At 40.7% G+C, this 62,125-nt stretch overlaps 1 pseudogene; it reads left to right on the plus strand.

Annotated features, from left to right (window-relative positions):
* The first annotated feature begins 33,095 nt into the window (after nucleotides 1-33,095).
* LOC133072809 (pregnancy-associated glycoprotein 1-like) lies at nucleotides 33,096-41,867 on the plus strand (annotated as a pseudogene).
* Nucleotides 41,868-62,125: the final 20,258 nt, after the last annotated feature.

A 62,125-nucleotide genomic window follows, 5' to 3' on the forward strand; every position in this document is an offset into this window, starting at 1 on the left:
ATATAATGTGACTTTTAATTTTGATTATACATTATCTCAGTTCAATGACGAGTTTACTACATATAAGGCAAATTGGTCTAGATCTAATGGTTTTTTTACCTGACATCTATCAAATATGGAATGAGGTTATATGGTTAACTCCTGAAAAAGGACGTCTAATATCTACTGCCCCTATATGCTGGGAACAAATAGAGCCATCCCCAGATGTTAGTCGGCAACTTAATTATAGTGATTCAAAACACTTGGGATTTTTGCCTCAGGAAATATGGAATATAATCATTCCTTTATTTTCCAACCCAAATTCAGGTCGTCCCTTTGTCTGGCCAGGCACTGATTGGGACTGGATATCTCAGTCATGCTGGCTTTCTCCAAATGGGACTTATTGAATATGTGGCTCTTACCTATGGGCATGGCTTCCCCCTGGTTAGATAGGGAGATGCACCCTAGGTCTAGCCTTTACTCATGGCTTTATATTTTCAGAGCGTCCGGAAAAGCCTGCTAATTTACCTCACCTTAAAACCCAGTGGGCAATGTCTGTATTTCACTGGTATGATTATTTGTCCGCAGTTCGTTCCCTCTTTGCAAACTACAGATGTTATGCTACGAGTGGATGCTTTGACTAATTTTATTCAACAGGCATTACAAGATTCTCAAAAAGCTAATTCAGCTCTTAATGCCAAACAAGCACAAATTAGAAAGGTGGTTTTACAAAACAGATTAGCTTTAGCTATTCTGCTAGCTGTGCAAGGAGGAACTTGTGCCATTATTCACACCCAATGCTGTACTTATATACCTGATATGAGCACTGATTTTACTCATTTTACTAAACGCATGACCACGATGACTGGGGCTATGAAGACTCCTGAAGCCTCAATTGCCTCACTTTGGGAGACGTTAACTAGTTCCCCATGGAGGAAAACTATCTTAATGACAATAATTCTGATTGTTCTGTTTTTGCTGTTTGTTCCCTGCATCTGTAACTACGTAATTGGATTTGTCTCTAGCCGAATGAAGGATTTTAAGTTACAAATGGTTGTCCGATCTCCTATCAGTGACACAGCCTCCTTCAACTTTTACTTGGGGTTCCTGGATCAGCGACCCTCACTATGAGGGTTAGGAGAATATATTGCCTTAACAATTTATTGACCACACCCCTAAACATCAGGACGTAGTTATGAAATGAAAATGAAGTTCCTTTCCCTTGGCCACATAATTCTCCGAAAAGAAAAGAGGGGAATGAGAGAGTCAATTACTAGGCAGATTGATAAGAAGTCCAGGGTTCCCTAAGGAGAGAGTGGCCTGGAATCCTCAAGGAGGAAGAAAAGACAAACTATTTTTTGTCCCTCTACCTTCCTTAGGATTATATGACAATAATGTATCCTGCTTGAGGACAGTCTCTGGAAAGAAAACCTTCTGGTTAATCCTGTTGTCTTAAGGTGTAATTTATGGCAGTAGGTCTAGTGAGGTGTTTACAACCTTCAGACATTCTTTTGATTCACTGTAATAAATAATTAGAGAGTATATAACTCCATGGCTAACACAAGCAAGGGGGTACTCTTTCTGCCCCCTTCCAATGCCTATGTCAGTAGTTTTCTCTATCTCTTTTATACTTTAACAAAACTTTATTACACAAAACCTCTGCACGAACAAGACTCATCTCTGGGCCCAGATTGAATTCTCCTCTGGAGGCCAAGAATCCTGGCATTTTTGTGTGGTTCAGCAAATCAGCAACAGTGTTTCATTGTCACCTTGCTTATTTAAATTATATGCAGAGTACATCATGCGAAATGCCCAACTGGATGAAGCACAAGTTGAAATTACGATTGCTGGGAGAAATATCAATAACCTCAGATATGCAGAAGATATGACCCTAATGGCACAAAGTGAAGAGGAACTAAAGAGTCACTTGATGAAAGTGAAAGAGGAGAGTGAAACACCAGGCTTAAACTCCACGTTCAGAAAATGAAAATCATGGCATTTGGTCCCATCACTTCATAGCAAATTGATGGGGAAACAATGGAAATAGTAAGAGACTTTATTTTTTGCAAAATCAATGCAGATGATGACTGCAGCCATGAAATTAAAAGATGCTTGCTCATTGGAAGAAAAGTTATGACAAACCTAGACAAAATTTTTAAAAGAAGAGACATTACTTGGCTGAAAAAATTCAGTATAATCAAAGCTATGATTTTTCCAGTTGTCATGTATGGATGTGACATTGGTGAGTGATGAAGAATTGATGCTTTTGAACTGTGATGTTGGACAAGACTCTTGAGAATCCATTGGACTACAAGAAGATCCAACCAGTCAATGCTAAAGGAAGTCAATCGTGAATATTTATTGGAAGGACCAATGCTGAGGTTGAAACTCCAATACTTTGGCCAACTGATGTGAAGAACTTACTCATTGGGAAAGACCCTATTACTGGGAAAGTTTCAAGGCCAGAGGAAAAGAAGAGTACAGAGGATGAGATGGTTGGATGGCATCACCGACTCAATGCACATGAGTTTGAACAAGCTCCAGGAGTTTGTGAAGGACAGGGAGGCCTGGTGTGCTGTAGTCCATGGGTTTGCAAAGAGTTGGACACGACTGAGAGACTGAACTGAACTGAACATACCCCATAGCAAATGCTATTTGTAATTGGCATGTTTCTCCAGCAAGACTGGGTCTCCCCAAGGCCCCAACACATATCCCCAGTCAAGTCTGCACCCAGGCACAGAAGTTAGTGCCTAGCATTCACAAGGCATTCAGTGAGTTCTGATTGCAGGGGGACCTCCATTTTGTCAACATAAAGGAGTAAAGACGCATTTATCCTCCTGTCTCAAACAACTCCAAAGTAGACAAGAAAAATGAAAGAGCACTTTTTTTAAATCAAACATCAGGCAGCAGAGAATGCATTCCTGAGCTGGGGAGCAAGCAAGGTGAGTTCTACAATTGCCCCAACTCTAGAAATAATTTCCCACACATCTGTGGAAGTGGTATCTAAGCAGAGACAAATGGTCTCCCCAAGAAGAGAGATTTGAGACTCTAGATAGTTCGAGTTCACAGGAGAGAGCTACACACAGAGATCTGTGGCAGTGTACAGGGTGTATCCCTCCAGTTTTCATCAGGGAGTTGATAGCACTGGTCAGTATTATAGGGAGCAATCCTTGAGTCTCAAATTGAGCCGGGTCTAATTGTGTCCCCACTCACCAGCCTGCAAATTACTCATAATTCCCATGACACCATTATGGCCCTGAAGACAATATTGCCTTGATAGTAGGGAATAGTAAACCTGGTCTAAAGGCTGGTCTCATCTCAGCTTAAAAAAAAACTGAATAGCAAAACTTCAAAAAGTACAATTGTTTCCAAGAAATTAGCAGTGTTTGCAAACAGTGCCAGGAGTAATTAAAAAAAAAAAAAAATATCCAGCATCCAAAGGGTAAAAATGACTCTATCCAATATCCAATTTAAAATTTTCATATGAATTGTGAAAGTATTTGTCCTAGATCAATCACAATATTGTAAAGTAATTATCTTCTAATTAAGATAAAAAAATACATTTAAAAAGAAAAAAAATCTGATGTGCAAAGAAGCAAGAAAATATCCATAATGAGGGGAAAATAAATTTTTAAAAACACAATTAAAATATACATTACATCATTAGCAGGGAAAGTCATTTAAATGCTTACTAGAAAATAATCCTAATATTCATGAAGCTGAAGAACATTGAGCATGTTAAATAGAGACATGGAAAATAGGAACAAAAAGTCTTTGGGAAAAAATTAATTGTTCATCACAGAGATTTGAGACAAAATATATGTAAAATATATGTAAAGAATACTAAAATATATGCAAATGGAATCCCACAGGAAGTGAAAGGAGAATAGAGAAAAGAACTTCATAATCACTGGCTGAAAATTTTGCAGATATGATGAAATTTTAAACCCATTCACACAGAAGCTCACTTAATTCAAGGACAAGAAATTTGACAATTATTCAAAGGCACATCATAATTCATTGTTTAAAACAATCAACCAAAGAAATGTAACCAGAAGGAAAAACAGACGCAGTAGAACAGAAAAATGGGAATGACAGCAGATTAGGCATAGGAAAGAATGTTAGCCAGAGGACACTGGCACCACATCTTTGAGTGCTGAGAGAAATATAATTGACTCAGAATTATATACCCAAGAAAAGTACATATCAAAAACAAGATAAAATACTTTCTCAGACATACAACAACTACAATATTGCATCACCACCAACACACCAAAGTAATAAATGTTTTATAAAAGGTCTCAAGTCAGAAGGAATTTAAAAGGAAGTGGAAATCTGGATCTCCAGGGGACTGAACAGTACCCAAAATGATAAACATGCAATATGTATTAAAAGGTAAACACAGGGTCTTCCTTGCTGGTCCAATGGTTAAGGAACTGCTTTGCAATGCAGGGGATGCTGGTTTGTTTCTTTGCCAGAGAAATAAGATCTCACATGCCACTGAGTAACTAAGCCTGCATGTCTCAAACAGAGTTTGCATGCTGCAAGTACTGAGCTTGCCCTCCTTAAATAGAGTGTCCCTACCACAAGGAAGACCTGCATGCCACATTAAGACCCAACACAGTCAAAGAAACGACAAATAAATATATAATTTAATAATTATTAATAATTATCATAATTAATAATGATAGATTGGCAAGTTAAAGATGCATACCATGGATCTTAAAGCTATTTAAAAAAACAGTTATTGCTAATAAGTGACAAAGGCTATAAAAGGTAATCACAAAAACTACTCAGTCACAAAGAAGTCAGGGATAAAGAGAGAAATGGAAAGAAAGAACATGGGACAAATTGGAGATAGAGAGCAAGATGATAGAATTAAACCCAACTAGAGTTAACCCCTCAGATGTGAACCCAGACTAAAGATATAACCCAGAGCCCAGACGACAGCAGATCTCCACTGCAGTTTGCTGCTGAAATGTAGCCTGCCAGTCTCCAGGACCCCATGTGCCTGGGCACAGAACAGCCTCAAAGGTTATATGGGACAGTACATTAGAAGACTTCCATCATACAAAGTTTAAGCTCTGTTTATAAAGAAATTACATTAGAAATTAATGTTTACTGGACAGAAGAAGAACTAGGTGATAGCATAGTGCAGACGTTCCCTCTTTTACTACTCTCATTCTTCTCAGGAGGGAGCAGATACATTGACAGGACTTACGTCTCATCAATACTAGACATATTTGACTTGGGATACATGTTTGATTTTCATGGTTCAGTCTCTGCTCTCTTTTCCTCTCTTGCTCATCCTGGGCAACAGGGACTGCTCCCCTAAACCACCGCTCAATCACTACAAACAAATCCGGATGATATTTGCCAAGTCTTTCACATACACCAGTGAAAACTTGTTTCCTCCTGTTTTGCACCTCTGGACCTTTTCAACCAACCTTGTCTCTTGTCCCACATCCTGGGATCCTTGTACTCTCTCACTTGCAGTGATATTCCCATACACAGGGCTTCAATTATACCCAATGGAATTCCCGCTCAGAGTGGCCGTAATACATGGAAAAAGAAAGAACAGGCAGCTCCTTACTCTCCTCTCTTTTTCCTTCACTACATACATTCACTGAAAACCTGTGTAGTAAGTCTGTTACATACAGACCTTCAAGTTGAAAACTTTCAAACAAGTAAAGTGCATTTGCATGTGCAATCACATCAGTTAGTTCACAGATCTGACACACATTGTCGTGGGCACATCCCAGACAAGTGGGTGTGCTTTGTGTACTTTATTGTACAGAAGTGTATGGAGGACAATAGTGCAGTGTTTTTATTTCAAGCCTACACTGTCTGAACGGAAGCATAAATGCAGTGGTGATGTAGATGGTACTACTACTCTACTTTTAAAGGTGTGCTTAGTTGCTCAGCTGTATCTGACTTTTGCAACCTATAGATTGTATTCTGCCAAGCTCCTCTTGCCATGGGGATTGTCCAGACAAGAATACTGAAGTGGGTTTCCATGCCCTATCCAGGTACTGTTTGTTTTATTGTTTGTGTCTGTTTTTTACATATTTTTTTATGTGAAAAGTGTCATAAAGCTATTAAACTACAGTAATATATAGCCAATTGTCTTAGTTGGCTACCTTAGTAACTTTGCTGGACTTATGAAGAAATTGGGATTTTTGAACACCCTTTTGAAATGTAACTTGTTCATATACAGGGGACTTACTGTTCTGCTAAGACCTCTGGATGCAAAAGTGAATGCATCCCCTCCAGGTCCGAGGAAGTAACAGTCTTGCTTGGGATTTTAGAGGAAACATGAGATCTCCATACTTCTAGCCATCTCAGTCATTCAAAAGGCCTTCATCAGGACAAACAAATACTAAAGTAGAAATAGTCATTGTGTTTCTACCCACTTCTAGAAAGTATTGCTAACTCCTCAGTACTGGATTTTGCAATGCTGGCAGACTAGATGGAGAAGTGGTGTGAACAGAAATAAGGGAGGTTTGACAGGTAGGTCAGAATGTGGGGTAACAAAGACAAGGTATTTAGAAGCTGAAGAATTGAGAGATATCTGGGACCTGAGTTGGAAATGCAGTTTTCAAAACAAATTGGGTCATGCGGTAAGTATAATTCTCACTTCAGCAATTAGAAGATCTCAACTGACCAATCTGCCTCTTTATTCTGGAGCACAATTTAGATCCATATAGCTGTTTCTCATTGCTTCTCCTTCCTCCTGGCTCCTACACTGTGCCCAGCCATTCAGCCTCATCCATTAGAAATGGTTTGTTCTTTAAGGCAGGTGCTTGTGGCTACCTACACAATGATCTATTCTCTGCTTCTCTTTCAAAACTGAAAATAGTTTGTTATATAGCTATAATCCCAGTAGCTACAGGACTGCATTTCCTGCCCACCCGTGCTCTTAGTCATGACCAGTGACTTTGAGATGCAATCAGACATAGAAGAGAGGTTTCTTGGAAGGCTGCTTTCAAGGAGCTGATTTAGCTGAGAGATGAGTCTCTTCCCTACCCCACCTACTTCCTAACTGTTGTCTGGATTTTATTTGTAATGGCTGGAACTCCTGTAGTTATATTGGATGTATATACATCCAATGTATATAATATAAATTGGATTATATTACAATCATGTAAACTTGGAGATGGATACCACCCAAGCTCTGGCTGGCCCACCTCCACCTTTGTTTCAGTGGGAGGGAAAAATCAATTTTATCTTGCTAAAGTTATGGTTGTTTTAGTTTTTTGCAATGTGCATCCAAACTTAATCCTGATACTACTATGTGTTTAATAAGATATAGCCTTATTATTTTTTTGTGTTTAGTGAATATACTTATATTTTACATTTCTCATATTTTTTATTTTATAAATTGATTCATAAACCCCAGGTATACCTAAATTGTATAAATGCAAAATGATGATTACAAGCATGCTTTCCTATAGATTTTGCATTTTTATACTTTCTTATTTTCTTTCCTTTCTTATTTTCTCCATATTTGTACAGCCTTGGCCATTTCCTCTCTCATAACCTCATCCATATCCATATCTGCAGGTCAAAACAGACTGAGAGCTGTGGGGAGAACCAAAGAAGAATGAATTACGGGGACATGAATGAAGGATGGTGGTCCTTGTAACTCATCATGAATGTTCTGTAGTAGGATCACATTCCCCTGCCCTTGGTGGACCCACCACCTCCAGGTTTGACATGACCATGGAAGATACTTTGGCCAGTGGAATTTGAGTAGAGTTGATAAGTCACTTCCAAATGGAAGTATTATTTTCTGTCCCATGAGCTGGGATGCAGATGTAATAACAGGAGCTGGAATAGTCATTTTAGACCAGAGGTAAGTAGCCCGGGTAAAAGATGTGACAAGAAAAAGTGGGTCCCCAACTCAATGGTGAGAACTGCACAAACATTATATGAAAGAGAATTGAAATTATATTGTGCTTAAGCCAATGTTATTTAGGGTTTGATTACAGCAGTTGAACCTGTAATCTAACTCTCATAATAGAAAAACTGATATTTGTGTTAGCCTTTTCTTGACATTAGAGTCTGAACGAGACAAGATCTACTTACATATACTTAAAAGTGAGTCAAGTGACAGGCTTGCACTCTGGAAGCTGTGGTCTAGTGTGGGTTTCAGAAACTCAAGCAAGAACAAAGCCACATGGCAGGACAGTCAAGATGCTGTAGGAACACTTGGGAGGGGAACCTATATCAGTCCTGGTCTCAGGAGGTTGCTTGAAACAGGGAACAATCCTCTATCAGTCTCCTCATAAATAGGCCATGGTGCCAAGTTTCATGTAATAGTGATGCATTTCAAATTCCTTCCAGAGTGTTTTCCCTTTTGATCCAGTGCTGAGGATATGCATTTCAGACCTGGTTGGGGAAGACTGCAAATGCTCCAGGGCAACTAAGTTGGTGGGCCACAACTACTGAGCCCAAGTCCCCTAGAGCCTGTGATCTGCTCAAGAAAAAGACAGGATTGAAAACCAGTGTGCTGCAATTACAGAGTAACTCCTGCTTGCTGCAAATAGAGAAGGCCTGAGCAGATATGAAGATGTAGGGCAGCCAAAAAAAAAAAAAATTCTCCCAGAGAAACCAGTGTGGTCTCAGGTGAAACAGGACATAACAAAGGATAAAAGCAATCTGTGCTTGATTTCATGCAAGTTGTGTAGTGGGAAGCTACAGTCCGTTTTCACGGTGAACTTGGGACATAAGTTGTGCCTCAAACATGCCCATGCCCAAGGCTACGGAGCTGGGATTTCACTCTCCTACTAGCACCTCCATCTCATCCTGCAACTACACACAGCTGGTGTCTCCAAGCCCTTGTATTAGATCCTCAAAAAACAAATGAAAGGCGACACTAGAAGCAAAAGACACCAAAGCTCAGCAAAATGCAACCTCTGATCATGTCTAGGTATCTGCACCCACTCTGCCATCTCCAGCATCATATCTGGAATCCTGCGTGTCTAAAGAACCCCATGGGTCTCTACAGGTAACCTTTTTTTCTTAATTGAGCTTTTAATTTATATGGGAGTATAGTGTATTTACAGTATTGTATTAATATTAGTTGTATGAAAATTAATTCCCTTATACATACACATGTATCCATTCTTTCTTAGATTCGTTTCCCATACAGGATATTACAGACTACTGAGCAGAATTCCTGTGCTATACAGTAAGTCTTTGTTGATTATCTATTAAATATAGTAGTATACAATGAAAAGATGCTCAACATCACTCATTACCAGCGAAATGCAAATCAAACCTCAATGAGGTACCATTACACGCCAGTCAGAATGGCTGCTATCCAAACATCTACAAGCAATAAATGCTGAAGAAGGTGTGGAGAAAAGGGAATCCTCTTACACTGTTGGTGGGAATGCAAACTAGTACAGCCGCTATGGAGAACAGTGTGGAGATTCCTTTAAAAACTGGAAATAGAACTGCCATATGACCCAGCAATCCCACTTTTGGTCATACACACCAAGGAAACCAGATCTGAAAGGGACACGTGTACCCCAAAGTTCATCGCAGCACTGTTTATAATAGCCAGGACATGGAAGCAACCTAGATGCCCATGACCAGACAAATGGATAAGAGAGCTGTGGTACATATACACAATGGAATATTACTCAGCCATTATAAACAATTCATTTGAATCAGTTCTAATGACATGGATGAAACTGGAGCCCATTGTACAGAGTGAAGTAAGCCGGAAAGAAAAACACTAATACAGTATACTAATGCATATATATGGAATTTAGAAAAATGGTGATGATAACCCTATATGCAAGACAGAAAAAGAGACACAGATATATAGAACAGACTTTTGGACTCTATGGGAGAAGCCGAGGGTTGTGTGATCTGAGAAAACAGCATTGAAACATGTATATTATCAAGTGTGAAACAGATCACCAGTCCAGGTTGGATGCATGAGGCGAGTGCTCGGGGCTGGTACACTGGAATGCTCCAGAGGGATGGGGTGGGGAGGGAGGTGGGAGAGGGGTTCACGGTGGAGAACACATGTAAATCCATGGCTGATTCATGTCAATGTATGGCAAAAACCACTACAATTATTGTAAAGTAATTAGCCTCCAACTAATAAAAATAATTGGGAAAAATAAATATAGTAGTATACATATATTAGTCTCAAATTCTCAATTGATCCCTCTCCCACCTTGCCACTGTGGTAACTGTAATTATTGTTTTGACCGAGGGAAGTGTCTAGACACTTATTGGATCAGAGTCTGTGCTTGTGAGAGTGCAGTGCCCAGGGAAAGCAAACCTGAGAGAGACTCATTTGAGATGATGTTAAATGTTGAGAAGGACTCGGCCATGCAAAAAGCTGGGAGAAAAACATTCTAGATGTGGAAAGTAGCCACTGGTAAGAATCAAGGTAACCAAGTTTAATAAATGACGACCCTTGCACTGCCAATCATCCTTCCATGCTTGGAACGTGGCCTACAGGTCAACCACCATGGCTTCATCCCATACTTCACTTGTGAGTTAGCAGCAATGAGCCATATCAACCTTTCCTAAAAGGAAGAACCTGGGTCTATCACAAGGCTGAATCGGCTCTGGACTTAGGGACGTGTACACAAACTGGTTATCACCAGGAGCATCAAGTGCCAGAGACACCACCAATCCCATGACAATCTCCATGTACTTGTTCTCCGGAGTAGAAACTCCAAGGAACTGATAGAGCAAAGAAACAAGTAATCACTGTGTTTCATCTTGCCCTGTGTGATTCCCATGGACCTTTGGCCACACTGCTGTCTGTCTAAAAACTCTTTCCTCTTTTCTTTCCTCAAAGGTGGTTTGTGAATAACATCAGCCCCTGACTCTGAAGCCTGGTGGCTGAACCTCAACTCACAATCAGCTGGGACCAGAAATGTCCAGCCTTGTCCTGTGTTTCTGTCCTTTTTCTCCAACCAGATTCATAAAGCAAAGTCCCTGAAAAACGTAAATGTGATTGCAATCTACTCAAGGCCTTTGAAGCTCCAAGGTCTTTTGGAGCATCAAGGAGGGAACACATCCCCTTCATCCAGGCTAGTCCCACACCCCAACTTCGCTCAGCCAGGGGTTCCCTGAGGAAACATAAGACACTTATTTAAGTTGTCAGAAGGCTGAGAAGAGAATGCTTCTCTCTGTGAATGCAGGTTCATATTACTCAGGCAGCCAAGGGTCTGTGTTGTGTGAATGAGGAGCAGGTGCTCTTTGGATTCTAAGTTGGGAGGAGGTCAGTCACCACCTGCACCACCTGCACATGCAATATCAAGGTGGTGGACAGTCGAGTTCCCAGTAAAGATATTCTTGACTTACATCAGGTCTTACTCTTCTTGCTATGTTCACACATGTGGTGGGGGAAGGGAAGGACGAAGAGGGAGAATAAGAACGAAAAAGAGGGAGAGGCTAATCCCATCATGAGGGACCACCATCAAAACCCCATGTCAACCTGGGTACCTCCCAAAGACCCTACTTCCTATTTTCATCACATTGGGAGTCAAGGGTGGACACAATTCAATACATAGCAGCTCTGCAGATCTGATTCTAAATCAAGACAGACACTCATTTCATTCTCTCTTTTACTCCGTATTCATTTTTTCTGAAGTATTTTAGGGATGAGATGAACATTTCACAAAATGTACATAATGAGTATTTGGGGTAACATGATAGGATGTTAAAAATTGCCCTTTTGTTCCCAATAAAATGAACATATTTTATCTAGTCCATATGGAAATTTCCCTGATTCTTAATAAGCATTTGTCTTCTCAAAGTTTATAGAAAGAATGTACTTATTTATTGCACTTGGTTGTTCTCCTTTAAGACAATAGGACTGCTCCTCTCCCAATTTTAATGCCATTTACTTGTTCAGAAACTGGTAGGAAGCAGGGTGGTTGTCTTACAGAATGTCCCACTATTGGGTTTAGAGCAGGAGTTCACAATACCAGCACAGTGGGCCAGGACCAGTGCCAGTCCTTGGTCTACTAGGAACCAGACCTCCACAGCAGGAGTTGAGCTGCAGGCCAGTGAGTGAGGCTTCATCTGTATTATAGCTGATCCCCATCAGTCTCTCATCACCCCCAGAAGGGACAGTCTAGCTTGTTTTCCTGGAACTGTTTGTAGTTATATAACATATGCTTAATAGATACAAAAGTAGCATACATATCGATGATTATTCACTTTCACAGTGCTCAGAATGGTGAGTTGGTGCCCTAGCAGTCTATCACAGTGACAAATTAGATGTTGCCTATTAACATTTGGACACATTAGACCAGCGTAAAATTAAATATTAGAACACTCTGATAATGGGATCCAGCCCCATACTTCAAGGCAAATAGAAGGAGAAAAGGTAGAAGAAGTGACAAGTTTCTTCATCTTATATCTAAAACCACTGTAAATGGTGACTGCAGCCATGAAATCAGAAGATGATTGCTTCTTGGCAGGAAAGCTATGACAAACATAAACAGTGTGTTGAGAAGCAGAAATATCATTCTGCCCAACAAACTGGTAGATGTTTGGCCTTTTTATTTGGATTCCTAAACTTTCTGTACAGTCCACACGGGTCTTTAAAGTCCCTCACCTTCCTGTCATTCAAGATTCCCAAGATTATTTTGTGCATTTCTTGACATAGTCCTGAAATCAGCCATCTCTTTAAGATCGTCTGATGGGAAATATATTTAGAAGCTACATGTTAGACCTCAGAACAGTCACTGTTATCAAGTTGTCTTGTTTCTAGGCTCTACAGTCGTCACAGGAGGAAGCATACATTTTCCATAGAAAATAAAATAAAGAGGAGTATAATTCATTGGTACAAACATATGCTTTCAGTTCAAGATTTAAGACAGCAGGATTTTCATTAAACTTATTATGTGTGAAAATTTTTTCAGCCACTGAAAGGCTTACATCAGAACATTAGTTTTAATTATTGTCTTGCTTTTAGCTATTAATATACATATGATTCTGTCACAATAACAGAAACAATATCAGGAAGAATAAGTTGTTGAATTTTTCCTAGCCACAGCTGTGATGGCAGTGCAGAAGCGTGGCGGCTGCAAGGGCACAGCAGAAACGCTTTGGAGAGGAACTTCCACAAATCCAGGGTTAGGGGCGGGCGCCAAGAGAAGCTACACTACTTCCAAGGTAAGGAGCAGCGGCTGCGCTTTTCTGGAGCAGCCGTGAAGAGGGACCCCACGTCCAAGGTGAGAGAAACCCAAGGAAAATTGTAGGCACCGACAGAGGGCATCGGAGGGCAGACAGACTGAAACCACAGTCATAGACAACTAGCCAATCTGTCAGAGGGACCACAGTCTTGTCTAACTCAATGAAACTAAGCCATGTTGTCTGGGGCACCCAAGACAGATGGGTCCTGGTGGAGAGGTCTGACAGAATGTGGTCCACTGGAGAAGGGAATGGCAAACCACTTCAGTATTCTTGCCTTGAGAACCCCATGAGCAGTATGATAAAGGAAAAAGAAAGGACAGTGAAAGATGAACTCCCAGATTGGTAGGTGCCCTATAAGCTACTGGAGATCAGTGGAGACATAACTCCAGAAAAAATGAAGGGATGGAGCCAAAGCAAAGACAACACCCAGCTGTGGATGTGACTGGTGATACAAGGAAGATTTGATGCTGTAGAGAACAATATTGCTTAGAAACCTGGATTGTTAGGTTCATGAATAAAGGCAAATTGGAAGCAGTCAAACAGGAGATGACAAGAGTGAACATCTAGGAATCAGTGAACTAAGATGGACTGGAATGGGTGAATTTCACTCAGATGACCACTATATCTACTACTGCGGGCAGGAATCCCTTAGAAGAAATGTCGTAGCCATCATAGTCAACAAAAGAGTCCAAAATGCAGTACTTGGATGCAATCTCAACAATGATAGAATGATCTCTGTTTGTTTCCAAGGCAAACCATTCAATATCACAGTAATCCAAGTTTATGTTCTGACCAGTAACACTGGAGAAACTGAAGTTGAACAGTTCTATGAAGACCTATAAGACCTTCTAGTACTAACACCCAAAAAAGATGTCCTTTTCATTATAGGGGGCTGGAATGCAAAAGTAGGACATCAAGAAACAGCTGGAGTAACACACAAATTTGGCCTTGGAGTACAGAAAGAAGCAGGGCAAAGACTAATAGAGTTTTGCCAAGGGGACACACTAGTCATAGCAAACACCCTCTTCTAGCAACACAAGAGAAGGCTCTACACATGGACATCACTAGATGGTAGACACCAACATCAGATTGATTATATTCTTTGCAGCCAAAGATGGAGAAGCTCTATACAGTCAGCAAAAACAAGACCAGGAGATGACTGTGGCTCAGATCATGAACTCCTTATTGCCAAATTCAGACTGAAATTGAAGAAAGTGGAAAAAACCACTAGACCATTCAGGTATGACCTAAATCATATCCCTTATGCCTATATAGTGGAAGTTAGAAATAGAGTTAAGGGACTAGATCTAATAGAGTGCCTGATGAACTATGGACAGAGGTTCATGACATTGTACAGGAGACAGGAATCAAGATTATCCCAAAGGAAAAAAAAATGCAAAAAAGCAAAATGACTGTCTGAAGAGGCCTTACAGACAGCTGTGAAAAGAAGGGAAGCAATAAACAAAGGAGTAAAGGAAAGATATACCCATTTGAATACAGAGTTCCAAAGAACAGCAATGAGAGATAAGAAAGCCTTCCTTAGTGATCACTACAAAGCAATAGAGGAAAGCAATAGCATGGGAAAAACTAGAGATCTCTTCAGCAAAATTAGAGATACCAAGGGAATATTTCATGCAAAGATGAACTCAATAAAGGACAGAAATGATCTGGCCCTAATAGAAGCAGAAGATATTAAGTAGGGGTGGCAAGTATACACAGAAGAACTGTACAAAAAAGATCTTCATGACCCAGATAATCACGATGGTGTGATCACTCACCTAGAGTCAGGCATCCTGGAATGTGAAGTCAAATGGGCCTTAAGAAGCATCACTGTGGACAAAGCTAGTGGAGGTGATGGAATTCCAGTTGAACTATTTCAAATCCTGAAAGATGATGCTGTTATATAGTGCTGCACTCAATATACCAGCATATTTGGAAAACTCAGCAGTGGCCACAGGACTGGAAAATGTCTGTTTTCATTCCTATCCCAAAGAAAAGCAATCCCAAATAATGCTCCAACTACCACACAATTGCACTCATCTCACACACTAGTTAAGTATTGCTTAAAATTCCCCAAGCCAGGCTTCAGCAATATGTTAACCATGAACTTCCAGATGTTCAAGCTGGTTTTAGGAAAGCCAGAGGAACCAGAGATCATATTGCCAACATCCAATGGATCATCAAAAAAGCAAGAGAATTCCAGAAAAACACATATATCTGCTTTACTGACTATATCAAAGCCTTTGACTGTGTGGATTACAATAAACTGTGAAAAATTCTTCAAGAGATGGGAATACCAGACTATCTGTCCTGCCTCTTGAGAAACCTGTATGCAGGTCAGGAAGCAACAGTTATAAGTGGACATGGTACAACAGACTGGTTCTAAATAAGAAAGGAGTACATCAAGCTGTATATTGTCACCTTGCTTATTTAACTTATATGCAGAGTACATCATGAAAACGCTGGGCTAGACAAAGCACAGACTGGATACAAGATTGCCAAGATAAATATCAATAACCTCAGATATGCAAATGACACAACCCTTATGGCAGAAAGTGAGGAAGAACTAAAGAACCTCTTGATGAAGGTGAAAGAGGAGAGTAAAAAAGTTGACTTAAAGCTCAATATTTAGACATCTAAGATCATGGCATCTGGTCCTATCACTTCATGGCAAATAGATGGGGAAACAGGAGAGACAGTGGTTGACTTTATTTTTATGGGCTCCAATATGACTTTAGATGGTGATTGCAGCCGTGAAATTAAAAGACAGTTATACCTTGGAAGGAAAGTTGTGCACAACCTAGACAGCGTATTGAAAAGCAGAGAAATTACTATGTCAGAAAGGTCCGTCTAGTCAAGCTTATGGTTTTTCCAGTGGTCATGTATGGATGTGAGAGCTGGACTATAAAGAAAGCTGAAGCCCAAAGTATTGATGTTTTTGAACTGTGGTGTTGATGAAGATTCTTGAGTGTCCTTTGGACTGCAAGGAGATCCAACCAGTCCATCCTAATGGAAATCAGTCCTGAATGTTCACTGGAAGGACTGATGCTGAGGCTGAAACTCCAATGCTTTGGCCACCTGATGTGAAGAGCTGACTCATTTGAAAAGACCCTGATGCTGGGAAAGATTAAGGGCAGGACGAGAAGGGGATAATAGAGGATGAGATGGTTGGATGGCTTCACTGACTCAATGGACATGAGTTTGTGTGGACTCCACGAGTTGATGATGGACAGGGAGTCCTGGCGAGCTACAGTTCATGGGCTCACAAAGAGTTGGACACGACTGAGTGACTGAACTGAATTGAAGTTGTTGAATATAGTTTCAAATTTCTTTCCTATTTTGTCTTTTGGTTTTCTTTGCTTTTGTTTTTGATGGGCAGTATTTTTGTTTTTCCTTAGAAGATATTCCACTCTGAATGTAGTCATAAGCCTGAATTTTAAAGCCACTTAAGTAATGTGTTGTTATATGCAGCTAGTCACCAACTTGATGCAATTAGATTTATTAGTCTTTGTTCTCAATTTTTTCGGTTCAGTTCAGTCCTTCAGTTGTTATCTGTTTGTTTGCAACATCATGGGCTGCAGCAAGCCAGGCTTCCCTATCCATCACCAACTCCCGGAGCTTGCTCAAGCACATATCCATCGAGTTGGTGATGACATCCAACCATCTCATCCTCTGCCTTCCCTTCTCCTCCTGCCTTCAATCTTTCCTTACATCAGGGTCTTTTCTGATGAGTAAGTTCTCCACAATAAGCAGGCAAATAATTGCAGCTTCATCTTAGCATCAGTCCTTCCAGTGAATATTCTGGACTGATTTCCTTTAGGATGGACTGGTTTTATCTCCTTGCAGTCCAAGTGACCCTCAAGAGTCTTCTCCAAGGGGAGGAGCTAAGATGGCGCAGAAGTAGGATGGGAAGACCAATTTCTCCCCCACAAATTCATCAAAAGATCATTTGAATGCTGAGCAAACTCCATAAAACAACTTCTGATTTCTAGCAGAGGACATCAGACACACACAAAAGCAGCCCATTGTCTTCGAAAGGAGGTACGGCATAATATTAAAGATAAAAAGATAGACAATAGAGTAGGGAATGGAGATCCATCCTGGGAAGGGAGTCTTAATAGAGGAAGTTTCCAAACAACAGGAAACCCTCTCACTGGCGGATGTGGGGGAAGTTTTTGAATCTCAGAGGGCAAACTAACTAGGAGGAAAAATAAATAAAGCCCACAGATTACATGTGTACAAACAACTCCCAGCAGAAAAATACCCCACACTGGCATCCACCACCAGCAAGTGGGGGCTGAGCGGAGAAGAGTGGGTGATGGCACTGCTTAGTGTAAGGAGCGGGCCTGAAAACCCTGAGGGCAATCTGAGGGAGCTAACTAAGAAATAGCAACTTAGACTATGGGATAGCAAGAGAGACAGAATTAACCTGGGAAAAGCCCTAAACTTAGGCACTATCCACCCGTTCCCAGAACAAAAGACTGAGTGAATAAGAGAGAAGAGCTAGCAGGCTGCAGACCGGCCCATCCCCTGCCAGAGGCAGGAGCCAGGAGGGAGGGGAAAGGGGCAAACTCAGCCCCATAGACGGCATCCCCTACCAAACTGCAAACAGGCTTCCAGTCTCTAACCAAAGACTTCCTGAGATTCTGGATGGTTGACATCCACTGGGAGGGTTGCAGCCAGAAATCAGCTCCCCAGGAGAGACACAAAGTGCAACTAACCAATGGGCCCGGAAAGTGAGGCTGGGACTGCGGAGGAATAAGGGACACTGCACCTGGGGGGAGAGTGCTCATCACGTTCCTGGTTGTCTGAGCTGCTTGGATGGGGAAGGCACAAAACGGAGGCCTATCTGAGTCTGGGCCTTTGTGGAGTACCCAAGAACCTGAACCTGAGTGGCTTAGGCCTGGGAAGTGCATGCAACTCACGACCCACTCCCTGTAGAGCAGACAGGAGCCTTAGAATTGTAGTCGGGGAAATAACCTATGCCGTGAGCGGGGACAAAACCAGTGTGGCTGGAACACTGCAGCCACACAAGCCAGTGATATTTGTCTGCAGTGCACCTCCCTCCCCACAGCACGACTGGACAAGGGAACCTGAACAAAAGACCACCTCTGCCCACTTGTGTTAGGGTGGAATTTAGACACTGAAGAGACCCACGAACAGAAGCCAAATAAACAAAGGGAACTGCCTCAGAAGTGACGGGTGTAATGGATTAAAATCCCTGTAGTTAACACCAACTACACTGGAAGGGTCCTATAGATATTGAGAAGTGTAAGCTCGAACAAGGAGCTATCTGAAACTGATCTGAACCCACACTGCCTGCAATTACTCCAGAGAAATTCTGAAATATATTTTTTACTATTATTATTTTTTAATTAAAAGTTTTTCTTTCTTTCTTTTTTTAAGTCTTCTATTACTCTACTTTTTAAGTCCTCTCTTTTTAAGTGCTCCTCTATTATTCCTTAATTTTCATTTTTAAAACCCACAATAACGTGGCCGGGAAAAAAAAAAGAAAACACAATATTTTTAAAGCGAACTTCATATAAGTGTGTGAGGGTTCCATTTTCTCCACACCCTCTCCAGCATTTATTGCTTGTAAACTTTTGGATAGCAGCCATCCTGACTGGCGTGTAATGGTACTTCATTGTGGTTTTGAGTTGAATTTCTCTGATAATGAGTGATGTTGAGCATCTTTTCATGTGTTTGTTAGCCATTTGTATGTCTTCTTTGGAGAAATATCTGTTTAGTTCTTTGGCCCATTTTTTGATTGGGTCATTTGTTTTTCTGGAATTGAGCTGAAAGAGCTGCTTGTATATTTTTGAAATTAATCCTTTGTCTGTTGCTTCATTTGCTATTATGTTCTCCATTCTGAGGGCTATCTTTTCACCTTGCTTATAGTTTCCTTTGTTGTGCAAAAGCTTTTAAGTTTAATTAGGTCCCATTTGTTTATTTTTGCTTTTTTTTTCCAATATTCTGGGAGGTGGGTCATAGAGGATCCTGCTGTGATTCATGTCAGAGAGTGTTTTGCCTATGTTCTACTCTAGGAGTTTGATAGTTTCTGTTCTTACATTTAGATCTTTAATCCATTTTGAGTTTATTTTTATGTATGGTGTTAGAAACTGTTCTAGTTTCATTCTTTTACAAGTGGTTGACCAGTTTTCCCAGCACCACTTGTTAAAGAGGCTGTCTTTTTCCATTGTATATCCTTGCCTCATTTGTTGAAGATAAGGTGTCCATAGGTACGTGGATTTATCTCTGGACTTTCTATTCTCTTCCATTGATCTATATTTCTATCTTTGTGCCAGTACCATACTGTCTTGATGACCGTGGCTTTGTAATAGAGCCTGAAGTCAGGAAGGTTGATTCCTCCAGTTCCATTCTTCTTTCTCAAGATTGCTTTGCCTATTCAAGGTTTTTTGTATTTCCATACAAATTGTGAAATTGTTTGTTCTAGTTCTGTGAAAAATACCCTTGGTAGCTTGATTGGGATTGCATTTAATCTATAGATTGCTTTGGGTAGTATAGCCATTTTCACAATATTGAGTCTTCCAATCCATGAACACGGTATATTTCTCCATCTATTTGTGGCCTCTTTGCATTCTTTCATCAGTGTTTTACAGTTTTCAATATATAGGTCTTTCGTTTCTTTAAGTAGATATACTCCTAAGTATTTTATTCTTTTTGTTGCAGTGGTGAATGGTATTGTTTCCTTCATTTCTCTTTGTGTTTTCTCATTGTTAGCATATAGGAATGCAAGCAATTTCTGTGTGTTAATTTTATATCCTGCAACATTACTGTATTCATTGATTAGCTGTAGTAATTTTCTGGTAGAGTCTTTAGGGTTTCCTATGTAGAGGATCATGTCGTCTGCAAACAGTGAGAGTTTTATTTCTTCTTTTCCTATCTGGATTCTTTTTATTTCTTTTTCTGCTCTGATTGCTGAGGCCAACACTTCCAAAACTATGTTGAATAGTAGTGGTGAGAGTGGACACGCTTGTCTTGTTCCTGATTTTAAGGGAAATACTTTCAGTTTTTCACCATTGAGGATAATGCTTGCTGTGGGTTTGTTATATACAGCTTTTATTATGTTGAGTTATGTTCCTTCTATTCCTGCTTTCTGGAGAGTTTTTATCATAAATGGGTGTTGAATTTTGTCAAAGGCCTTTTCTGCATCTATTGAGATAATCATACGTTTTTTATCTTTCAATTTGTTAATGTGGTGTATTACATTGATTGATTTTCGGATATTAAAGAATCCTTGCATTCCTGGGATAAAGCCCACTTGGTCATGAGGTATGATTTTTTTTAATATGTTTTTGGATTCTGTTTGCTAGAATTTTGTTAATGATTTTTGCATTTATGTTCATCAGTGATATTGGCCTGTAGTTTTCTTTTTTCTGGCATCCTTGTCTGGTTTTGGTATTAGGGTGATGGTGGACTCATAAAATGAGATTGGAAGTTTGTCTTCTTCTGTAATTTTCTGGAAGAGGTTGAGTAAGATAGATGTTAGCTCTTCTCTAAATTTTTGGTAGAATTAAGCTGTGAAGCCATCTGGTCCTGCACTTTTGTGTGCTGGAAGATTTCTGATTACAGTTTCGATTTCCTTGCTTGTGAAGTGTCTGTTAAGATCTTCTATTTCTAGAAGAACTTTCCGTTTTGGAAAGTTATACTTTTCTAAGAATTTGTCCATTTCATCCAAGTTGTCCATTTTATTGGCGTAGAGCTGCTGGTAGTAGTTTCTTATGATCCTTTGTATTTCAGAATTATCTGTTGTGATCTCTCCATTTTCATTTCTAATTTTGTTGATTTGGTTCTTCTCTCTTTGTTTCCTGATGAGTCTGGCTAACAGCTAGAATTCTATTTACGTTTTCATAAAACCAACTTTTAGCTTTGTTGATTTTTACTATGGTATCTTTTGTTTCTTTTGCATTTATTTTGGCCCTAATTTTTAAGATTTCTTTCCTTCTTAACCCTGGGATTCTTCATTTCTTCCTTCTCTAGTTTCTTTAGGTGTAGAGTTAGGTTATTTATTTGACTTTTTTTCTTGTTTCTTCAGGTAAGCCTGTATGGCTATGGACCTTCCCCTTAGCACTGTCTTTTCAGTGGCCCATAGGTTTTGGGTTGTTGAGTTTCATTTTCATTCATTTTTATGCATATTTTAATGTCTTTTTTGATTTCTTCTATGATTTGTTGGTTATTCAGAAGCGTGTTATTTAGCCTCCATATGTTTGAATTTTTAATAATTTTTTTCCCCTGTAATTGAGATCTAATCTGACAGCATTGTGGTCAGAAAAGATGACTGGAATGATTTCAATTTTTCGTATTTACCAAGGCTAGATTTATGGCTCAGGATGTGATCTATTCTGGAGAAGGTTCCATGTGCACTTGAGAAAAAGGTGAAATTGATTGTTTTGGGGTGAAATGTCATATGGATATCAATTAGGTCTAGCTGGACCATTGTGTCATTTAAAGTTTGTGTTTCCTTGTTAATCTTCTGTTTAGTTGATCTGTCCATAGTTGTGAGTGGGGTATTAAAGTCTCCCACTATTATTGTGTTGCTGTTAATTTCGCCCTTCATTCTTGATAGCATTTGCCTTTCATATTGTGGTGCTCCTATGTTGGGTGCATATATATTTATAATTATTATAACTTCTTCTTGGATTGATCCTTTCATCATCATGTAATGTCCTTCTTTGTCTCTTTTCAGAGCCTTTATTTTGAAGTCTATTTTATCTGATATAAGTATTGCGACTCCTGCTTTCTTTTGGTCTCCGTTTGTGTGGAATATTTTTTTCCAGCCCTTCACTTTCAGTCTGTATGTGTCCCTTGTCTCTTGTAGACAGCATATATAGGGGTCTTGCTTCTGTATCCATTCAGCCAGCCTTTATCTTTTGGTTGGGGTATTCAACCCATTTACTTTTAAAGTAATTATTGATAAGAATGGTTCCGTTGCCATTTGCTTTGTTGTTTTGGGTTCACGTTCATACAACCTTTCTCTGTTTCCTGTCTAGAGAACATCCTTTAGCATTTGTTGAAGAGCTGGTTTGGTGGAGCTGAATTCTCTCAACTTTTGCTTGTCTCTAAAGCTTTTGAATTCTCCTTCATATCTGAATGAAATCCTTACTGGGTAGAGTAATCTGAGTTGTAGGTTATTCTCTTTCATAACTTTAAGTATGTCCTGCCATTCCCTTCTGGCCTGAAGAGTTTCTATTGAAAGATCAGCTGTTATCCTTATGGAATGCCCTCGTGTGTTATTTGTTTTTTCTCCCTTGCTGCGTTTCATATTTGTTCTTTGTGTTTCATCTTTGTTAATTTGACTAACATGTGTCTTGGGGTGTTTCACCTTGGGTTTATCCTGTTTGGGACTCTCTGGGTTTCTTGGACTTGGGTGGCTATTTCCTTCCCCATTTTGGGGAAGTTTTCAGCTGTTATCTCCTCGAGTATCTTCTCATGGCCTTTCTTTTTGTCGTCTTCTCCTGGGACTCCTATGATTCGAATGTTGGGGCATTTCACATCGTCCCAGAGGTCCCTGAGGTTGTCCTCATTTCTTTTAATTCTCTTTTTTCTTTTCTCCTCTCTGCTTCATTTATTTCCACCTTTTTATATTCTACCTCACTTATCCTATCTCCTGCCTCCATTATTCTACTGTTGGTTCCCTCCAGAGTGTTTTTGATCTCATTTATTGCATTATTCATTTTTAATTGACTCTTTTTTTATTTCTTCTAGGTCCTTGTTAAACATTTCTTGCATCTTCTCAATCCTTGTCTCCAGGTTATTTATCTGTAACTCCAATTGTTTTCAAGATTTTGGATCTTTTTTATTATCATTATTCTAAATTATTTTTCAGCTAGATTCCCATTCTCCTCCTCTTTTGTTTGGCTTGGTGGGCATTTTTCGTGTTCCTTTACCTGCTGGGTATTTCTCTGCCTTTTCATCTAATTTAGATTGCTGGGTTTGGGGTGGCCTTTTTGTATATTGGTAATCTGTGGTTCCTTTTTATTGTGGAGGTTTCTCCCAGTGGGTGGGGCTGGGTGTTTGGCTTATCGAGGTTTGCTGGTTAGAGAAGCTTCTCTCGGTGTTCTGGTGGGTGGGGCTGGATTTCTTCTCTCTGGAGTGCAATGGACTGTCCAGTAGTGAGTTTTGAGATGGGTCTGTGGGTTTGGTGTGACTTTGGGCAGCTTGTATATTGATGCTCAGGGCTACGTTCCTGTGTTGCTGGAGAATTTGCATCGTATGTCTTACTCTGGAACTTATTGGCTCTTGGGTGGTGGTTGGTTTCAGTGTAGGTATGGACAATTTTGGATGATCTCTTATGAATTAGTGTTCCCTGTATTCAGGAGTTTTCTGGTGTTCTCAGGTTTTGGGCTTAAGCCTCTTGCCTCTGGATTTCAATCTTATTCTTTCAGTAGCCTCAAGACTTCTCCCTCCATACAGCACTGATAATAAAACTTTTAGGTTAATGGTGAAAGGATTTTCCACAGTGAGGGACACCCAGAGAGATTCACAGAGTTACATGAAGGAGAGGAGAGAGGAAGGAGATAGAGGTGAGCAGGAGGAGAAAAAAGAATATTCAAGTGAGGAGAGACATATCTAGATTTTACTCTGTTACCGAAGTGTTCTCTGCAGCCCAGAATACCCACAGAGATTCATAGAATTTAGAAGAGAAGGGGGAGGGAGGAAATAGAGGTGATCTGGGGGAAAAGAAGGAGAATCAAAAGGGGAGAGAGTGATCCAACCAGTAATCACACTCCTGAGTAAAAATGGGTACTGAAGGTTGGATTCTTAAATGTCCAAAATTGAAAAACAAAGATTAAAAATCTAGAGTAGAGGTTAGACTCTCAAATATACAATAGTAAAAAACCACAAAAACACACAAAAATTTAAGAAATATATATGGAGTTAGCTTTAAAAATAGGGTCTTGTTTTTTTTTTTTTTTTTTTTTTTTTTGGCCAGGTTACAGTGGGTTATAAAAATGAAAATTAAGGAGTAATAGAGGAATAATAGAGGACTTAAAAAAAAAAAAAAACGAAAACGTAAAAGTAAAAAAAGAAAGAGAAAAAGATTTTAATTAAAAATAAAAAAATAGTAGTAAAAATATATCTAGGAATTTCTCTGGAGCTGTTGCAGGCAGTGTGGGTTTGGTTCAGTTTCAGATTGTTCGAGCTTTGTTTGAGCTTTGTTCGAGCTTACACTTCTCGCTATATAGGCCCCTTCTGGTGTAGTTAATATTGTATTTTTAATAGTCTAACCTCTACTCTAAATTTTTAATCATTGTTTTTCAATATTTGATATCAGTTTTGGACATTTAAGAATCCAAACTACAATACTCATTTTTACTCAGGAGTGTGATTATTGGTTTGATCACTCTCTCCCCCTTTTAAATCTCCTTTTTTTCCCTCAGATCACCTCTATTTCCTCCCTCCCCCTTCTCTTCTCAATCCAATTCTGTGAAACTCTGTGGGTGTTCTGGACTGCAGAGAACACTTAGGGAACAGAGTACTGCCTAGATCTGTCTCTCTTCTCTTGAATCCCCCCCTCCCCTTTCTCCTCCTGCTCACCTCTATCTCCTTCCTCCCTCTCCTCTTCTTCATGTAACTCTGCGAACCTCTCTGGGTGTCCCTCACTGTGGAGAACCCGTTCACCATTAACCTAGAAGTTTTAATATCAGTTGTGTATGGATGGAGAAGTCTTAAGGCTACTGGAAGAATAAGACTGAAATCCAGAGAACAGAGGCTTAAGCCCAAAACCTAGAACACAAGAGAACTCCTAACTACAGTGAACACTAATTAATAAGAGATCATCCAAAATCCTCCATACCTACACTGAAACCAACCACCACCCAAGGGAGAATAAGTTTCAGAGCAAGACACACCACACAAATTCTCCAGCAACACAAGAACATAGCCCTGAGCGTCAACATACAGGCTGCCCAAAGTCACACGAAACCCATAGGCCCATCTCAAAACTCACTACTGGACACTCCAGAGAGAAGAAATCCAGCTCCACCTACCGGAACACCAATGCAAGCCTCCCTAACCAGCAAACCTTAACAAGCCAAACGTCCAGCTCCACCCACTGGAAGAAACCTCCACAATAAAAAGGAGCCACAGACTACCAGAATACAGAAAGGCCACCCTGAACACAGCAATCTAAATAAGATGAAATGGCAGAGAAATACCCAGCAGGTAAAGGAACATGAAAAATGCCCACCAAGCCAAACAAAAGAGGAGGAGAAGGGGAGTTTACCTGAAAAATCATTTAGAATAATGATAATAAAAATGATCCAAAATCTTGAAAACAAAATGGAGTTACAGATAAATAGCCTGGAGACAAGGATTGAGAATATGCTATCCTTGGATCTTGGAGAGACAAGAACCTAGGAGAAATAAAAAAAAAAAAAAAAAAGACAGTCAATTAAAAATGAATAATGCAATGCTCCTGCTGCTGCTATGTCACGTCAGTTTTGTCCAACCCTGTGCGACCCCATAAATGGAAGCCCACCAGGCTCCCCCATCCCTGGGATTCTCAAGGCAAGAATATTGGAGTGGGTTGCCATTTCCTTCTCCAATGTGGGAAGTGAAAAGTGAAATTGAAGTTGCTCTGTCATGTCTGACTCGTAGCGACCCCATGGACTGCACCCTATCAGGCTCCCCCATCCATGAGATTTTACAGGCAAGACTACTGATGTGGGGTGTCATTACCTTCTCCTGCAATAAATGAGATCAAAAACACTATGGAGGGAACCAACAGTAGAATAACGGAGGCAGAAGATAGGATAAGCGAGGTAGAAGATAAAATGGTGGAAATAAATGAAGCAGAGAGGAAAAAAGAAAAAAAGAATTAAAAGAAATGAGGACAACCTCAGGGACCTCTGGGACGATGTGAAATGCCCCAACATTCGAATCATAGGAGTCCCAGGAGAAGACGACAAAAAGAAAGGCCATGAGAAGATACTCGAGGAGATAACAGCTGAAAACTTCCCCAAAATGGGGAAGGAAATAGCCACCCAAGTCCAAGAAACCCAGAGAGTCCCAAACAGGATAAACCCAAGGTGAAACACCCCAAGACACATGTTAGTCAAATTAACAAAGATGAAACACAAAGAACAAATATGAAACGCAGCAAGGGAGAAAAAACAAATAACACACGAGGGCATTCCATAAGGATAACAGCTGATCTTTCAATAGAAACTCTTCAGGCCAGAAGGGAATGGCAGGACATACTTAAAGTTATGAAAGAGAATAACCTACAACTCAGATTACTGTGTCCAGCACGGATCTCATTCAGATATGAAGGGGAATTCAAAAGCTTTAGAGACAAGCAAAAGTTGAGAGAATTCAGCTCCACCAAACCAGCTCTTCAACAAATGCTAAAGGATGTTCTCTAGACAGGAAACAGAGAAAGGTTGTATGAACGTGAACCAAAAACAACAAAGCAAATGTCAATGGGAACATTCTTATCAACAATTACCTTAAATGTAAATGGGTTGAATGCCCCAACCAAAAGACAAAGACTGGCTGAATGGATACAAAAGCAAGACCCTTATATATGCGATCTACAAGAGACCCACTTCAAAACAAGGGACACATGCAGACTGAAAGTGAAGGGCTGGAAAAAAAAAAATATTCCACGCAAATGGAGACCAAAAGAAAGCAGGAGTCGCAATACTCATATCAGATAAAATAGACTTTAAAATAAAGGCTGTGAAAAGACACAAAGAAGGACACTACATAATGATCAAAGGATCAATCCAAGAAGAAGATATAACAATTATAAGTACATATGCACCAAACATAGGAACGCCACAATATGTAAGGCAAATGCTATCAAGAATGAAAGGGGAAATTAACAATAATACAATAATAGTGGGAAACTTTAATACCCCAATCACACCTATGGATAGATCAACGAAACAGAAAATTAACAAGGAAACACAAACTTTAAGCGACACAATGGTCCAGCTAGACCTAATTGATATCTATAGGATATTTCACTCCAAAACAATCAATTTCACCTTTTTCTCAAGTGCACACGGAACCTTCTCCAGAATAGATCACATCCTGGGCCATACATCTAGCCTTAGTAAACTCAAAAAAAAATTGAAATCATTCCAGTCATCTTTTCTGACCACAATGCAGTAAGGTTGGATCTCAATTACAGGAAAAAATAGATATTAGAAATTCCATCATATGGAGGCTAAATAACATGCTTCTGATAACCAACAAATCATAGAAGAAATCAAAAAAAGAAATCAAAATATGCATAGAAACAAATGAAAATGAAAACACAACAACCCAAAACCTATGGGACACTGTAAAACAGTGCTAATGGGAAGGTTCATAGCAATACAGTCGTACCTCAAGAAACAAGGAAAAAGTCAAATAAATATCCTAACTCTACACTTAAAGAAACTAGAGAAGTGAAAAATGAAGAATCCCAGATTTGGTAGCAGGAATGAAACCTTCAAAATTAGGGCAGAAATAAATGCAAAAGAAACAAAAGAGACCATGGCAAAAAACAACAAAGCTAAAAGCTAGTTTTTTGAAAAGGTAAATAAAATTGACAAACTGTTAGCCAGAATCATCAAGAAACAAAGGGAGAAGAACCAAATCAAGAAAATTAGAAATGAAAGTATGGAGATCACAACAGACAACCCTGTAATACAAAGGATTATAAATGATTACTACCAGCAGCTCTATGCCAATAAAATGAACAAGCTGGAAGAAATGGACAAATTCTTAGAAAAGTATAACTTCCCAAAACGGAACCAGGAAGAAATAGAAGATCTTAACAGACCCTTCACAAGCACGGAAATCAAAACTTTAATCAGAAATCTTCCAGCAAACAAAAGCCCAGAACCAGATAGCTTCACAGCTTAATTCTACCAAAAATTTAGAGAAGAGCTAATACCTATCTTAATCAAACTCTTCCAGAAACTTGCAGAAGAAAGCAGTCTTCCAAACCTATTCTATGAGGTCACCATCACCCTAATATCAAAACCAGACAAAGATGTCACAAGAAAAGAAAACTACAGGCCAGTATCACTAGTGATCACAGATGCAAAAATCCTTAACAAAATTCTAGCAAACAGAATACAACAATATGTTAAAGAGATCATACCTCATGACCAAGTGGGCTTTATCCCAGGAATGCAAGGATTCTTTAATATTTGCAAATCAAACAATGTAATACACCACATTAACAAATTGAACGATAAAAACCATGTGATTACCTGAATAGATGCAGAAAAAGCCTTTGACAAAATTCAACATCCATTTATGATAAAATTCTCCAGAAAGCAGGAATAGAAAGAACGTACCTCAATATAATAAGAGCTATATATGCCAAACCCACAGCAAACATTATCCTCAATGGAAAACATTGAAAGTGTTTCCCTTAAAGTCACGACCAAGAGTGCCCACTCTCACCACTACTATTCAACATAGTTTTGGAAGGATTGGCCACAGCAATCAGAGAGGAAAAGAAATGAAAAGAATCTAGATAGGAAAAGAAGAAGTAAAACTCTCACTGTTTGCAGACGATAAGATCCTCTACATAGAAAACCATTAAGACTCTACCAGAAAATTAGTAGAGCTAATCAGTGAATACAGTAATGTTGCAGGATATAAAATTAACGCACAGAAATCCCTTGCATTCCTATACACTAACAATGAGAAAACACAAAGAGATATGAAGGAAACAATACCATTCACCAATGCAAAAAAAAAAAAAGAATAATATACTTAGGAGTATATCTACACAAAGAAGTGAAAGGCCTATATATAGAAAACTATAAAACACTGATGAAAGAAATCAAAGAGGACACAAATAGATGGAGAAATGTACAGTGTTCATGGATTGGAAGAATCAATATTGTGAAAGTGATTATCCTATCTATAGTAATCGATAGATTCAATGCAATCCCTATCAAGCTACCAAGGGTATTTTTCACAGAACTAGAACAAATAATTTCGCAATTTGTATGGAAATACAAAAAAACTTGAATAGCCAAAGCAATCTTGAGAAAGATGAATGGAACTGGAGGAACCAACCTGCCTGAATTCAGGCTCTACTACAAAGCCACAATCATTAAGACAGTATGGTACTGGTACAAAGACAGAAATATAGATCAATGGAACAGAATTTAAAGCCCAGAGATAAATTTATGTACCTATGGAAACCTTGTCTTTGACCAAGGAGGCAAGGATATACAATGGGAAAAAGATAACCTCTTTAACAAGTGGTGCTGGGAAAACTGGTAAACCACTTGTAAAAGAATGAAACTAGAACAGTTTCTAACACCATACACAAAAATAAACTCAAAATGGATTAAAGATTAAATATAAGACCAGAAACTATAAAACTCCACGATGAGAACATAGGAAAAACACTATCCAAAATAAAATAAAATAGAAGAAAACATTGGGGAAAAAAATCACAGCAGGATCCTCTATGACCCACCTCCCAGAATATTGGAAATAAAAGCAAAAATAAACAAGTGAGACCTAATGAAACATAAAAGCTTTTGCACAACAAAGGAAACTGTACGCAAGGTGCGAAGACAGCCTTCAGAATGGGAGAAAATAATAGCAAATGAAGCAACAGACAAAGGATTAATATCAAAAATATACAAGCGACTCCTGCAGCTCAATTCCAGAAAAATAAATGACCCAGTCAAAAAATGGGCCAAAGAACTAAATAGACATTTCTCCAAAGAAGAAATACAGATGGCTAACAAACACATGAAAAGATGCTCATTATCACTCATTATCAGAGAAATGCAAATCAAAACCACAATGAGGTATCATTACATGACAGTCAGGATGGCTCCTATCCAAAAGTCTACAAGCAATAAATGCTGGAGAGGGAGTGGAGAAAAGGGAACCCTCTTACACTGTTGGTTGGGAATGCAAACTAGTACAGCCACTATGGAGAACAGTGTGGAGATTCCTTAAAAAACTGGAACTAGAACTGCCATATGACCCAGCAATCCCACTGCTGGGCATACACACTGAGGAAACCAGATCTGAAAGAGACACATGCACCCCAATGTTCATTGCAACACTGTTGATAATTGCCAGGACATGGAAGCAACCTAGATGCCCATCAGCAGACAAATGGACAAGGAAGCTATGGTACACATACACTATGGAATATTACTCAGCCATTAAAAGGAATTCATTTGAATCAGTTCTAATGAGATGGATGCAACTGGAGCCCATTATACAGAGTGAAGTAAGCCAGAAAGATAAACACCAATACAGTGTACTAATGCATATATACGGAATTTAAAAAGATGGTAATGATAACCCTACATGCAAAACAGAAAAAGAGACACAGATATACAGAACAGACTTTTGGACTCTAAGGGAGAAGTCGAGGGTGGGATGTTCTGAGAGAATAGCATTGAAACAAGTATACTATCAAGGGTGAAACAGATCACCAGACCAAGTTGGATGCATGAGACAAGTGCTCAGGACTGGTGCACTGGGAAGACCCAGAGGGATGGGATGGATAGGGAGGCGGGAGGGGGGATCGGTATGGGGAACACATGTAAATCCATGGCTGATTCATGTCAATGTATGTCAAAAACCACTACCATAGTGTAAAGTAATTAGCCTGCAACTAATAAAAATAAATGAAAAAAAAGAAAAACAAAAATCTTCTCCAACGCCATAGTTCAAAGGGCATATATGTGTGTCATTTGTCAGTGATGTCATACTCCCCTTGTTGGGATTTAACCATCAAAACGGAATTTAAACAATATGCAACAATGAGAATTAAGATACGGTGCCCCACCTACATACGCCTGGCAACAGTAGAGGCACCTGTTGTATTCAAGGGACAGGCCTGTGAGAGGGTAACAGGCAGGAAGGCCAGAGGTCTCCAAACGGAGGAAATAAACTGCAAGTGCCAGAAATTTTTATCTCTCTTAAGTGGCAGGAGGAAACAAACCAGCGATATGTTTTTCCTTCTCTATACAAATTTAAAAGGAGGTTTCTCTTAAAATGCTGTGTTGCCATGACACCTGGTCTCACCTGAAGCTAACTACTCTCAAACCTTGAGTTAACCAATACATTTCTTTTTCTTATGGAAATGTTGTCTTAAGCTATGTTAATGTATTCCAGACTCTATCTTCAAGTTGGTTCCGCCAAATAGCCTAACTTACTTACTCAGATATTGTTCCCTAATATATGTAAAGGAAGCTATTTGTTGGTAATCTGCCCTTCTACAAGATTCAAGTCAATCGTTTTATGACCAGGGATGAATTATCTGGTGCCATTCTAAATATTATGACATTCCTTTCTTTTCATTAACAGACTGTGAGTGACTATATAACATACAGCTAAAGACTAGGAGGGGGGTACTCTTTTGCCCCCTTCTGATGCCTATGTCAGAAGCTTTCTCTATCTCCTTTATACTTTAATAAAACTTTATTACACAAAAGCTCTGAGCGATCCAGCCTCGTCTCTGGCCCCGGATTGAATTCATCTCCTCCGGAGGCCAAGAATCCTGGCGTCTTATTGTTCAGCAACAACCTTTCATCTGGATAGATCTCATGCAGGAATAGGCCCTGGGAGTCCTGGATGAGTCAGCTAACACGATTGTCTGTACTTTGGCTGTCACAGCTGTTTTTTCTTCTTTGATTGGGAAGACATTTCAAAATTATTCTTTTGTATCTTTGCTTTGGCAGACAAAATTTTTCATGGCATAGACCCTATGGGGGAAATTATATCAGAAATATATCCATTTATCTTCAGTAGTTAAATTTGTCGATTTGTATGTCCCCAATGATTTCTATTTATAAATAGAAAGGAAACAAACATGTTCAGTATGCATTCAGTCTCTTTTTAAATCAACCAACTTGAATTAAATTCCACTCTGTCCCCACTGCACTTCCAAGTCTAGGCTAGAAATAAAAATAAAAACCTGCAGCGACTCAAGGCTGATTCCAGCACGTCGTTTTGTAGATTTCATTCCCACAGTTTTTTGGGAAAAAAAAAAAATTAACTAACAGTAAAATCAGTAGATTGTACATAAATATCCAACCTTCTGATTCTCTTGAAAAGATGGCCACCTGGCCTGCTTTCCAGCATGGTTGAAGTGGAAGAAAGGCTGCTCCCAAGAATCAGTATCCAGCATGGCCACCTAGTCCTACTATCATTTCTCTTGCCTCCTGGGGCCATGAGTTTGTGAGAACTAGACTGCTGGCTCTCTTAAGATAAAGACTACTTTTGTCTTGATCCACTTTGACTTTGAAGCCTTTAACCCAGAACCCAGCACAGTCCTTCTTTGTATTTTTGCTGGATGATATAAAATATCTTGTGGATGCATAGGGCATTTCTTCCAATACTGAAAACCATGCAACTGAACTACTGCTCTATCCTAAATTTTTGATGCATACTGGCCTCATAGGTGCCCTGATTTCTGCCATTAGACCCACTACCTAAGGCCAGTTATATGTCCCTGGGCTGTCTCTGAAGTTTTCACTTTGCCATTTGACAACTTATCCTCCTAGCAATCTCCTCTCCAACGAAGACAGCAATGCATATCTCATGAAGTGTTTAGGAAGATGACATGAAACCATGAATGTCGAGTGTGGCCCCTAGTTACCATTTTCATGATTTTTCCACAAGTAGGCAAGGTTCTCCGTCTCCTTAGATGTCCATGCAGATCAGTTAGATTTCCAGGCAAGATTCAAGGAAGAGATTACAGTTCAATTGTCTGTATTCTGAGAAGCTTCAACGTCCACTTGCTGAGGACACTGATAAAAGTAAAGATTTTATCAAAAGTATTGTGTTTTTATCAGATCTATTAGTGGCATAAAGGGGAAAACTAGGGTAAGTCAGAGCATATATAACTAGGGGTTCCTGGTCACCACTACATGCTAAAAACCTGAACTTCCCTGAGTACTTGGAGCCAGGAAAGAAGCATGAAGTGGCTTGTGCTCCTCAGGCTGCTTGCCTTCTCAGAGTGCATAGTCAAGTAAGTATGGGGACTGTAAGCAGCATCATCTTCCTTTCTTGGATTTTTCTTTTCATCTGATTATTCTTCCACCCATCAGGTTTAGATGGGAATGAGATACTTCACTGACAGTGTTAAAGTTCAGCCCTTACTTACTGATAAGTACCTTGCTTTAGGAACTGTGGATCCCAAGGGTCTTGGTGTAGATATGAATGGTTGCACAACTCTTGGGGTCCAGTCATGACCTACTGAAAATGCAACTCCTTACAACTGTACAGTGTACAGTCTATGCAGATGTCCTGTGGAATAGCACTTTTCTACATTTTATTCAACATGTCCTCTTTGTTCCCTGTCTACTTCAGTGTGTATATGTCTATGTCTACATCTCTGTATCACTATCATTTACCTCTCCATCTCTTTGGAAGTCTCTGTGAGTGTATTTCTCTCTGTGTTGTTTTCTTTTATTTTTTCATTTGACTCATCCTTCCTTCTCGATCCTCTGAATTTCCCTTACTTGTTCCCTATCTCCTGGATTCTTCTTTCAAATCCCTCTTCTCTTTCAACTTGGAGAAAGATACACTGTTTTATATACAGTTTTATATCTGACAAGCAGTGTGACCACAGCCAACTCAGTAACCTCTTGCATTTCAAATTGCTCCCTTGTAAAAGAGCATAAGAATCCCCATTCTACCTCCCTCCTTGAGGTTCTATGAGAAGGATACAGTGGGATGGCAACAGCAATGCTAATGGCTGTCATTGTTGAGACTTCCTATTTATCAGGTACCTTATATCCATCACTTCACTTATCCCCAAGATATTCTATTTGGAGGGTTTGTATTGTTACATTCCACTGTTACTGAGGGGGAAACTGAGACACCCCATGGTCATATGGCTTTTCCCAGATTGCAGAACAGAACCTGTAATCAAACCTATGTCTTTGCCATGGTGTATGCATAAAATTCTGATAATAAAGTGCCTCATAATAATGATTAGAAAATACACATGGCCATTACAATGACAGTTTTACCTGAACACTGGCAGCTAATTGTAGCTTCTTCTTTTTCTCTTTGTCAAATACTCAGTAAAGAATACTTCTAATGAGAGTGAAGATCATGAGAAAAACCCACAATGAAAAAAAAAACATGCTGAATATTTTCCTGAAGGAACATGCTTACAGACTGTACCTGACTTCTTCTCCTGGCTCAAATATGGCTACTCACCCGCTGAGAAACATCCAGGATGTGAGGATTTTTGGAGGATGGTGCTCCACAGCGTCCCCTGGTGATCTAGCCTAGCACCGGGGCTCATCTGGAGGTGCCAGATGTGATGTTGTGGTTGGGTTTCCTGCAGGAGGCAGAAAGACTGGAAAACAGGGACCCATCCAGAGGAGAACACACTCTCATCCTCAACTGTTGGTCTTTGTGACTGGGCCCGGCAATTCCTAGGTGGCAGGTAAATATCCATTTCTGTGACAAAGATGTGTCATTAGTTTGAGGGAGATTGTTCCTTCTGAAATAAGTCAGTCAATCAGTTACAGATGAAGAGTGAACTGTCACTGATCAAATGGTAGAACCAATGGCAAATCAATTGTGAATCCCCAGGCAGAGGAATTCAGCTTCCACACAAGCAAGAACCACAGCCGTAAAAAGTTACTGAACCCGTATTCCGTGTAAGGCCATAAGTATTTAACACAATGGTTACTGTTTTTAGATTAGAGAAAGGGCTTATTTTGTCTTCTAGAATGCTCATACCAGCCTGAGAGATAGGCATATTAGTAAATACATGTCAAATGAAAGGGTCATCTGTGTGGTGTTGATTGGATGTGGTCTGACTTTAGAGGGAGTGGCTGAGGTTGATCAAGAAGGACCTCCTGGAGAAGGGGGTGCTAAGGCTGGGTTTGAAGAAACTACAGAGTATCTCAAATGAAGGCACCAGTACTTCCCTGGGTGTCCAGTGGTCCTGTAAGTCCAGTGGTTATGCCTCTGCTCTTCCAATGCAGGAGGTACCACTTCAGTCCCTGGTCATAGAGTCAATATCTTGCATACCATGTAACACAGGAAAAATATATTAAATGCAGGCACCTCTGTGACCAAAGTGAGTGAGCTTCACGATGGGTAGAAAGTGATCTCAAGAGATATGTGACATCCAGAGGGAGCCATGAGTGTGGGAATAAAGGGTAGCCAGTTCTGCACTAAACTAGTCCCTCCTTTTCCCTGTAGATGCTCTATGTGGGTAACATCACCATTGGAACACCCCCTCAGGAATTCCAGGTTGTCTTTGATACAGGCTCATCTGACTTGTGGGTGCTCTCCATCATTTGTTCCAGCCAATTCTCTTGTGAGTACAGACACCCCTTACCCGGACCATCTTTCCCTTGCCCTGCCACACTGTTTTGCACCCTTGGCACCTGATGACACTTATCTCTTCTGTCTGCACTTCACACACTTTTTTCAGACATCCTGAGTCTTCCACCTTCTGGCCTACCAAAGAGACCTTCAGCATCGAGTACAGTTCTGGGAGGATGAAGGGAGTTGTTGCTTGTGACACCATTCTGTTAACAGTGTAACAAATGCTGAGTCAGGACTGGCTATGGAGTGACCATGGCTTGCAAAACAGATGCAGAACCATCTGGCAGGACCCTTCCCAGCCTAACTCCTGTAGATATTGGCCATCTTACCCACAGGATCCTGTCCCTGGGGAGGCAGTGCCTGTGCTGACACACGAGCACACAGATTAGCTAACCCAGAGAGTGGCTTGAGATGGGGACTTGCAGCTTCTCTGCCCATGAGCAGTTCAAGGTTCATTTTGCTTGGAGTGAGAAGAGGGGGAAAACGCACCAACTTTCATATTCTGAGACACTGTTCCAGACACTTTCAGGTGATAACTGGTTTAGTCCTTCAACAAACCCACATAGCAGTTACTCTGATTAGCTCATGAGACATATGAGGAAACTGAGGTGCAGACAGCAAGGGGCCTTGCTGAGGACACACATGTGGTAAACAGTGGAGCTCAACTGGCTTTTCAGGACTGAAGTTGCTGTGGGGTGTTTGGGGATAGGATAAAACTAAAACTGATCTGGAGACACTTGGGCCAGTCAAGGGCTTCAGGTATCCAGACTGGGAAAATGGAGTCCTGAATGTTAAGGGGCCTGATAAATGAGTTCTCACTCAAGGGGACCTTTGAGAGTCCAATAAAATTTATGGCCTGCCTCCCCCAAAGTACTTGAGTAGTTCCCCTCTCTCTCTCTTTCTCACACAAAGACACACATATCCCCAAAATTGAATTCCCCAGGCAGTAATTTCATAAATCCCTGCAAGCAAGATTGTATTTTCGGCTTCTGTCTTCCTGGACAGATGCAGAATCCACAGTAACTTACAGAGAATGCAGTCCATTCCTGTCATTAGGTCACAGTGATGCCAAAGAGAAGGCTAATTTGCTCTTGGCTCATTTTGTTCACAAGGGGCACCAATGAGTCCTGGCCTGACTCTTGGTTGCCCCACCTGTACAGAAGTCACAGGGCCAGTTTGACTCACTCAGGTGGTGTTTTTCAGAGAGGCAGATGTTTTAAAATTCACAGCCTCTCTCAAATGTAACCCAAATTCCCCTTCCAGCTTCGTCTAATCACCTGAGGTCCACTGAAGACAGGGCCCAGCCTAAATTTTTCTCTGAGGACCTAATGACAACGCACCCCAGCCCAGTCCTAGCCCCACTTCATGTATCTTGTAAGTGGGAACACTCTTCTCTCCCACAGATTGGGGACCTTGTAAGTACTGACCAGCAATTCGGTCTAAGTGTGCAGCAATCCAGGTTTGAGTGAATACATTTAAATATAGTCTTGGGCTTGAACTACTCCAACTTATCTTTCATGGAGGCATCCCCATCCTTGACAACCTGAAGAATCAAGGATCCATTCCTGAGCCTGTTTTTGCCTTCTACCTGAGCATGTAATTCTGAGGTGGGCAATCCGTTTCTCCAAATTAGCTGTAATTTGCTTTCAGTTGCACGAAATTAATGGAACACTTGATAAAGAAGTATCCTGAGAGATAATGTAATCCAAGATAACTATGGCCCCAGAGACCTACCTGGCTTCACCACTGGCTTTTATAAATAATGCTTTATTGGAACACAACCCTGCTTCTAGTCTCAAGATCAGTAACTTGGTCTAGGGGAATGAGTGAGGAGGAGGACTAATGGAAGGCAACAGGAAACAAGTTGAAGGAAAAGGTATTAGGATTTGCTTATGAATTTGATATGGAAGGAGAAGGATGGTGGGTATCTTTCCTTCCTCATTTGCATTTCACTGGGAGCCCAGGACCAGCTACCAAATTTGCAAGAGCCAGTGAAAAATGAAAGTGTGGGACACAAAACAAAAGTGTGGGACGCCTTGTTCAAGAAATATTAGACATTTCAAGACAGGGAGAACAGAGGTGGGGTCCCTTCTGAGTGTGGGGCCCTTTAGACAGTAGAGGTCACAGGCTAGTGGAGCCAAATCTGGGTGACCTGATCCTACACCCTTAGCACTCCCAGGCCTTGATTTTCCTGAAAAATGACAAAGTGGATAAGAAGAGAGACAAAATGCTTCAGCACCCTGTCCTCTGAGGGTGTCTGAGCACTCATGTCACAGGAGGTCCAGGGCATCTTCAGAGGATATAGTGGGTGGAGCCCAGCCAGGTGACTCAGCTTCTAACCACCTCTGTGCCACTCATTAGCCAGGAACCGACCTCAGTCTGGTCCTCAATCGCTCCTAGACTCAATTTCTGCATCTGTCAATGAGGACTTTATTAGGGCCTTGATGGGTGGAGAAGCAAAGCTCTCAGACAGTGCTGTTGTTACCGTCCTCCCAGGATTCCTCCGCTGTCTTCTCTCTACAGAAGCAAGCTGAAGGGCAGTGTGGATGTTCGGTGGGGTGGATAAATCCTACCACCAGGGAGCACTCAACTGGTTACCACTGATCCAAACAGATGACTAGCATGTGCACATGGACCGGTAAGCCTCTCTTTCTGAGGGTCAGCCCAAGGGAGGCTCCCACTACTGTACATGGACACAGGCAGACACACACAAATACATTCTCAGACAAATAGTCACAGAGACATATACACCACCCACAATGACAGAAACAGACACACAGACACATGGAAAAAACGAGCAGACGCATATAAACATACACAGATACACATATAAACATGCATAGCTAGTCAGAGACACAGAAGCACACACAGAGACACATACAAACACACATACAAACAAACACACAAGCACATATGTACATAAACAGCCCATGGGTTCATAATCCCCAGGCCTCCTGACCAGGGCTCTGCCCAGGGTCCTCACAGGGTCCAGAGAGGTCTGTGCAGCTGGGATAGTGCTGCACCTGCTCTCCTCTGAGGCAGGGAGCACGGTCAGAGGACTCGACAGTGTGGTGAACTGGATCAGGGAGGATTTCACCAGCCTGAACAGTGTTATGAAATGATGACCAACTGTCCAGGGCTACCGAGGACCAAGGAAGTTCTTGGTATAGGTAAATGTCAGTTTAAAAACAGGGAAAGTCCTGATAAAATGGGGAAAACTATTCTCCTTATGGAGAAGCTACCCAGCAGTGGAGAGAGGTTGGGTGCAGTATTCTTTTTTGTTTTTTGTTCTTGGCTGCAGTCTTAAGAAGTGAAAGCAACTAATAAAAAAGACACCCCATGTTCCTGGGCATACAGTAGGGCAGGGGCTATAACAGAAAACCATGAAGGTGGGATCCAGGAGTGACCTGAGGACTAGAGTCAATAAAAGACAGGATTCTGTGTGATACCCTCAGACAATAGCTGACCTGTCCTCTGGAGTTTCTGTGGGCTAGTGATACATTTTCTGGCCAGGGTCTCAGGGTCTGAGCTGGTTGTAGGAGCAGTGCTGGGAGACACTCTCTCTCACAGGAGCCCCTCCCTCCCACCACTCAGAGAATCTGTTTCCCTTGCGAATCTCCATCTTCACCCTGTGGTTGACTGGTTATTTGTTTCCCACCAGATACAGCTCTCTTGATGTTTCTAATTCATTATTTTCACAATCTTCATTCACTCATTCAACAGACAAGCATTGTGCATCCACTGTGTGTCAGGCAATTTAGGGAGGCAATGAGAATAAAACTTATCCTCACATCTAAGAAGGAAGATGCACAGAAATGACACACACACACTTAGTGAATTGTCACTTTGGTACATGCTAGACATGAGAAAGGGTCTACAGAAAGAGACCAAGACAGAAGACTGATAAACACCAGGGGAAAGACTTCCCTGAGCCCGTGACAATTAAGCTGGAATCTGGAAGATGAGAAGAAATTTGCTAGTCAAAGGGGAGGGGACTCTTCTAGGAAGGAAAAGCAGCTTGTGTCAAGGCACAAAAGATCCTGGTGTATTCAAGTACCACATTCAAGGATGTCAAGGAAGGTGCTATGTCGAGAGCAAAGGAAAAGTGTCAGGGCAGGAGATGAAGAGCTCTTTAGGAGACAGTTGGGAAGTGGGTAGCTCTGGGGAGACTCAGAGTGACCTTGATGCCCACTTTGTCACACTCTCTTAGCATCTCCATGAAAAGACAGGTTATTGCTTGTAATGGCGGCTGTGAGGCCCTTGTGGACACTGGGAGATCACTGATCCTTGGTCCAACAAGACTGGTCAATAACATCCAGAAGCTCATCAGCGCCACACCACAGGGTTCCGAGGTGAAAGGTCATGCCCTAGCGTCATTCCCAGTCTCCACACACAACAAGGATCTCCAGGGCCAATCTCTCTGCCCCCCTCTCTTTAATAGCACTAAGTTTCATGTTTTGCGGTCAATAACCTGCCCTCTATTATCTTCACCATCAACTGCATCAAATACCCAGGGCCAGTTGGAGCCTACATCCTCAAGTGAGGGGAGAACCCTGAGCGGTGGTTCTCAAATAGGAACTTGCAGGAACCCTTGGTCTGCTGCTGTGAGGAGGGCGCCCTCTCCAGGCCATCTCGCACTATTGCAGATGCTGTTGAGCCCTCTGACTCGGCCAGAGCCTCCCACAAGACCAACCCAACCACTTGAGAGTAAAGGCCTGTCTGGGACACTGATCATCCTGAAATAAATGTGGACATGCCACAGCATGCTGGCAAGGTCGGGGTCACAAGGAGAGGGGAACACTGAGGTCCTCAGGCCTCAAAGAGCTTCAATTCAATCTGAAACCTCAGACGCATGAACATGAAAGTCAGTGCTAGCAGTCCCTGAAATAAGCCATGTGACAAGGAGAATGGCTGGGGACAGTCCCAGTGTGCTGTCCCACCATAGGGATTAACACTCTCCGTTCCCTTCTCACAGTTTTCCTGGTTTGGATGATAAATTACATGGTCAGCCTAGTTCTTGGATGTTTTTTCCCCTTGCTCTGGCCAGGTGTCTGCTTTGTGAGTTGGGGTACCTGACCCCTCTGTGAGGAGGTTGGATGCTAAGGTGAATAAAGGGTGCACAGTGACTGCTCAGACCTGGCACAGGGTGGAGGCTTCATGTCTGCTCCCTATGGGAGTTCAGAGCTAGCTGATGGGCTCAAAGAAGGCTTTGAGAAAGGGAGGGAATTTCAGGAATTCTAAAATCACAAACTCATGAAGCCATATGGAGGGTTGCTTGGTTCTAGGCAGAACTGTACTGGATTCCATGCAAATGGCATCCAAAGGTGCTCTGCATTGGGGCACTGGGGACTTACTAGGGATGATAGGTCTACAGACTGACTGGCGGGAATGGGGAACCAGAGTACGTTACCCAACCAAGCCTGGAGTGGCCAAGAGGGTGACTGGATTGAAGGAGGCTTCCCAGAGTTCCTGAGTTAAGTCTCCATGAACGTGTTGTGAGCACTGCTATATTTAAGATGGATAACCAACAACAAGTTACTGTGTAGCACAAGAAACTCCTCTCAGTCATATGACAGCCTGGATGGGAGGGGTATCATTGGGACCAGGATACATAGCTACATACAATTGAGTCTGTTTACTCTCCATCTGAAACTCAGAATATTGTTAATCAGCTATACTCCAATATAGAATAAAGTTTTTTAAATAAAGTTTGGATTGTGGGGATGCTGGAGGAGAACCCACATTCTCTGTAGAGAAAACAAGGAGCAAAAGTCAGGAGGAAAGAAACAGAAAGTGAGGAGAACCAGGGGCCATGCTTGTTCTTTTCTAAAAATTGTGTTGAAGTGTGACTGATCTTCAGTGTTGCCTTAAGTTCTGCTGCCCAGCAATGCGACTCAGTTATACACATAAAAAGCATACATTCTTTTTCTTATTCTCTTTCATGTGCTTTATCACTGGATATTGAATAGAGTTCCTTATGCTCTACAGTGGGACTTTGCTATTTATCATTCCACTGTTTCCCCAACTACCAGTCCCCCACTCACCACACCCTTCCTCATGGCAGCCGCATGTATGGGCCCTTTTTGGTTTTGGATGAACTCTCACATCCCTGGCTGCTCATAAAACCACTTGATACTTACCAAAAGAGGGAAATAAAACCAAGAATTTTGCTGGGTCTGGATTCTTCTGGGAGTCACACATAAGGGCTCAGGCTGACTGGCGTGTGTCTCTAACTCACCCAGGATTCTAGAGGCCACTGCTGTACCACCTTTAAAGAGAACACAGCGAGTGCATCTACAGAGACCTGGATCCTGGGTGATGTCTTCCTGAGGCAGTACTTCTCGGTTTATGATCGAGTAAATGACAGGATTGGCCTGGCACAGGCAGTGTAAATGCTTGGAATGGATCAAGAATCAGTACAGCTGCTCCTAACACACACTCACTAACACTTACTCCTGCCCAAGTTGCTGGTGAACTCTGTTTGGTGTTCTGCACACTCTATTCTCAGTAAAGAATAAAGGGTTTCACTCATAATGGTGCTGAAATAAATGGGTGCCTCTGTTTTTGTGTGGGAGGTGTACAATGATCAGGAAGGATATGGAACAAAGTCTGAATCTCAGTTGAGAGGAGCCTACCTCCAACTGGCTTCAAGGAAAGAGGAGACTCATTGAAATGATTCTGGGAATCCAGGACACAAGAATCAGAACAAATACAAATATCTCAGTGACTGGATCCAATGAATCAGAAGGCATCAGTTCTCTTTTTCTCACCCTCAGTCTTTCCTTTCCCTCTTCTTTGATGGTCTTATCCTGACAACTTTCTTCCTTAAGGCTTCTACACCTAGTGAGGGAGTCCAAGATAAATGCCCTAGGGTTTTATGTCCCAAAGGCATCTCCTAGTAAGGAAAGAAGCACGAAGCCATCAGAGTTCAGGGGTGTTCTCTGAATGACCCACCTCAGATCACCTTTACAGCTCTAGGTCAGCCATCCTGGCAGGGCTAAGGGGTCCTATGTTTGGCTTTACATGGTCATTGGCCCTGACCTGGCAGCACACATGATTGTCAGTTTCCTCCAGAACTACATGACTGAAGCTGGGGAGAGGCAGCCCCAAGGACAGTGATTGGTGGATGGTCTAGGCCATGGAAGAGTTTGTGATGACCCACCAACTCCACCACCTCCTCATTCAGAGGAATTCTAAGGGGTAATGAAATAGACTCTCTTTGTCACATCTCAGATGATCTTATCACTGGGCTTCTCCTCCAGGAGATATTGGGTGAAGTAGTTAATGCAGAGCTGGTTCCCATTTGTGACCACAACCTAGTCACCAGCTCTCTGCCACATATGCCTGCTCTGTCCTTTCCAGTCCTACTTGGTAAGTGATGGCCCCAGTGGATCCCTGAGCCATCCCCCTCCTCCAGGGCCCAGAATGCCCCTTCCTTGGCCTCCAATGCTGCTGGGGAGAATGCAACGCATGTATCAGGGGACCCAGGGTACACAGAGCCTTCAGCCTTTCTGAGCTTCCTCCAGGGATGGGGCTACAAACTTTGCTTGGAGCTGCAGTGATTAGGCAATTTTGCAGGGGAAGCATCCATTTTTCCATCTGGAGCCCCTCAGTAGATGCCTCAGTTGAAACAGTAGGGGTCAGAGGTTGATTTCCTTTCAGATTGACTGGTTTGATCTCCTTGTTGTATAAGGGACTCTTAAGGATCTTCTCAAGCTCCACAGTTCAAAAGCTCAATTGTATGGCATTCACCCTTTCTTATGGTCCAGATATCACATCTGTACATGATTACTGGAAAATACCATAGCTCTGACACTACAGAACTCTGTAGCAAAGTGAGTCTCTGGTTTTTAATGCACTGTCCAGGTTTTTCATAGCCTTTCTTCCTTCCAAGGGGTAAATGTGTTTTAGTTTTGTGGGTGCAGTCAAAGTCCATATTGATTTTGGAGCCCAAGAAAGTAAAATCTGCCACTGTTTCCACTTTTCCCTCATCTATATGCCATGAAGTGGTGGGACTGGATGCCATGAATGTTGAGTATATTTTTGTGAACAGTTTTTTGAATGTTGAGTTTTAAGCTAGCTTTTTTTCATCACCTGTGCTTATCAAGTGGCTATTTCATTGTTTGCTTTCTACTGTTAAGGTGGTGTCATCTTCATATCTCTGGATGTTGATGTTTCTCCCAGCAATCTTGATTGCATCTTGGGATTTATCCTGTCCAGCATATCTAATGATGCATCCTGCATACAAGTTCAATAACCAGAGTGACAATGTATACTTTGTCATGCTCCTTTCCCAATTTTCAATCTTTCAGTTGTTCTGTGTCTGATTCTAAGTGCTGCTATTTGACCTACATGCAGACTTTTCAGGAGACGGTTAAGGTGATCTGCTACTTCCATTCCCTTAAGAATTTTCCACAGTTTGTTGTGGTCCACACAATGAAAGGCTTTAGAATACTCAGTGAAGCTGATGTAGATGTTTTTCTGAGATTCCATTGCTTTCTCTATGATCTAATGGATGTTGGCAATTTGATCTCTGGTTCCTCAAACCAGTTTGTACATCTGGAAGTTCTCAGTTCATCTACTGTTGAAGCTTAGCTTGAAGGATTTTGAGTATTACCTTGCTAGCAAGTGAGATGAGCACAATTGCATGATAGGCTGAACATTCTTTGAAATTACCTTTCTTTTGGATTGGAGTGAAAACTGACCATTTCCAGCTCTGTGGCCACTGCTGAGTTTTCCAAATTTGCTGACATATTGAATGCAGCACTTTTACAGCCTCATTCTTTAGGATGTTTTAAACAGCTCAGCTGGAATTCATCACCTCCACTAGCTTTGCTTGTCTTGATGCTTCCTAAGGTCCACTTGACTTCATGCTTCAGTATATATGGCTTTACATGAGTGACCCCTACATAATCTCTATCCAGGTATTATGACCATTTTTGTATAGTTCTTTTGTGCATTCTTGCTACCTCTTCTTAATCTCATCTGCTTCTGGTAGGTCTTAGACTTTTCTGTCCTTTATTGTGCACGTGTTTGCATGAAGTGTTCCTCTGGTATCTCCAACTTTCCTGAAGAGATCAATACTCTTCACAATTTTATTGTTTTCCTCTATTCATGCACTTTTCACTTACGGAGACTTTCTTATCACTCCTTGCTGTTCTCTGGAAGTCTGCATTCCATTGGATTTCTCCTTTGCTTTTCACTTCTCTTATTTTCTCTGCTGGTTTGAGGGGGTCCTCAGGCAACCACTTTACCTTCTCCCATTTGTTTTTTTTTGGGGGATGATTTTGGTGACCACCTCCTGTACAGTGTTACAAACCTCCATTCATAGTTCTTCAGGCTATCAGACCTAATCACTTTAATCTACTTTTCATTTCCACTGTATAATCATAAGGGATTATATTTAGCTTAATGGTCTAGTGGTTTTCCTTACTTTCTTCATTTGAAGTCTAAATATTGCTTGCTTCTGCCTAAGCAACACGGCCAGATTACCACCCACCACTACCAGTGGGTATGGAGCAAAAACACACAATTTGAGGACTGATACCCTAGGATTGTTCTTGGCGTTTCACATGCTTAGCTGTGTGACCTTGATCAAATCCCTTAACCTCAGGTTTCTCATCTGGAAAATGGGCATCATGATGATAATTCCCCCTTTTAGATTTCATGTGTGCCTGCAAATAGCAGGTGGCCCTGAGAGGGCTTTCTGGATTCCTGGATCTGGTACAAATATGAATTATTCTGCCACCAGGGGAGAAATAAATCATCTGTTTAGAGGTTATGGCTGCCATCCCCAAGTCTAAATATTGATTCAAGGAAAATGACATCTTTTCTGAACCATGTCACAGAACTCTGACTGAGCCGATGCTTCTGTTTTCTGGGCTCCAACGAGGGCTAATGATTACTGGCTCAGATTGCTCCCTTCCTCAGCCTTACCATTCAGCCTTTCCTTGCTAACTACTTCTAGCCTGAAATCACACTGCAAGGAGAGTTGTAAGGATTTTGGTCTCTTGAAGGCTTCCCACATCTCCAGCATAGCAACAAGTAGCTGTTATGGCTATTTGTCATAGAAACAACTATGGCAAACTGTACAGCCCAATCTCATCCTGTTAAATGAAACTGTCCCCATATAGCCCCTCATATTTAAAATACCTACAGTGGCCTTAGAAACCTTCCTATGCCTGCTGTTTAACGAGGAAATTTGTGTGGACCTCATCTAGTTTTCTTTCCCAAGCATGATTCCAACCATGTGATGAAGTAACCAGACAGTTAAACATCTAACTACCCACAAAAATTGACAAAAGCAAACCACCCATCGTACATTTCTCACTTAACTCAAAACAATATTAAAGTGATCTGCTCAACAATCTGATACATTGGCATGTACACTCCAGTTGGGACATTTTTTCTGGATTTGTTTTCCACCTAGTGCAGAATGTCTACCATGAGACTGGCCCTCCAGCAGCCGGTCACCTGGTTTTTGCAGACTCAATCCACTCCAGATCCCTTCCACAGCCCTCAGTAAAATCTAGGGAACAAACTCAGTCAAAGTACTCACACCTGCAGAAAACAGCTTTTTTTTTTTTTTTTTTTTTTTTTGTTAGAAAACGATGTTTAGTAACACATGCAAAATCTTGTGCTCCTTGCCTTGGATTCAAGGACTTGTACCAGAGGATGGGAAGCTTCCCCTTCCATCTATTTCTTGTTCCACTCCCACCAGGGCCACAGGCTTCACTGGACCCTGTGTCCTCATTGGTATTGTTCAGTTTCTAAGTCATGTATGACTCTTTGTGATTACATGTATGGCAGCAAAACAGGCTTCCCTGTCTTTCACTGTTTCACGGAGTTTCCTCATACTCATGTCTACTGAGTCAGTGATGCCATCTCACCATCTCATCCTTTTGACACCTCTCCTTCTGTCAACAATCTTTCCCAGCATCAGGGTCTCTTCCAATGAGCTGGCTCTTCACATCAGGTGGCCTAAGTGTTGTAGCTGCATCTTCAGCATTGGTCTTTCCATTGAATATTGCTCAGCTTCCAAAACGAATCTTATGTTTCCAATCACTGAACAATATTGAGCATTGATAAAGTTTAACAGTGCAGCAATCTTGCCCTCTGGGAAATCCCAGCACTGTCACCCTGACTTTCTCTTACGATTCTCTCCACATGGCATAGAATTGCTTCCCTACAGCTTCTCTTGCTTGAAAAGGCCTGTCAACCCCTCAATGTCAGCTAACCAGGAATTCTTCCTTCCTCCTTCCCCAAGACCTCTGCCTGGCCCCTGATTATCCTGTGTTCAGAGGACTTGCTATATCCTGCTAACTCCTTGCTATATCATAAGGTGCAGCACACCAGGCTTCCCTGTCCATCACCAACTTCCGGAGTTTGCTCAAACTCATGTTCATCAAGTCAGTGATGCCACCAAACAATTTCATCTTCTGTTTTCCCCTTTGTCTCCTGCCTTTAATATTTCCCAGCATTGGAGTCTTTTCTAATAAGTCAGTCTTCCCATCAGGTGGCCAAAGAATTGGAGGTTCAGCTTCAGCATTGGTCCTTCCAATGAATATTCAGGGCATATTTCCTTTAGGGTGGACTGTTTGGATCTCCTTGCAGTCCAAGGGACTCTCAAGAGTCTTGTCCAACACCACAGTTCAAAAGCATCAATTCTTTGGTGCTCAGCTTTCTTTATCATCCAACTCTCACATCCAATCACAACTTCTGGCAAAACCATACCTTTGACTATACAGAACTTTGCTGCTAAAGTAATGTCTCTGCTTTTTAGTATGCTGTCTAGGTTTTTCATAGCTTTATCTTTCAAGGATCAGCATTTTTTTTTTTTTTTTGACCACTGCAGTCACCATTTCCAATGGTTTTGGAGACCAACAAAATAAAGCCCTTCAGTGTTTTCATTGTTTCTCCATGTATTTGCCATGAAGTAATGGAACAGGATGACATAATCTTCAATTTTTGATCTGTACTTACCATATCAAGACCATCCCTAAGAATAAGAAATGCAGAAAGGTTGTCTGAGGATGCCTTACAAATAACTTAGAAAAGAAGAGACGCAAAAGGCAAAGGAGAAAAGAAAGACATACCTATCTGAACACAGAGTTCCAAAGAATAGCAAGGAGAGATTAAAAAAAAAAAAAAAAAAGCCTTTCTAAGTGATCAGTGCAAAGAAATAGAGGAAAACAACAGAATGGGAAAGACCAGAGATCTCTTCAAGTAAATTAGAGATAAGGAGGGAACATTTCATGCAAAGATGGACACAATAAATGACAGAAATGATATGGACCTAACAGAATCAGAAGATATTAAGAAGAGGTTTAAAGAATACATAGAAGAACTGTACAAAAAATATATTAATGACTCAGATAACCACAATGGTGTGATCAGTCACCTAGAGCTAGACATCATGAAATGCAAATCATGTGGGCCTTCAGAAGTATTACTTGGAGCAAAGCTAGTGGAGGCGATGGGATTGCAGTTGAGCTATTTTAGATCCTAAAAGATGATGCTTTTAAAGTGCTACACTCAATACGCCAGCAAATCTGGAAAACTCAGCAGTAGCCACAGGAATGGGAAGGTCGTTTTCATTCCAAAACCAAAGAAAGACGATTTCAAAGAATGTTCAACTACCACACAGTTGCACTCATATCATATGCTACCAAAGTAATTTCTCCAAGCAAGTCTTCAACAGTACATGAACTGTAAAATTCCATATGTTCAAGCTGGATTAAGAAAAGGCAGAGGAACCAGAGATCAAATTGCCAACATCTGTTGGATCATAGAAAAAGCAAAATAATTCTAGAAAAAACACCTACTTCTGCTTCATTGACTATGCAAAAGCCTTTGACTGAGTGGATCACAACAAACTGTGGAAAACTTACAGAGACTGGAATACCAGACCATCTCAGCTGCCTTCTGAGAAATCTGTATACAGGTCGACAAGCAACAGTGAGAACTCAACATGGAACGATGGACAGGTTCCAAATCAGGAAAGGAGTATGTCAAGGCTGTATATTGTCACCCTGATTACTTAAATCATATGCAGAATACATCATGAGAAATGCCCAAATGGATGAAGCACAAGCTGGGATCAAGATTGCCAGGAGAAATATCAATAACCTCAGATATGCAGATGACACCAACCTCATGGTAGAAAGTGAAAAGGAGCTAAAGGGCCTCTTGATGAAAGTGAAAGAGGAGAGTGAAACATCTGGCTTAAATTCCACATCCAAAAAATGAAGGTCATGGGCTTTGATCCCATCACTTCATGGCAAATAGATGGCAAAACAATGGAAACAGTGAGAGACTTTATTTTGGGGGGCTCCAAAATCACAGCAGATGGTGACTGTGGCCAGGAAATTAAAAGATGCTGCTTTTCTGAAGAAAAGCTATGACAAACCTAGACAGCATTTTTAAAAGCAGACACATTAATTTATGAAAAAGTTCAGTATAAATCAAAGCTATAATTTTTCCCAGTTGTATGTATGGATGTGACTGTTGGACCATAAAAAATGGTGAGCGATGAAAAATTGGTGATTTTGAACTGTGGTGTTGGACAAGACTCTTGAGAGTCCTTTGGACTGCAGGGAGACCCAAGCAGTCAATGCTAAAGGAAATCGATACTGAATATTCATTGGAAGGGCTGATGCTGAACCTGAAGCTCCAATATTTTGGCTAACAGATGTAAAGAACAGACTCATTAGGAAAGACCCTGTCGCTGGAAAAGACTGAAGGCAGGAGGAGAAGAGGATGACAGAGGATGAGATGGTTGGATGGCATCACCAACTTGATGGACATGACTTTGAACAAGCTTCAGGAGTTGGTGAGGAACAGTGAGCTCTGACATGCTGCAGTCCATGTGGTTGCAAAGAGTCAGACATGAATGAACGACTGAACTGAACTCAACATGCCCCATAGCAAATACTATCTGTAATTGTCATGCTTCTCCAGCAAGACTGGGGCTCCTCAAGGCCCCAACATATATCCCCAATCAAGTCTACACCCATGCACAGAATCAGTGCCTAGCATTCACAAGGCATTCAGTGAGTTCTGATTGCAGGGGGACCTCCATTTTGGTAGATATAGAGGAGCAAATGACACATTTATCCTCCTGTCTCAAACAACTCCAAAGCAGACATGATAAATGAAACAGCAGTTGTTTACATCAAACATCTGGCAGCAGAGAATGGATTCCTGAGGCGGGGAGCAAGCAAGGTGAGTTCTACAATTGCCCCAACTCTAGAAATAGTTTCCAACAAATCCCTGGAAGGGGTATCTAGGCAGAGAGAAACAGCATCCTCTAGAAGAGAAATTGGAGACTGTAGATAGTTAGAATTCACAAGAGAGAGCTACACACAGAGATCTGTGGCAGTGTACAGGGGATACCCCTCCAGGTTTCAGTGGAGAATTGATAGTACTGGTTAGAATTATAAGGAACAACCTTTGAGCCTCAAATTGAGTCAAGTCTAATTGTGTCTCCACCCACCAGAGTGGAAATTACTCATAATTGCTATAACATCATAGGGCCCTGAAGACAATAGTGCCTTGCTAGTGGGGAATAATAAACCTGATCTAAAGCTGGTCTCATTTCAGCTTAAAAAAACTGAACAGCAAGCCTTCAAAAAGTACAATTCTTTCTAAGAAATTAACAATGTTTTCAAACAGTACCAGGAATAGTTTTTAAATGTTAAAAAATATACAGCTTCCAAAGGGTAAAAATGACCACATACAACATCCAATTTAAAATTTCCAAGTAAATTGTGAACGTATTTGTCCTAATTCCATCAGTATATTGTAAAATAATTGTCCTCAAATTAAGATAAATACATTTAAAAAGAAAAAAAATTCAGATGTGCAAAGAAGCAAGAAAATATTCATAATGATGGAAAAATCAATTAGTATAAACATAGTTAAAATATACATTACATAATTAGCAGGGAAGGACATTAAAATGCTTACTACAACATTAATCCTTATATTCATGAAGCTGAAGAATATTGAGTATGTTAAGTTGAGACATGGGAAATAGGAATGGAAAGACTTTGGGGAAAATTTAATTGTCCGTCAAAGAAATTTGAAACAACTTTAAGAATACTAAAATATATGCAAATGGAATCCCACAGGAAGTGAAAGACAGGAGAATAGAGCAAAGAACTTCATAATTACTAGCTGAAAAAATTTCAAGATATGATGAAAGCTTTAAACCCATAAACACAAAAGCTCAATTAACTCAAGGACAAGAAATATGACAACTATACAAAGGCATATCATAACTCATTGTTTAGAAGCCAGTCCAGGTTGGATGCATGAGACAAGTGCTCGGGGCTGGTGCACTGGAATGACCCAGAGAGATGGGATGGGGAGGGAGGTGGGAGGGGGGTTCAGGATGGGGGACACTTGTAAATCCATGGCGGATTCATGTCAATGTATGGCAAAAACCACTACAATATTGTAAAGTAATTAGCCTCCAACTAATAAAAATAAATGAAAAAAAAAAAAAAAAAGTCAACCAAAGAAGTGTAACCAGAAGGAAAAACAGAAATAGTAGAAGAAAAAAATGAGAATGACAGCAGACTAGGCATATGAAACAATGTTAGCCAGGGGACACTGGCACCACATCTTAGAATGCTGAGAGAAATATAATTGACTCAGAATTTTATACCCAAGAAAAATACATATCAAAAACCAGATAAAATACTTTCTCAGACATACAACAACTACAAGACTGCATCATCACCAACAGACCAATGTGATAAATGTTTTATAAAAGGTCTCAAGTCAGAAGGAATTTAAAAGAAAGCGGAAATCTATATCTACAGGGGTAATGAAGAGTAACCAAATGATAAACACGCAATATATATTAAAAGGTAAATATAGGGCCTTCCCCAGTGGTCCAGTGGTCAAGGATCAGCTTTGCAATGCATGGGATGCTGGTTTGTTCCTTTGCCAGAGAACTAATATCCCACATGCCACTGAACAACAAAGCCTGCATGTCTCAACTGGAGCTTACATACTGCAAGTACTGAGCTTGCCCTCCTCAAATAGAGAGTCCCTACCACAAGGAAGATCCTGCATGCCACACTAAGACCCAACACAACCAAAGAAAAGATAAATAAATAAATAAATTGATAATTATTGATAATTATCATAAGTAATAATGATAGACTGGCAAGTTAAAGATGCATACCATGGATCTTAAAACTACTTAGAAAATATTTACATTTATTAAAGTGACAGAGGATATAAAAGGGAATCATAAAAACTACGCAGTCACAAAGAATTCAGGGATAAAAAGAGACATTGAAGATAAAGAGCAAGATGATAGAATTAAACCCAATTAGAGTTAACCCCTCAGATGTGATTCCAGACTGAAGATATAACCCAGGCCCCAACCGACAGCAGACCCCCATACACTGCACTCTGCAGCCAAAACAGAGCCTGCTAGGCCCCAGGGCTCCATATGCCTGGGCACAGAACAACCCCAAAGGTTTATATGGGATGGTAAATTAGAAGTCTTCCATCATACAAAGTACATCCTCTGTTTATAAAGAAACTGCACTAGAAATCAATGTTCACTGGACAGAAGAAAAATTAGGTGATATCATAGTATGGACCTTGCCTCTTTTACTACTCTAATTCTTCTCAGGAGGGAGCAGATAAATTGACAGGACTTACATCTCTTCAATACTAGACATACTTAACTTGGGACACATGTTCGTTTTTCACGGTTCATTCTCCTCTCTTGCTCATACTGAGGAACAGAGACTGCTTTTCTAAACCACAGTTCAATCACTACAAACAAATCTGGATGATATTTGCAAAATATTTCTCATAAACCTGGGAAAACTTGTTTCCCCCTATTTTGCACTCCTGTCTCTTTTCAACCAACCATGACTCTTGTGCCATGTCCTGGAATCTTGGATCTCTGTCACTTGCAGTGATGTTCCCCTACATTGGGCCTGAATTATCCTCAATGGAATTCCTATTCAGAGTGGTCATAATGCATGCAAAAAGGGAAAGAACATGCAGCTCCGTACTCTCCTCTCTTGTTCCTTAACTAGATACGTTCACTGAAAGCCTAAGTAGCAAGTTTGTTACATACAAACTTTCAAATTGAAAAATTTCAAACATGTAAAAGTGCATTTGCATGTGCAATCACATCAGTTAGTTCACAGATCTGACACACATTGCCGTGGGCACATCCCAGAGAAGTGGGTGTGCTTTGTGTACTTTATTGTACAGAAGTGCATGGTGTACATGGTGCAGTATTTTTATTTCAGGCCAAAGCTGTCTGGATGGAAGCATAAATGCAGTGGTGATGTAGATGGTACTACTCAGTTCAGTTCAGTTCAGTTCAGTTGCTCAGTCGTGTCCGACTCTTTGCAACCCCATGAATTGCAGCACGCCAGACCTCCCTGTCCATCACCAACACCAACAAAGACAAGGTATATAGAAGCTTAAGAATTGAGAGAGATTTGGGACCTGAGATGGAAAAGCAGTTTTCAAAACAAATTGGGTCACGTGTAATGTATAATCCTCACTTCAATCCTTAGAAGATCACTACTGACCAGACTGCCTCTTTATTTTGGAGCACAATTCAGATCCATCCGGCTGTTTCTCATGCTGCTCCTCCCTCCTGGCTCATACACTGTGCCCAGCAGTTCAGCCTCATTTATTCAGAAAAGGTTTGTTCTTTAAGGCAGGCGCTTGTGGCTACCTACAAAATGATCTATTCTCTGCTTCTCTTTGAAAACTGAAAATAGTTTTTTATATAGCTATGAGCCAATAAGTGACAGGACTGCATTTCCTGCCCACCCGTGCTCTTAGTCATGACTGGTGACTTTGAGATGCAAGCAGACATGTAAGAGGGATATCTTGGAAGACTGCTTTCAAGGAGCTGATTTAGCTGAGAGATGAGTCTCTTCCCTTCCCTATCTTCTTCCTAACTGCTGCCTGGATTTTAGTTGTGATGGATGGAACTCTTGCAGTTGAATTGGACAATCATGTAACGTTGGAGATGGATTATACCCAAACTCTGGCTGGCCCACCTCCAGCTTTGTTTCAGTGGGAAGAAAATCAAGTTTATCTTGCTAAAGTTATGGTTGTTTTTGTTTTTGCAATGTGCGTGCAAACTTAATCCTGATACTACTATGTGTTTAATATGATATAGCCTTATTATTTTGTTGGGTTTAGTGAATATATTTGTATTTTACATTTCTCTTTGTTTTTATTTTATAAATTGTTTCATAAATCACAGGTATACCTAAATTGTATAAATGCAAAATTATGATTACAAGCATGCTTTCCTATAGATTTTGCATTTTTATACTTTCTTACCTTCTTTCCTTTCTTGTTTTCTCCATACTGGTACAGCCTGGGCCATTTCCTCTCCTATAACCTCATCCATATTCATATCTGCAGGCCAAAACAGACTGTGGGCTGTGTGGGGAGAACCAAAGAAGAATGAATTACAGTGACACAAATGAAGGTTGGTGGCCCTTGTTACTCATCATGAATGTTCTGTAGTAGGATCACATTCCCCTTCCCTTCTGTGGACCCACCACCCCCAGTTTGCCATGACCATAGAAGATACTTTGGCCAGTGGAATCTGAGTAGAGGTGATATGTCACTTCCAAATGGAAGTATTACTTTTGTCTCATTAGCTGGAATGCAGATGTAATGACAGAAGCTGGAGCAGACATATTAGACCAGAGGTAAGTAGCACAGGTGGAAGATGTGACAAGAAAGAAGTGGGTCCCCATCTCTGTGGAGAGATCTGCACTAACGTCAGATGAAAGTTAATTGAAATTGTATTGTATTTAAGACATTGATATTTAAGTTTTGATTACAGTAGTTTAACCTGTAACCTAACACTCCTAATAGTATAAGTGATCTTTGTGTTGACCTTGTTTTGACATTAGAGTCTGGTATAATGAGACAAGATCTACTGACATCTACTTACAAATGAGTCGAGTGACAGCCCTGCCCTCTGGAAGCTATGATCTAGTGTGGGTTTCAGAAACTCAAGCAAGAACAAAGCCACATGGCAGGACAGCTTCAAGATGCTGTAGGGACACTTGAGGGGAAACTGAATCATTCCTGGTCTTAGGAGTTTGCTTGAATTAGTGGAGAATCCTCTATAGGTCACCTTAAAAATAGGCCATGGTGGCAAGGTTCCTGTAAAAGTGATGTATTTAAAATTCCTTCCAAAGTGTTTTCCTTTTTGATCCAGCACTTAAGATATGCATTTGAGACCTGGTTTGGGAAGATTGCAAATACCCCAGGGCAACTAAAGGAGGGGACCACAACTCCTGAGCCCGAATGCCCTAGAGCTTGTCATCTGGATCAAGAGAAGCACAGGATTGAAAATTAAGTGCACTGAAATTACAGAGTAGCCTTGCTTCCTGCAAAGAGAGAAGTCCTGAGTAGCAGTGAAGACCTAGTGCAGCCAAATTTTTTTTTAAGTATGGGGAAATTGAAAATAACACTATAATTGGGGGAGCCCTTAACATCCCACTCACACCTATGGATATATCAACTAAACGGATAATTAACAAGGAAACACAAACTTTAAAAGATGCAATAGACCAGTTAGACCTAATTGATATCTATAAGACATTTCACCCCAAAACAATGAATATCATCTTTTTCACAAGTACATATGGAACCTTCTCCAGGATAGATCACATCCTGGGTCATACCTCTATCCTTGGTAAATTCAAAGTAATTGAAATCATTCCAAGCTACTTTTCTGACCACAAAGCAGTAAGATTAGATATCAATTACAGGAGAAAAACTTTTAAAAATTCCAACATATGAAGGCTGAACAACATGCTGCTGAATAACCAACCAACCAGAAGAAATAAAAAAGAAATGAAAATATACATAGAAATGAATAAAAATGAAAACAAAACAACCTCAAACCTATGGGACACTGTAAAAGCAGTGCTAAGGGGAAGGTTTATAGCAATACAGACTTAATTCAAGAAACAAGAAAAAAGCCAAATAAGTAACCTAACTCTACACCTAAAGCAAGGAGAAAAGGAAGAAATGAAGAATCCCGGGGTTAGTAGAAGGAAAGAAAACTTAACAATTAGGGCTTAAATAAATGCAAAAGAAACAAAGGAGACCATAGCAAAAATCAACAAAGTCAAAAGCTGATTCTTTGAGAAGATAAATAAAATTGACAATCCATTAGCCAGACTCATCAATAAAGAAAGGGTGGAGAATCAAATCAACAAAATCAGAAATGAAAATGGAGAAATCACAACAGACAACACAGAAATACAAAGAATCATAGGAGACTACTATCAGCAAATATATGCCAATAAAATGGACAACTTGGAAGAAATGGACAAATTCTTAGAAAAGTATAACTTTCCATAACTGAACCAGGTAGAATAGAAAATCTTAACAGACCCATCACAAGCACGGAAATTGAAACTGTAATCAGAAATCTTCCAACAAACAAAAGCTCATGACCAGACAGCTTCACAGCTGAATTCTACCAAAAATTTAGAAAAGAGCTAACACCTATCCTACTCAAACTCTTCTAGAAAATTGCAGAGGAAAGCAAACTGCCAAACTCATTCTATAAGGCCACCATCACCCTAATACCAAAACCAGACAAAGATGCCACAAAAAAAAAGGAAAGGAAAAGAAAGAAAAAAAAAAGAAAACTACAGGCTAATATCACTGATGAACACAGATGCAAAAATCCTTAAGAAAATTCTAGCACAAAGAATCCAACAACATATTAAAAAGATCATACATCATGAACAAATGGGCTTTATCTCAGGGAGGCAAGATTCTTCAATATCTGCAAATCAATCAATCTAATACACCAGACTAAAAAGTTGAAAGATAAAAACCATATAATTATTTCAATAGATGCAAGAAAGCCTTTGACAAAATTTAACATCCATTTATGATTAAAAAAAAAAAGAAAGCAGGAATAGAAGGAACATACCTCAATATGATAAAAGCTATATTTGACAAACCCACAGAAAACATTATCCTCAATGGTGAAAAACTGAAAGCGTTTCCCATAAAGTCAGGAAAAGTTCAGGGTGCCCACTCTAATCACTATTATTGAACATAGTTCTGGAAGTTTCAGGCCACAACAATCAGAGCAGAAAAAGAAATAAAAGGAATTCAGATAGGAAAAGAAGAAGTAAAACTCACTGTTTGCAGATTACATGATCCTCTACATAGAAAACCCTAAAGACTTCATCAGAAAATTACTAGAGCTAATAAATGAATATAGTAAAGTTGCAGGATATGAAATTAACACATAGAAATCACTTACATTCCTATACACTAACAATGAGAAAACACAAAGAGAAATGAAAGAAACAATCCCATTCACCATTGCAATGAAAAGAATAAAATACTTAGGAATAAATCTACCTAAAGAAACAAAAGACCTATATATATAGAAAACTACAAAACACTGATGAAAGAAATCAAGGAGGACACAAATAGATGGAGAAGTATACCATGCTCATGGATTGGAAAAATCAATATAGTGAAAATGAGTATACTACCCAAAGCAATGTATCGATTTTCAAGGCAATTCCCATCAAGCTACCAATGTTATTTTTCACAGAACTAGAACAAATAATTTCACAGTTTGTATGGAAATACAAAAAACCTTGAATAGCCAAAGCAATCTTGAGAAAGAAAAAGGAACTGGAGGAATCAACCTGCCTGACTTGAGGCTCTACTACAAAGCTACAGTCATTAAGACAGTATGGTAGTGGCACAAAGACAGAAGTATAGGTCAGTGAAACAAAATAGAAAGCCCAGAGATAAATCCACACAGCTATGGACACCTTATCTTTGAAAAAGGAGGCAAGCATATACAATGGAGAAAAGACAATCTCTTTAACAAGTGTTGCTGGGAAAACTGGTCAACCACTTGTAAAAGAATGAAACTAGAACACTTTCTAACACCATACACAAATATAAACTCAAAATGGATTAAATATCTAAATGTAAGACCAGAAACTATAAAACTCCTATAGGAGAACATAGGCAAAACACTCTCTGACATAAATCACAGCAGGATCCTCTATGACCCACTTCCCAGAATATTGGAAATAAAAGCAAAAGTAAGCAAATAGGACCTAATTAAACTTAAAAGCTTTTGCACAACAAAGGAAACTATAAGCAAAGTGAAAATACATCCTTGAGATTGGGAGAAAATAATAGCAAATTTCACAACTGACAAAGAATTAATCTCAAAAATATACAAGCAACTCCTGCAGCTTAATTCCAGAAAAGTCAACGGCCCAATAAAAAAAATGGGTCAAAGAACTAAACAGACATTTCTCCAAAGAAGACATACAGATGGCTAACAAACACATGAAAAGATGTTTAACACTGCTCATTATTAGAGAAATGCAAATCAAAACCACAATGAGGTACCATTTCACGCCAGTCAGAATGGCTGCTATCCAAAAGCTTACATGCAATAAATGATGGATAACGTGTGGAGAAAAGAGAAACCTCTTACACTGTTGGCAGGAATGCAAACTAGTACAGCCACTCTGGAGAATAGTGTGGAGATTCCTTTAACAACTGGAACTAGAACTGCCATATGACCCAGGAATCACACTGCTGGTCATACACACTGAGGAAATCAGAATTGAAAGAGACACGTGTATCCCAAAGTTCATCGCAGCACTGTTTATAAGAGCCAGGACATGGAAGCAACATAGACTTCCATCAGCAGATGAATGGATAAGAAAGCTGTGGTACATATACACAATGGAATACTACTCGGCCATTAAAAAGAATACATTTGAATCAGTTCTAATGAGGTGGATGAAACTGCAGCCTATTAAACAGAGTGAAGTAAGTCAGAAAGAAAAACACCAGTACAGTATACTAATCCATATATATGGAAATTAGAAAGATGGTAATTATAACCCTATATGTGAGATAGCAAAAGAGACACAGATGTATAGAACAGTCTTTTGGACTCTGTAGGAGAGGGCAAGGGTGGGATGATTCGGAGAATGGCATTGAAATATGTATATTATCATATGTGAAACGGATTGCCAGTCCAGGTTTGATGAATGAGGGTGCTTGGGGATGATGTACTGGGATGACCCAGAAGGATGGGATGGGGAGGGAGGTGGGAGAGGGGTTAAGGATGGGGAACAAATGTACACCTGTGGTGGATTCATTTCAATGCACAGTAAAATAATTACAATGTTGTAAAGTAATTAGCCTCCAATTGAAATAAATGAACTTATATATAAAAAAAAAAAACAAAACAAAAAAACCAAAAAACAAAAAGTATTCTCCCAGAGAAATCAGTGAGGTCTCAGGGGAAGCAGGACATGAAAAAGGATGAAAGCAGTCTGGGTCTGATTTCAGGAAAGTCATGCTGAGGGAAGCTACAGCCTGTTTTCCCAGGGAAGTTGGGACATAAGTTGTGCCCAAACCTCAGTCAGTCAATCAGTCATTCAGTTCAGTCGCTCAGTTGTGTCCGACTCTTTGTGACCCTATATGTATCGCAGCACACCAGGCCTCCCTATCCATCACCAACTCCTGGAGTTTACTCAAACCCATGTCCATCAAGTCGGTGATGCCATCCAACCATCTCTTTCTCTGTTGTCCCCTTCTCCTCCTGCCCCCAATCCCTCCCAGCATCAGGGTCTTTTCCAATGAGTCAACTCTTCACATCAGGTGGCCAAAGTACTGGAGTTTCAGCTTCAGCATCAGTCCTTCCAATGAACATCCAAAACTGATCTCCTTTAGGATGGACTGATTGGATCTCCTTGCAGTCCAGGGGACTCTCAAGAGTCTTCTCCAACACCACAGTTCAAAAGCATCAATTTTTCGGTGCTCAGCTTTCTTCACAGTCCAACTCTGGTTATCTATACATGACCACTGGAAAAACCATAGCCTTGACCAGATGGACCTTGGTTGGCAAAGTGATGTCTCTGCTTTTTAATATGCTATCTAGGTTGGTCATAACTTTCCTTCCAAGGAGTAAGCATCTTTTAATTTCATGGCTGCAGTCACCATCTGCAGTGATTTTTGAGCCCCCCAAAATTAAAGTCTGACAGTGTTTCTACTGTTTCCCTATCGATTTCCCATGAGGTGATGGGACCAGATGCCATGATCTTAGTTTTCTGAACGTTAAGCTTTAAGCCAACTTTTTCACTCTCCACTTTCACTTTCATCAAGATACTTTTTAGTTCCTCTTCACTTTCTGCCATAAGGGTGTTGTCATCTGCATATCTGAGGTTATTGATATTTCTCCCAGCAGTCTTGATTCCAGCTTGTGCTTCTTCCAGCCCAGCGTTTCTCTTATATATGTACTCTGCATATCAGTTAAATAAGCAGGGTGACAATATACAGCCTTGACATACTCCTTTTCTTATTGGGAACCAGTCTGTTGTTCCATGTCCTGTTCTAATTGTTGTTTCCTGACCTGCATACAGGTTTCAAGGCTAGTGAGCTGGGATTTCACCCTCCCACTAGCACCTCCCTATCATCCTTCAACTAACAGTCAGCTGCTGTCTCCGAGCCTTTGTATTAGAACCTCCAAAGACAAATGAAAGGTGACACTAGAAGCAAAAGGACACCAAAGCTCAGGAAAATGCAACCTCAGATAATGTCTAGATTTCAACACCCACTCTGCCATCTCCAGCATCATATCTGGAATCCTGCAAGTCTAGACAACTTCATGGGTCTCTAGACATAAGCAGTTTTAAAAATTCAGCTTTTAATTTATATAAGAGTATAGTTAATTTACAGTATTGTATTAGTATTAGTTGTATGGGAAATTGATTCCCTTATACATACACATGTACCCATTCTTTCTTAGGTTCTTTTCCCATACAGGACATTACAGACTATTGGGCAGAATTCCTGTGCTCTATATTAGATCTTTGTTGATTATCTATTAAATAAAGTAGTATACAGATATTAATCTCAAACTCTCAATTTATCCTCTTCCACCTATCCACTTTGATAACTAGAATTTTTGTTTTGACAAAGGGAAGTGTCTATAAGGCACTTTTTGGATCAGGGTCTGTGCTTGTGAGAGTGCAGTGGCCAGGGAAAGCAAGCCTGAGAGAGACTCATTTGAGATGATGCTAAACATTGAGAGGGACCCGGTCATACAAAAAGTTGGGAGAAAAATATTCTAGATGTGGGAAGCAACAATTGCTAGGAATCAAGGTAACCAAGCTCAATAAATGGCTACCTTTCCACTGTCAACCTGCCTTCCATGCTTGGAACTTGGCCTACTGGTCAACCACCATGACCTCATTCCATATTTCAGTTGTGAGTTATTAGCAGTGAGGCATTAGAGCCTTCCCAAGAAGGGAGAACCTGGGACTATCACAAGGCTGAATCGGCTTTGGACTCAGGGACATGTACACACACTGGTTATCACCAGGAGTATCAGGTGCCAGGGGCACCACCAATGCCTTGACTATCTCCATGTACTTGTTCTCAGGTGTATAAACTCCAAGGAACTGATAGAACAAAGAAACAAGTAATTACTCTTGCTTCATCTTGCCCTGTGTGAAACCCACGGCCCTTTGAGCACACTGCTCTCTGCCCAAAAACTCTTTCCTCTATTCCTTCTTCAAAGGTGGCCTGTGAATGACATAATCACCTGACTCTGAAGCCTGATGGCTGAATCTCAACTCACAATTAGCTGGGACCCAGAGATGTCCAGCCTTGTTCTGTGTTTCTGTCCTTTTTCTCCAACCACATTCATAAAGCAAAGTTCCTGAAAAACATAAATATGATTATAACCCTCTCAAGGCCTTTGAAGCTCCAAGGTCTCTTTGAAGAATCAAAGAGGGAACACATCCCCTTCATCCAGGCTAGGCACAGACCCCAACTTCGCTCAGTGAGGGGTTCCCTGAAGAAACATAAGGCACTTATATAAGTTGCCATAGGCTGAGAAGAGAATGCTTCTTGCTGTGAATGTAGGTCCATATTTTCCAGTCACCCAGGGTCTGTGCTGTGTGAATGAGGAGCGGGAGCTCTTTGGATTCTGAGTTGGGAGTGAGTCGGTCACCACCTGCATGACTGCCTCCTGGGGTCACTATAGCTGGGGCTCCCCCACTGTGCCTGGAACCCAGAGGAACAGCCCTGACTATTGCTTTCCTGCTGCTACATGGAGGTAGGTTTGCTGATAAAATCGTAGCCAAACTTGAGGGGCAACGGGAAAGGAACTTCCACTCTGTTGCTTGTAGACATCTGAGAGCTCCCCAGCAGTGGATGCAATTGAGCTTTCACTCATCTTGCCCTTCCTGGAAGTCTCCTAGCCTGGGAATCAGAGTTCCTGGGTCTCAAGTCTTCACTAATTTACCTGCTGCCTTAAGGCGAGACATACACCCCCAAGGTTCAGTTTCCCATCTTTTGGATGAGGGAGATTGGACTTGTTCCAGAAGACTTGTTTCAGACTGAAGCTCAGTGCCATTCAGTGGACAAGTGGCTCAGAGGTGCGTGTTGCTAAGGATGTTGAGGCTGCCTCTGCTGGGCTGGGGCTGTAACTGGTGATGTTCCTGGGCCCTTGGGTCAGGCCTGGGAGTGGTAGACCACTTGGCACACAGCTGCTGTGACATCGAGGACCTTAGAGGCCTTGCCCACTGGACCTTACCAT

This window comes from Dama dama, chromosome 2 (assembly GCF_033118175.1).
Source record: "Dama dama isolate Ldn47 chromosome 2, ASM3311817v1, whole genome shotgun sequence".
Classification (NCBI taxonomy): Eukaryota; Metazoa; Chordata; class Mammalia; order Artiodactyla; family Cervidae; genus Dama; species Dama dama.